Below are 72,089 nucleotides of genomic sequence, written 5' to 3' on the forward strand. Positions count from 1 at the left end.
ACTGACGAACGGAAAGCCCACTAATGCCATTTACATCCAAATCCTGTACAAGATGATGAGAAAGAATAACATGTATTATTAAACACTGATGTGGCAAAATAAAGACTGATACTTTTTTTTACACTAATTTTAAGTGAGTATGTAATGATAAAGAAAATCGGGAAGTCACTCTTACATTATGTTTGGCATTAAATTTTGAAAAAGGCAATCGAGTAATGATTTGAAAATATGCAATTAAACTATATATTAGTACTGAAATTCGTTACTTGAACAATGATTTTCAGTGACCTCAGCATAACATCATCTAAGAAATTTAGAAAAAAACAAGCATTTTTTACTTTGCCGTTACTTATTTTGCAAACTGGATTTCAAATTACTGTCTGAACAACTGAGCCTTTCTTACTGACTTGTTTCGAATTAAATACCAGAATACATATTAAACCAAACAGCCATGTGCTCCAAGCTATATGTAAGATAAATAAAACTTCCTCACACTTATTTTGTGCATTTCTTTAGATTTGGATTTTTTCAAGTGATTGATTCCCAAACTTGAAAAATGAAATTGCTTTACTTTAGTCATATACTGAAGCCTCTGTTGAAAAATGAAATTTCTTTACTTTAGTCATATACTGAAGCCTCTGTTGTACAACAGTTGATTGAAAGTAGACTGAGGCTAAAATTCTTAAAAGAGAAATTATTCATTAATACACGGGCTATAACTTATGACACTCAGTTAGCATATTAGGAAAAAAATGGAACAAGGATCCTGCTTGGTAACAATGTCTGTGGGTAATGAGGACACAATCTCCCTGAGTTTAACTGATTATTATTTAAACAAATCTTATCAATCAGATCACATTCAGTTGCGCTGCTGGGTTAGCCGTTAATACTTTCTACCAATGAACAGTCTTACCTCAGTGCTGTACATATGACGAAACTCGGAGCCGACGACGAAACTCTGTTGCTGGAACTGCTGCTGTTGTTGAAGACGGTAGCATGTTGTGGAGCCACCGCTAATTATAGGCATGTGCAATCAGCCTCTTCCGCCCGTCCACAGTCCGTACTCCTGCTCTAGACATCTGGACGGCCCTGGTACGTGATGCTGCCGAAAATAGTACTATCTACAGCGAGAGTGTTAACACCACACTTCCGCACACTATAAGCGCTGGAACCCGTCTCCCTCTCTCTGCGCAACAACGCCCTACCCAAATATTTTACAACGCACAAGCACTGCTATTATCGTTGCTAGTCGATGCAAATAATTCCTTTGGCTTTTTCCAGAGCTTGTAAGTTTCACAGTAAAACACAGGTAAATACAATGAAACATGAACAGGCTTCTACCTAAATGTACACATACAGTGAAGCAATGTCCTTACTTATTAAAAGAAAGCATTTAAATTACAAATATTGACATACAATAAAAAACAAATTATATATTAGTAGCAGGTGACACGCATCCTGCATTTTCGGTGTTACAAGGTGCTCTAACATTGTAGCACCCTAGTTTTGAGTCGCTGTCCCAAGACAATGTGCTAGTTGGACTTCTCGCGACTGATTCCTTCTGCTGATTTCATGAGATTTTTTTTCTCTGCGGTCCCGGTTAGTGTCCGTACACGAAGTCAATCTGGTCCTGATTTAGCCGTAGTTGTTCGTTCGCGTTTCCACTTCACAAATACTTGGCACCAGCAGTCGACTTCCTCAGCCTTAGATCGACTGAAATGCCCCTGGTAGATTTGTTACGCAGGTTAAATCCAAAGCGTAGCCCACGTTCGAAGGCACAGAGCACTCCTGATCGATTCATTCTCCTGCTCTTATTCCTCGACTGGCAACGCAACACTCCCCTCCTCTTCTATACAGGTGGCTCAGCCCCTCGTGACACCTATGGTCAATAATTATTCAATCAGTACTAACGAAGTTTACAACCCATTCCATTTTGACTGGTAGTGACTTCTCGCGTCTATAGTTCACAGCTAGGTATAAATGCATGGCAGTTCATGGTGACGATTATTGAATCATATGGAAAATAACGTAAATTACACTCATTCTCATAAATTAAGGATAATTGAGGAATATGGAGGCACACAACGTGGCGCTACACAAAACTGGCACTAATAGCATAGGCGCAGATCTGTAAGTCCACAGTATTGTTGGTAAAGTGAGAAAACCGTCCCGAAACGTATGTGCTACAAAACGCTATTGTTTACTGTGCGTGTACCACGATATCAATATAGGATATGATCACCATGCACACGTACACAGGCCGCATAACGGGTTCGTATACTCTGGATCGTGTGGTCGAGCAGCTGCTGGGGTACAGTGTCCCATTCTTGCACCAGTGCCTGTCGGAGCTCCTGAAGTGTCATAGGGGTTTGAATATGTGCAGCAATACGTCAACCGAGAGAATCCCACACGTGCTCGATGGTTTTAGGCCTAGAGAACAGGCAGGCCACTCTATCCGCCTGATATCTTCTCTTTCAAGTTACTCCTTCACGATGGCAGCTCGGTGTTGCGTCCATCAAGAGGAAGGTGAGACCCACTAACCCCTGAAGAGGTGGACAGACTGGTGAAAAATGACTTCCCGATACACCTGACCTGTTACAGTTCGTCTGTCAAAGACATGCAGGTGTTTACGTGCACCAATTATAATCCTACCCTACTCCTTCAAACCACGACCTTTATACAGATCCCTTTCAAGGACATTAAGAAGTTGGTATCTGGTTCCTGGTTCACGCCAGATGAAAACCCGGCGAGAATCACTGTTCAGACTGTACCTGGACTCGTCCGGCAACATAACCTGGGACCACCGTTCCTATGACCATGTTTCCTGTCTGCTGGAATCGTTGCCATAACCTTGAGATCAGACTTTGTGGCACCCGGAGGGCCCGTGCTACGACCTGCTGTGTTTGACCAGTCTCCAGTCGCCCTAGTATTCTACCCCTCATAACGTCATCAATATGTGTTCTTTGAGCAATTTTTAACACGCAGTCACCTTTAGCACGTCTGAAAATGTTTGCACACTTACTCACTGCACCGTACTCTGACATGTACCAACACACCTCTGCATATGTGGACTGTTGCCAGCGCCACCGTGCAACGACCGCAGGTCAAATGCACCGCATGGTCATACCCCGAGGTGTTTTAAACCCGAAAACCGCCCACGAAAGCGTTACTTCACCATGTATCATCATTATCCTTAATTTATGAGCATGAGTGTAGTTACAGAGTACGACGTCGACACACTTTATTGAACATGTAAACGTCACTACAGATATTCGGATTTAGGTTATGACTTGTTCGATATGCCTGCCAACATTGGCGATGATGTGGCGCCGACGAACAGCGAAATTGTGCATGACCCGCTGAAGTGTCGGAACATCGATGCTCTCGATGACCTCAATGGCTGTTTTCAGCTCAGGAATGGTTTTGCGGTTATTGCTGTACACCCTGTCTTTAATATAGCCCCACAAAAAGCAGGCGTGTGTGTTCAGATGCGGAGAATGCGACCTCTGATCCACACGAGCGTCTGAACTGTGTTTATCAGCTAATGTATTTAGGCAGTTGTGGCTTTTGTCATCGACATAAGGCTGTGTATTTTATCCATTTTACTGGTTGATGAGTTCCGTGGCTGTAGATTACGTTATTTTAAGAAATACAGCAACCAGCCACTTCAAGCAGTTTCATGTAAATAGGCTTTTTGTACTTTCATCTGTCATCAGTTGACGTAATACATATTTGAATCTTCAGTACCGACATCGGTGTTTTAACGTGTAATGACCTAAATAAAAATACGGTACCTAAAGAAAAGCGGCTGACTGCTCTGTATCTTAAAATATCAGTGTTGAATGTTTCGCCGGCCGCGGTGGTCTAGCGGTTCTAGGCGCTCAGTCCGGAACCGCGCGACTGCTACGGTCGCAGGTTCGAATCCTGCCTCGGGAATGGCTGTGTGCGATGTCCTTAGGTTAGTTAGGTTTAATTAGTTCTAAGTTCTAGGCGACTGATGACCTCAGAAGTTAAGTCGCATAGTGCTCAGAGCCATTTGAGCCATTTTTTTTCAATGTTTCGTTACAATATATCTGGACTTCTATTACGAAAATAAAAGCTATAACTGCGGAGAATTCATTGTGAAAATAGTAGTGATAATAGAATAATTTACTCAGTGGACGAACTTAGAACACCTTCACGGGACAGTAAACTGCCACGATATACAGCGCAAACTTTTTGGACGAGGTGCAATAAATTTTCACGTCCAGTGCGGTAAATTTTTAGCAGCTGACAGTAAATTTCATTGTAAGCTGCCGCAGCTTACACCTTGTAACACTGTAAATTTTGTGCCGCGACCTAATAAATTTAGATGCGTGCATACAAGAATGCGGAGCAATTGTTGCATAGGCAGTACTAAAACGGGATCATATTTGTCGCAGTTAAAATACCATGCGAAATGTAAACTTTATTACATCTTCCATACCATCTATACAAGCTACACGATACGACAAACAAGTGGGAAGTTATGACATCTTGACTCTTGTCGACAGCACATCTAAAACTAACTGAACAAAGGACCGTCAATGAGAAAAACTAACCGTAGAATGAAAGCGTCGATGGCTCCGGTTCTAGTATTCCGTGTAACTGTCAAATTCGTAAATCAGATCCTAGTAACATAGCATTTTTTCATACTAATTCGTAAATGAATCTAGTGCTATCACACAGATTTAAAATGTTTTTAAACATTTTATCTTGATTCTTTTCGAAAGTCAGCGGTTATAACTAGTGTTATATTTTCTATAATAGAACGTTCCCAACCATATTAAGGTGTTTATTTGGGTGTGGTGTGGTTTCGACCACTGTTCTGGTCATCGTCAGACGGCTTACTACGTGGGTGTCTTCTGAAGCTGGCGAGGAGTAGGCGCCACTCTAGGAGGCATATTTCCATTGTGTAAAAGCTTGTGCATACAGATTTCCGATAGTCCAGACATTCTGCAGAAGATTTTGGTGCACTATCTGACGTCTGCATCGAGATGCTGGCAAGGATGGACAATGACAACGACACATGAAATAGGTTAATTTTTAATCATGAAATGTTTCACGCTAATGGTTGTGTGAGGTCCTTAGGTTAAGTAGGTTTAAGTAGTTCTAAGTTCTAGTGGACTGATAACCATAGATGTTAAGTCCCATAGTGCTCAGAGCCATTTGAACGATTTGAAAGCTTATGGTAAAAGTAATCGATAAAAATGTTAGTTTTTTATGGGGGGGCGGGAGTTGGGTGGGGGGGGGGGGAGACACAACACCTTCATTTCTCCATCGACTACAGATTCACAAAACGACCATCCGTTCTGCGCTATGTCGATGAAGGAAGTTTATGCCCCTTGTTTCCATGGATAAAGCCATCACAGTCGTTTCCCAGCACGACAATCTTTCTTTGTGGCTTGTGCCTCAATTGCAAGAAGACTCGATCATCATTTTGCAACACGGTGATACACCTCATTTCCACTTGGCTCCAGCTCCACTGCGATACAATCTCCCTGGACGAATCTCAGCTTTAGTAGAGTCCATTACCACCGTTGTGTTACACGAGGTTTTGAAAGCGTGTATCGTCTTGGCATTTCCCTGTGATTCGAGCAGCACATATCGAGTCCCTGTAACCTATAAAAAACCTCCCAGTGGTTCTCTTAGCAGGATGATATTTAAGCGAAAGAATTGTATCATCTAGATCACGTTTATGAAATTTCAAACTTTTTTTCATCCAATATTTAATTGTACAGAATAGAAAATAGTTATTGTATCAGTATCTACTAAGTTTACTACGGAGTCCCTTTTGATTGGTGGTGGCTTCTAGCGTTTATAGTTCTCAGCTAGGAAAAATGTATTTAGGTGGATGAAATGTACCATATACTAAAGGTATTAACATCTGACATAAGCGCCTATATGTAGCCAAAACTCGTTTTTGTCCATACGTTTGCAACAGTGTGCTCTAGCACTAAGCCTCTGAAGCGTAAAAATAGTTAAACACGGATGTTATCACAGAAGCTGTTTCGCTCCAAGCTCATAAGAATAGTCAATGATTACTACCTTCAGCGAAATGAAATCGCCATCTTCAGGTCATTTGTATAGGAAAATCTTACAGTGCCAGTCCATTTCGCCGACTTCTAGTGAAATGAGAGGTAAAATGATTGCCCATCCCGAATAATTTAGAGTCTTAGAACGGAGAATTGCATATACTCAAGTTCAGAAATGCCAGTGTTCATAACTGTAGCGGTCTGGAGCTTCAGCTTGGTGTTCAAGTCAAATACAGGGTGACAGATATTGAACTATATGAAAAAAAAGAAACGTACGTTAGTTACTAACTACGGATTGCACACACCTTATTCAACATGTAAATGTCACTGCAGATATTCGGATTTAGGTTATGACATGTAAGATATGCCTGCCATCATTGGCGATGATGGGGCGCAGACGAATAGAGAAATTCTGCATGTGCTGAAGTGTCGGAACATCGATGCTGTCGATGATCGCCTTGTAAACAGGCTGTTTAGGTTTTCTTATTGGTAACGCCACGTAGCGTTCTGTATGAACTATATGAAAAAAAAGAAACGTACGTTAGTTACTAACTACGGATTGCACACACCTTATTCAACATGTAAATGTCACTGCAGATATTCGGATTTAGGTTATGACATGTAAGATATGCCTGCCATCATTGGCGATGATGGGGCGCAGACGAATAGAGAAATTCTGCATGTGCTGAAGTGTCGGAACATCGATGCTGTCGATGATCGCCTTGTAAACAGGCTGTTTAGGTTTTCTTATTGGTAACGCCACGTAGCGTTCTGTATGAAAAATCACTAGCTGTGCTGTGCGCAGTCTGTGGCTAGTTTGCATTGTTGTCTGCCATTGTAGCGTTGGGCAGATAGATGTTAATAGCGCATAGCGTTGCGCAGTTGGAGGTGAGCCGCCAGCAGTGGTGGATGTGGGGAGAGAGCTGGCGGAGTTTGTAAGACTGGATGTCATGAACTGCTATATACATTATGACTTTTGATCACTATTGAGGTAAATACATTGTTTGTTCTCCATAGTGGCGCTCGCTGTATTGCAGTAGTTCGAGTAACGAAGATTTTTGTGAGGTAAGTGATTTGTGAAAGGTATAGGTTAATGTTAGTCAGGGCCATTCTTTTGTAGGGATTTTTGAAAGTCAGATTGCGTTGCGCCATAAAAATAATATGCGTCAGTTTAAGCACAGTTATGTATAAATTTTTCCAAGGGGACGTTTCAGCCTGAATGGCTTGTCTTTTATGTAGCCCCACAAAAAGGAGGCGCATGTGTTCAGATCCGGAGAAAATTACGGCCAATGGAGGCTCGTGCCAGAGGCCTCTTTGTGCCCCAGAGACAGAATGTTGTTCCCAAAGCGCTCGTCCAGGACATCAAACACATTCCTGCTTCGATCGGGTCGAGCTCCGTCTTGCACGAACCACATCTTGTCGAAACCAGGGTCACTTTGGATAAGAGGTTGAAATCATCTTCCAAAACCCTCGCGTACCGTTCGGTAGTCACTGTGCTGTCAATGAATATCGAACCGATGATTCCGTGACTAGACATTGTACACCACAGTCACTTGTCGAGGGTGAAAAGACATCTAGATCGCGAAATGCGGATTCTCAGTCCCCCTCATGTGCCAATTTTGCTTATTGACGAACCCATCCAAATGAAAGCGGGCTTCGTCGCTAAACAAAGCAACAATACACCTACTAATTCCCGTCATGACCCGCGGCCAACCGTGCAGTCTGAAAGTCCTAATAGAAACCTTTCGGAAGTAATGACGATTTTATTTCTATAGTACAATAATTGCTACCCTGTAGAAGCAATATGATAGGATACAGTATACGTCGAGATTCTTTGCAATTTCACTCATCGCATCATTTATTTTGAAAATCATTATTCGATGACGCAGAAACGGCTCAAATATAAGCACTGCACGTCGGTAGAATTACCAAAACGACGAGTGGTTCACACCTTTTTCAATAACTGAGTGGACATCAGAACGACATTAGAGGCCGAGCAGCGCGGACGTGCTGTGTGTTTCCGCCTCCAGTGTAAGCCCGCTCGGCTTGTTTACTTAGTTCGGCCGACACAAACGTGACGCCTAGAGCGACCAAATCATGGCGAATCAATATCGCAAATCAACACTGACATTCCCTTTTAGAAACGAGTTTTCTGGACCAAAAGCGCTCTATGTAGAGCGCTTTTTAAAGGGGGCGGCCAGGATCGGAGCAGCCGACGACGTCGAAGGCTGTAAGTAACACCGTCTATGTGAAACTTACTAACGACGCAACGTGCGACAGGGCTTTTCAAAAGGGGACTTAAAATCTTAGGTCATCAGTCCCCTAGACTTAGAACTACTTTAACTAACCTAAGGATCTCACACACGTCCATGCCCGGGGCAGGATTCGAACCTGCGACTGGAGCAGCATCGCCGTTCCAGACTGAAGCGCCTAGAACCGCTCGGTCACAACGTCCTGCCGGGGCTCTTCGGTAGATGAAAGAAGGACTACGGTTCTGCCACTCAGACGGAAATGTTGACAACGTCGAGGTTGCTCATTCTGGACTAGGACTGTGGAATATACACTATTTGAACTCCCCTTCGAACTCCCGGCTGCAGACGTTGTGGCGGATCTCCGCCCCTGTGGTGCAATATACGAAAACGTGGCAGAAAAGTGGACCCGATTTAAGTCGTATCTAGTCCTCAACGACGTACACGAGGTGCTCACTGAACTCCGACGGCACCTACCATCATAACTCGAAATAGGGAGCAGCTGGTCATAGATATTTATGATGGCTAGCCTAAAACATGATCCTGATGCAGCAAGGAAGGTAGGTTCCGAGTGCGTCCAGTGTCTGATCACACAACTTCCACCACAGGACGTGTCACCTCCACCGCCGCCGACAACCCTCCCAGTAACTTACGCGGAGCCATTGACGATGTCTCCGTTCGTCCACACACAGACAGGTGTTGCAGTATCAGAACCCTGAGACGGAGACAGCACCGATCAATCAGACTGGTCATTCGCACGACTCCGCCCTATGCCATCAATACAGCCGGACACTATAGGCACCGCCGGCAGCAAGATGGCAATCGATGTACTTATTGTACCAGCCGAAGTCTTTATACCGGCAAGGTGTGACTCACTGCCATCGTCCGAAACGGAAGGCCACACACGAAAACATCGTTCTCCGAAAGGAGGTAAACGACGCGATAGGACCACGTCTGAACACGGCAGCTCCCACTCGCAGGAGGAAGAAGAATAAATCCTGCAGGACATCAACCATGAGACTGACACCATTGCCACGGACTCTATCTCTGCAGACCGAACGATGGGGCGTGCTGAGCCCAGCTGCCAGTGCTCTGCAGCAAACAGTGATCAAAAGTTCCACTGCAGCCTGCAAAGTCGCTCGGACCCTTCATGTCAACCACCACAATCTTATGGAACAAGAGCAGACTTCCGCATCCACGTCGAGGACCGATGATGTCGAGACTCAGCAGGGCCCCGATCCGGGGCCCACTGAGGTCTGATCAATACAGAAAGGGTCACGACGTCCCATTCTTTCCACCAGCACCATGGCTAACCCTGTTCAACCAGCGCGCCGCTATGCTCAACCTAGCCACTGTCAGGAATCATGGTAACGATGATGAAATGATGAGGACAACATAAAGCCCCAATCCCCATGGAGAGAAAATCCCCAAACCGGCCGGGAATCGAATCCAGGATCCCGTGATCCAGAAGCAGCAACGCTCACCACTAGATCACGAACTGCGGACTAGTATCAACATGATTAGGTCTTCTGTCAAGATCCAAATTCTAAGTGGGACAATACGAGTCACAAGAATCGACTATCTATTCCTGCAAAACGTTCAAACGACCGCACTCCCTAACTTTCATGGCTACGGATCGTACGTGAGTCTGGTGGTCAGAGACCGGCGTGGCGGTATCGAAGCCACCGGCAATACATATCTCCCCTCCGCATAAGGATTAGCGGTAATGGCCCTTGACAAGCTGTTTATTGTTTTCGCACTGTCGGGCACCACCAAACGTCGTGATCGGTCCAGGTTCCACTTCGCTGGCATCGCCCTCCATTTTCGAGGACAATGGAAATCCAGGGTCTTCGCTGGCGATTTTTGATTGCGTCCTTCTTCGCAAGGACCAAAACCAGCACTACACGCCTTTTAACAGGTGCTGGATGTGGTGATTCACATCTTCATTTGTGCTACGCGAGGGAAAAGATACACGACGACAGTTCTGGACACACGCGTCTTACCAGACATTTGGAGAGCCGATTGGATCCCATATATGTGTCACAAAGCCTTACACAGGGAGAGATGGCCGCTGAACGGATGACCACTGGCCTTTTCTGATCGTAGTGGCTACATGTGCACGATGCATCTCCGCACTCAACGAGTTTGACGTAGCAACAGCCTTTGGAATATGATTTTAAAGCGTCTCCAGGATTCAGACTCGCCGGCCGGAATGTCCGAGTGGTTCTAAGCGCTTCAGTGTGGAGCCGCGAGTCCGCTACGGTGGCAGGTTCGAATCCTGCCTTTGGCATGGATTTGTGTGATGTCCTTAGGTTAGTTAAGTTTAAGTAGTTTTCTAGGAGACTGATGACCTCAGAAGTTAAGTCCCATAGTTCTCAGAGCCATTTGAACCATCTGATTCGGACTCACGTCGGCAAGTCGCAGCAACGTGGGCCGGCTGTGAACGACGTCACTGCTGATACCAATCGATGGCGTGGTGGCTCCTCTGCGCCAAACCAGCAGTCCGCAAGAAACTTACGCAATTCGGCTGCGTGGCACCGACAGACCATGGACTCTTACCATATGGCTCTCAGGGCCCTTGACGCTCTGGCCCCGTCACCGGACATAACGAGAACGACACCGAATCCAAATTCGCATACGGTCGATGATGGAGCGCCGCTTAGAAGCCGCCATTTTCCTCTCGCGGTGACCTGACTGAAGATCAGGAGATGTCCCTACCAAACACCACATTGTGGCCGACACGCGCCGACAGTTGATCATACGGCTTACGACGCAAAAAGGTCGCTCTCGTACGATCCAAGCAACTGTAGTGAATGCCACGGAGGATCATTTTCGCCATCTTTACCAGGAAAGAACTGTAGACGATGAGGCTGCTGTGTAAGCATTACAACAGTTGACAAGAATTATTGACAGGGCAATGGCGATGGGAACATTGGAGGAAATCTCGTCTGAGGTGGTGGAGGACGCCTTGGACAAAGGAGCGGTTAACAAGTCTGGTGGGCACGATGGGTAGTTTTACCGGATCTTCCGTGACATCACGATGTTTCGAGAACTCATGTCCCTGGACTGCAACATACCTTCGTAGCAGGACTCCTCACACCAGTACACAAGCCAGTAGGAGGGCAATCGGTCAGTAACTACCAACCATTTACAGTGTTGAACGCCGTCTACAAGATCTCTGCCGGGCTTTTAGCACGCCACATTAAGAAGACCTTGCCAGTGAACCTCGGCCCAGAGCATAGGTCGCCGACATACAAATGGCCACCAGCGATTGCAGGGATTTAATAGCGGTAGCCTCGGCATTCCGACTACGAGTGGTTATCGTCTCCATCGATTTCAATCGGGCCTTCTACAGAGTGCACCACAACTTCCTACTACTGGTGTTGGACCACAGTGGATTTCCCCGCAGGCTTGCCGACACCCTGCGGTGCCTTCTGGCAGGGTCCATCTCTCGGGTCCTGGTCAACGGGAATCGTGCTCGAGTCAGCAGTTCGTGGGGGTCTCAACCACATGTTATGTGTCGACACCCAGCAGTATATCACCTTCCGCTATATGGCGTACTCCGATGACGTGATGCTGCTTGTTCGTTCCGCCGATGTCGGCAGTGCATTAAACCCGATCGAGCGTGATGGACAGGTGGCAGGCAGTCTTCTGAACGTCAACAAGTTGGTGGTGCTGGATTCGGACGCTGTCTCGGTTTGGGCGCTATCGCCTCTCTCCCGACAGTTACTGAACTACTTGGGAGTTACGTTTACGCAGGATGTGCACGAAACGGATGCAACAGACTGTAAACGTGATGGGGCGCCAGAACCTGCTCCGTGACTTGAACCAACTAAAACGTGTGGAATACCTGAACCTCTATGTGGCATCAAAACTAAATTACGTGGCACCAGTCCTGCTCCTACCAGCAGCGATGGGTCACAGAATTCAATTGTCCTTCGGTTATTTCCTCTCCAAAGGACATATTTAAAAAACGTTATGATACTTTCATCCTCCCTCTATGTAATGGAGGTCTAGGCCTGGTTAATGTCCAAGGACGGACAGGTACCCTTTATATGAGCAGTGTGTGAAAACGACAGACCACTCAACAACCATCTCTCACAAGTCGTTTATTGGACGTTTTCATGACGTCTCTCACGTTTCGCCGGTGTCGGTGACGCATATCGCGTCACAGCTCTTTCTTGTATAGACACTCATTCTGGAATACAGCTATGTGGCCGCTGATTTACCCACAGTGCCCCCTCTGAAGTCTAAAGATTATTATACCACCCATCCACGGACAGTTCCGCTTAACGTGATAGTAAATGTAGCCAACTGTCAGTTGATCACTAGTGCGGAGAACGATACACCACCACTTTCTACCAACCACAGTGAGTGCGACTTGCTATCATGTCGGAAACAAAAAATATGCGACAAGACACCGGCTCCATTCTATTGGATTAACAGACCCCATACTGTCTCCTCCTGGACACTGATTAACATCGCTTCATGTGCGAGTCGTCGTCCGACGTTTGGCGACTGACAGAAGATCTTAGTTTGTTACCCACGTGTTCCACCTGACGTGATTGAGCCTCGGTTCCTTCTGTGACCGGTATATTTGAAACGGCAATAAAAACTAAACGAGCAGCGATAGAAATACACCGTTTGTTGCAATATGCTTGGGACAACAGAACATTTTCAGGCGGACAAACTTTCGAAATTACAGTAGTTACAATTGTCAACAACAGATGGCGCTGCAAGTGATGTGAAAGATATAGAAGACAACGCAATCTGTGGGTGCGCCATTCTGTACGTCATCTTTCTGCTGTAAGCGTGTGCTGTTCACAATGTGCAAGTGTGCTGTGGACAACATGGTTTATTCCTTAGAACAGAGGATTTTTCTGGTGTTGGAATTCCACCGCCTAGAACACAGTGTTGTTGCAACAAGACGAAGTTTTCAACGGAGGTTTAATGTAACCAAAGGACCGAAAAGCGTACAATAAAGGATCTGTTTGAAAAATTTCAACGGTCTGGGAACGTGACGGATGAACGTGCTGGAAAGGTAGGGCGACCGCGTACAGCAACCACAGAGGGCAACGCGCAGCTAGTGCAGCAGGTGATCCAACAGCGACCTCGGGTTTCCGTTCGCCGTGTTGCAGCTGCGATCCAAATGACGCCAACGTCCACGTATCGTCTCATGCGCTAGAGTTTCCACCTCTATCCGTACAAAATTCAAACGCGGCAACCCCTCAGCGCCGCTACCATTGCTGCACGAGAGACATTCGCTAACGGTATAGTGCACAGGATTGATGACGGCGATATGCATGTGGGCAGCATTTGGTTTACTGACGAAGCTTATTTTTACCTGGATGGCTTCGTCAATAAACAGAACTGGCGCATATGGGGAACCGAAAAGCCCCATGTTGCAGTCCCATCGTCCCTGGATCCTCAAAAAGTACTGGTCTGGGCCGCCATTTTTTCCAAAGGAATCATTGGCCCATTTTTCAGATCCGAAACCATTACTGCATCACGCTATCTGGACATTCTTCGTGAATTTGTGGCAGTACGAACTGCCTTAGGCGACACTGCGAACACCTCGTGGTTTATGCAAGATGGTGCCCGGCCACATCGCACGGCCGACGTCTTTAATTTCCTGAATGAATATTTCGATGATCGTATGATTGCTTTGGGCTATCCGAAACATACAGGAGGCGGCGTGGATTGGCCTCCCTATTCGCCAGACATGAACCCCTGTGACTTCTTTCTGTGGGGACACTTGAAAGACCAGGTGTACCGCATGGTGGATATGTGGAAAATATCGTACTATAGAGTTTCCCAGACCGCAGCGCCATCTGTTGTTGACAATTATAACTACTGTAATTTCGAAAGTTTGTCTGCCTGAAAATGTACTGTTGTCCCAAGCATATGTGAACAAACGGTGTATTTCTATCGTAGCTCGTTTAGTTTGTATTGCCGTTTCAAATATACCGGTCATTTTTGAAACACCCTGTACTTTCCTCTCGCCAAATATGCTCCTACGTGGTTCAAGGGAATGAATCTATTACATCTTCGGCGAAGGGGAGAAAGTGGAACTTAATTACTGGTGCTACCTGCAAAACGCTCTCACAGATCTTGGACGCACACCAAGGCACCGTACGCTCGTTGCAAATTATTTACGCAGCGTTTCGGTAACTCCCCCCACCCGACGCCGCAGGTTGGGAAGCACCAGGCTCAGTGTAACGTATAGCGCAGCATTTCACCAAAGACAGGATTACCTGAGCTCTAAGCAGTGACCATGGAAAGCGATTGGCCGATTCCAGGAATGCAGTTCTCTCCGTTCCCAGAAAAGTGAGAAGGGAGCATTTTGGGCCGCCCTGCCCAAATAATCTGGGCGGCATCTACACTCGTGTTCCAGATGCTGGATGTGTCGCTACCTCTACATTACCTCTTAATCACCTAATCCATCTCCTTGCTGTGGAAGCTTCTACACCTTAAGGTCCTAGCTCAAATGATGTAACAGTTTTCAAAGTGAGCCATTATTCGCGCGCTAACATTGACTTGGGTCATTTTGAACCAGACCTAAAACTTATGTCATTCACCTGATATGTTTCTTAGCTGAATACTATAGACACCAGGCGACAGTCTAAGTAATTACGGAACCATCCATTTTCAATATTCTTAGTGTGATGATTCGTCATTTGAAGATTAGACTATTATAAAGAGAATGCCTTGAAAGATTTGAGCCTAGACAAGCTTGTAGTTTGTAGTGAAAAAAGGTTTAAAATATTTTCTGCCCGATTCGAAATAAAAAAATTACAGTTGACTGCAGTTAGATTCGAACGCTCTTCCTTTACGTTCAGAAATGGTCAGCCCGTCCACTTCTCCCTGCAGTTGATCGGGGAGGGGGTAAAAATCACATGTTCTACTTTATCGTTGAATATTTCACTTTTTTATTACAGAGAGCAGCCAACCTCCTTACGGAATATGATTAGCTGCCGTGCCGGCCTTAGCACAAAATTATCCACGCAGCCGCTGAAGTAAGTGAAACGCTTTTAATTCTTGTCCTATTTCAACCGTTTCTACGAGCTCGTATGATGGATTTCAAAAGAAATGATACAGTTAAAATGCAATGACTACATATACTGTACGCTAACGACTATATTGCTTCTATCTGACGATGTAAACACCAAGCCTAAGCTCCACAGACCATTGGAGTTGTTAACGCTGCCACTTCGTAACTTTGGCATGTTCAAGACCCTGATCTTTGACTCATTTATTCGGGCCGGGCAGTATTCTTGCCTCTCATTGTACGTAAACAGCTACGGAAAATTTATATCAAACCGCCGTAAAATGCGTACAAATTCAACGTAAACTTACCTCATGGAGACGTTATTCAACAGATTCCTCATACAGTGCGCAATAGTTGCAAAAGACAAGACTTTTATTAAATATACTGTATCCTTGTTGACATCTGACAGGAAACTTAAGAGGCAATCAACTGAATGCATTTTGAAGTGCCACCAGATGGCAGCTTACAACATACGATCGCATTACAGAAATATGTAAAACTTTTATATTCTTCACACAAAAGTCTATGAAAGTTTAAGAATTGTATACCTATTTTTCCAAATGTGTAGAGAAATTACAGAAATATTTACTACGTCATATCGATGTAGCCTCATTGTTACCAAGTACATCAAGTAAGTAAACTACTCCCGTTACAGTAATAATTTTTTAGTGTGTATAGAGATAAAAATATGAAATCTGTTTTGTGACTTTACTACATGCAAGTGTAGAGTCTCTTTTAGTATGACTTCAGTGATCGGCTGATATGTGCCAAGTAGCTATAGGCCTAGGTTATAGTGCAATGTGATGTGTACTATCCGAGTCATGATCTGGTTTATGAAACCTGTCACATAGTGACTCGTTACAGGAAAGTTTGAGACCGAACTCTATCTTTGAACTTAATGAGAGAAGGTGGTGCAAGGTAGAACCGCAAGATGCGGCATGTTATCTATAAAAAACGAAAGCGAGCTATGTTTTAATCTATTGCAGCCCATTACTGCTTAGTATCACGTACAATTATATAAAGCAACGATATACTAAAATGTTTTTAATGCAGTACATAAAGAAGCATCATAGAGTTTACTATGACAGGTATCAGGTAGCATTAATGTCAGCTGCCATCTGGTGGCACCTGAAAACAATGTGGTCCGTTGATTGCATCTCGAGTTGTTTCACATGTCGAGAGAGAATCGTCTTATGAGGTTGACGTAACAATTTACCATAATTGTTTATGTAAGTTACATAATATCCAGTTAATGTGAATAGTCTACGAAATGAATTGGCCCTGAAAACGTTTTTCTATGTAAATCACCTGAAAATAGCGATTTCATTTCCCTTAAACTAGGCCATTAGGTGAATGAACTTCTGTAACAACTGTTTCAGAGGTCGCCACCCACACAACTGACAATGTCAGGAAATCATCGTTAATGTGTGTTTCGTTGTCCTCAAAGTCTTGATGCCGTTTTCCCCTCTTTGTACAATCCTTTTCATTTCTGCACCACTACAGCAATCTACATACATTTTCACCTGCTAACTAGTTAAGCCTAGCGCCGCGCCGGGCAATGTGCACCACCTACATCCACCCCGCCAGCCTCCCCTACCCTGCATCAACCAACGCTGAATTGACTACTACTTGATGCCCGAATATTTTCTCCCAACAGCTTTCTCCTTTTAGTGAAGTAGTTCAACTATTTACCCAGTTTGCTTCAGTGCATTCTCAGTTATCCGATTTACACATCTCACTTCAAAACCTGTCTTACCTGCTTATCTTCTGTTTCCCTTCCGTGTAAGCCTACCCTTCTAACAAATTCTTGAAGGGGGAGAACTAGGAAGCTTATATTTGATACAAAGTTTCTTTTAATCGAAAACTTTCTCTGCATTTTTATATCTTTCACATCGACCATTTGCTACTTTGCTGTCCAACAAGCTAAACTCGTCAACATGAATATTGTCATTTGCTAAAATAAGTCCCTTAGCATCACCTTTTATAAGACTCAAGTCTTCTACCCTTATTTCACTGTTTTAACATTCATGGCAACCTCTACGTGACACTATTCCCTTCACAATATTTTCCAAATAATTGTTCCGTAAGTAGACCACGGTATCTTAGTTGCTCGTAATTCGCAATTTTATTTTTATACGAAAATTAAATGCAATTTATCATTACATACTAAAATTAGACCGTAGCTTTCATTGGCGATTTTACTGACTCATTACAATCTTTGAAAATACACATTATGTGTCAAACGATTAACATTTGTATCAAATTTCTTTATGCTATTAATTTGAATACTCGAATGACCCTGAAGACAAATGGTCTCGATGGTACTTTCACTTGAGTACCTGGCAATTGACTCAAAATCATGAAAATTGTGGCAGCATCCGTATGATCACTAAAAACAAACCGCTAAATTTCATGTGCACGATAAATCACCTAACATGTTAAACTGAAACTATCAGATAATCTTACGTGAAAAAGCAAACCAAGGACTAAGATGTATTGGCAGAACGCAGATAGTTAGATCTGTTAAAGTGACTGCTTACACTACACTTGTTCGCCCTCTTCTGCATTACTGCTGTTAGGTCTGGGATCGACATCACATAGGATTGACGGAGGAATCTAAGAAGTTCAAAGAAGAGTAGCTAGTTTTGTATTATCGCGGAATCTGGGAGGGGGGGGGGGGGGGGGGGTAGTCAAAGGCGTTTCTTACTACGGCAAGACCTACTATGAAATTTCAGTCACCATCTTTCTCCTCGGAGTAAGAAAATATTTTGTTGCCACCCAGCTACAGATCATAATGGAGCAATATAAATCTGAGTTCGCACTTGAGTATTCAAGTGCTCGTTTTCCCGCGTTTTTCTCGAGTAAGTGTAGAGAAGTAGCTTAAAGGTGGTTCGAATAACCCTTCGCCAGGCACATAATTGTGAGTTGTTGAGCAAACATGTAGGTGTACTATCATCGTGATTTGGTTCGAGTTTCATTGACTGGTTTGGTATTTGAGGTGAATGTAGGTTTTCACGTCGACAGTGGCACTTGTTAGAACAAATTTGTGTACATACTGATCAGGAGGAATAAAATCATTGATTCTGTTACTTGCAAATACGAAAACTATGGCACCAGGATATTTTCAATACGTTTCCCAATCAATCTGCTGCCATTGATTAAATAGATGCCAATTTAATCCGTATAATTTCCTTTTAGTTCAAAATTATTTTGCGTAATACACGATAGTATTGGCTAGTAGGGTTCCAACGTTATCTTAAGGGACAGTTACTTCCACTTACCTCTGTTTCGCGCTGATTGTGTACTTCGATCAGTTTCTACGGAGCCATCCATCGTCGCACGTATGTTCATTCCGCTACAATGCGGATTAGACCCTTCTGAAAGTTACTGTACAATTTTTGGAACGAGGCGACATTGGAAAATTTAACTCCGAATCAATAGCTGTTTCTGGGTTACTAGTTCTGATTATCACTCGAAAAACGAGACTTTTTACAATGCGCTTTTTGACATTCTCTGAATAATATCCTTTATGAAGTGAAACCAGTGTAAGAGTAACTTCATAGCAGATTAATACGAAAGGGAATACAATTATTCGCTCTTTATGCATTACTCACGTGTTTACTCTATTGTCCTTCCTGTGAATGTAAAAAAATTAACAAGTTCAGAAGATGCCTTTAAAAATGTTTATTGCTGACAAATACAAGTAACAAATCCATTTATTAAAATCCATATTCAATTTCAGACTACGCTCAACACTAAAAAATGTTTAGTGCCAGTATCCCACTGTGGATGCCAGTAGTTTCTCAGGTTTGATGGAAGCAATAAAACTTGACAGATGACACTACTGCGGGTATCACTTCGCAATGCTATGAATAAGGTATGAAATAACCATATAAAATACAGAGTAGCCATCCTACGGACTAGAACATAGCCCATTCCTTCTCATTGGCCCGTAACATGTGGTACACTAGAGGGTAACCATGGGCTGAAATTTATCAAGTGTGGTACTACTGTTAACAGATCATAGAAACCCCTTCAGCTCTCGCAACAGTTTTACCATATTAACTTTTTTACACTGACCATATTCAGTTTCACGATGTGTGTGTGATACGAAAGAATTGACTCGATTCAGAAAATTCTGTGGTACTAAAAACCTTTTCGAACTTAAAATTGTTACACATACTTTATGCTGAAGAATAGACGACTCATTTTGCGTCTATGCTGCACAATGTCCACCTTTCAAAGTATTGACAGACTCAGTTATGCCTTCCTCTGAATCGGAAAGGCTAGAGTACGGCAACTTTTCCTTTTTCTCTCCATTCAGCTCAGCAACAATATCAGTTATTGGACGGTTCTTTGTCTCCGGCAAGAAGAAGAATATGTAAACATTGCTGACAAGGCAGGAAACGGCGAACAGCCAATAGCAGCCATATATGTCTATCCAATCGAGCAGCGCGACGTAGAATTTCAGAACTGTTGCATTGACCACTACTGCCGCAGTGAAACCTATGGAGAAAGCTACAGCCTGAGCATCTGAGGAGAACAGTTCAGTGGCGATGACGAAGAGCAACGATCCTATTCCGCAGGCGTTGAGGACCAAGGATAAGGATAATGAGGTGATAGGGAGCCACCACAGCGAGGAGACGTCGTAACCGCTGGCCAAGGCGAAGAAGTACCAACCAACGGCTGTCAGGCATGTGGCCATGCCCGCATTAGAAGCCATCAGCAGTGGTCGGCGTCCGACGCGGTCCACCAGCACTGAAGACAGGAGGGTCGCCAAGAGCTGTACAGCCGCCACCACAACTGCCGCCCACTGGGCAGACACAGTGGCGTCTGCTGCAGAGAACATCTCCACCACGTAGTTCAGGATCACCCCAGTGCCGTCTAGATTCTGGTTCAGGATGAGGATGAGGAACGCAATAAAGCCGAGGCGAGATGCACGGTCCCTGAAGAATTCTGCCACAGACATGCCTCCCTCAGTCGACTTCGACTCGAGCTCGTATCTCATCAGTTTTAGTTCGCCCTCTATGTCGTGGCCGACAGGGCGGAACCAGCGCAGCGACTTCTCCGCTTCTTCCACTTTGCCGCTCGACACGAGATACCGTGGCGACTCTGGCAGGAAGAAGAAGCAGACCGTGTAGAGGACTGGCAAGCCGACGGCAACTGCACACACTTCCAGGTACGTGGCTACGGCGCCCACGATGTAGGCGAGCAGGATGCCAGCATTGAAGAGGAGTGCGAAGAAGGTGCCTAGCGCTCCGCGCACGTGCTGCTGAGCCGCGTCGGCCATGTAGGCGTTCGCCACCACTGGAACGGCCCCCATCGCCATGCCGACCACCACACGACCAGCCAGCAGGGCTGGCAACCCTCGTGCCAGCAGGACGGCCACACCTCCCATGGTCGCCGTGATGCCCACCAGATAGCCGGCAGGCTTGTAGCCCCAACAACGGCACACCTGGCTGCTCAGCATGGGGCCCACCGCCGAGGAAATGAGCGACGCACTCACAACCCACGAACACTCTTCCGTGCTCAGTGGCATGTACAGCGCTGGTGGGCTATACTCCGTGCCGTTGGACTTCAGCACTGGGATGGCCACGGCCGCCCAGCCAACTGCATATCCACAATTCAGCGAAATCAGGTGAGCTGTGGAAATGAACAGTTTATTTACAAGCAAATCTGATATAAATTCCTTTTCAATTGTTACACTACTGTACTAAATTTCCTGGAGGCTTGTAAAATGGTTCTGAGCACTATGGGACTCAACTACTACCATCAGTCCCCTAGAACGTACAACTACTAAAGCCTAACTAACCTAAGGACATCACACACAACCATGCCCAAGGCAGGATTCGAACCTGCGACCTTAGCGGTCACGCGGTTCCAGACTGTAGCACCCAGAACCGCTTGACCACTCCGGTCGGCAGAGGCTTGTAAATTTAAGTATTATGCCATAGGGACTTTCAATCTGAAGGTGTGTACTGTTCCGGAACTTCCTTACGGACTAAACAACCAGTAATGCTCTTGCAAATTACGTATCCAGTCATTACTCATGACATTTCACCACATTTTGTATTCTGAAGTACCACTACCCCAGTTTCTTTACACAAGTTTTCTCCAAACCTTGTGTTACTACACTACTTGCCATTAAAATTACTACACCGATAAGATGACGTGGTATAGACGCGAAATTCAGCCGACAGGAAGAAGATGCTGTGATATGTAAATGATTAGCTTTTCCAATCATTCACACAAGTTTGGCGCCAGTGGCGACACCTACAACGTTCTGTTTCCAACCGATCTCTCATACAAAAAAAGCAGTTGACCGACGTTGCCTGGTGAATCGTCATCGTGATGTCTCGTGTAAGGAAGAGAAATGCGTACCATCATGTTTCCGACTTCGAAAAATGTCGGATTGTAGTCTATTGCGATTGCGGTTTATCGTATCGCGACATTTCTGCTCGCGTTGGTCGAGATCCAATGATTGTTAGCAGAAAATGGAATCGGTGGGTTCAGGAGGGTAATACGGAACGCCGTGGTGGATCCCAACGGCCTCATCACTAGCAGTAGAGGTGACAGGCATCTTATCCACATGGCTGTAACGGATCGTGCAGCCACGTCTCTATCCCTGAGTCAACAGATGGGGACGTTTGCAAGACAACCATCGGAGACCATGGCTGCGTTTACCCTTGACGCTGCATTACAGTCAGGAGCGCCTGCGATGGTGTACTGAACGACGAACCTCGATGCACCAATGGCAAAACTTTATTTCTCGGATGAATCCAGGTTCTGTTTACAGCATCATGATAGTCTCATCTGTGTTTGGTGGCATCGCTGTTAACGCACATTGGAAGCGTGTATTCGTCATCGCCATACTAGCTTATCACCGGGTGTGATGGTATGGGGTGCCATTGGTTACAGGTCTCTGTCACCTCTTGTTCGCATTTACGGCACTCTGAACAGCGGACGTTACATTTCATATGTTTACGACCCGTGGCTCTACCCTTCATTCGATCCCTGCGAAACCCTACATTTCAGGAGGATAATGCTCTACTGCATGTTGCAGGTCCTGTATAGGCTTTTCTAGATACAGAAAATGTAGGATTGCTGCCCTGGCCATCACATCCTCCAGATCTCTCACCAATTAGTGGTCATTCGTGGCCGAACAACTAGCTCGTCTCAATACGCCGATCACTAGTCGAACTGTGGTATCGTGTTAAATCTTCATATGCAGCTGTACCTGTACACGCCTTCTAAGCTGTGACTCGATGCCCAGGCATTTCAAGACCGTTGTTACCGCCAGAAGTGGTTGTTCTGGGTACTTATTTCTCAGGATCTATGACCCAAATTGCGTGAAAATGTATTAACATGTCAGTTGTAGTATAATGTGTTTGTCCAATGAATGCCCATTTATTATCTGCATTTGTTCTTGGTGTAGCAATTTTAATGGCTAGTAGTGTGTTAAGCCATAGGGACTTTCAGTCTGAAGGTGTACTTTTCTTGAACTTCCTTAAGAACTAAGCAAGTAGTGTTCTTGCAAATTAGGTATCCAGTCATTACACATGACATTTCACCACAACTAATTCCGAAGTGCTACCACCTCAGTTTCTTTACTCAAGTTTCTGCATACCTTGTGTTACTAGCGAACACATGAGGCCTATTCAGAAAATAAGGTCTGATAGGTCGCGAAATCTAGATGCCAGTGAAATTGTGATCAAACTTTGTAGCTACGCGTCGAGCAGTGTGATATACCGTCACATCGCTTTTCGCGTTCTGAGGACTAAGTGAGCACAAAGATGCCTTTAACAATAGTGTCTCCCACGAAGTGTTGGTTCCCACTGAGGCTTCGCCCCGTTTCATCGAACCGTTCCTAACGTACCTGTCACGTTTCTTCATTACGTTCTCGGCCCACACTACAACGGCAGCGATTTGAACCTTCACACTGTATTCTTCGCGACGTCACTCATCTACAACTGACCAAGCTTGTTGGTTAGAGACCTCTCCATGCCCAACAACATCCCATCGAGTTCTGCCATGCTAATTTCTCTATCGAGATTCTTGGCGTCAGTGGCTTTAAGAAACCATTTTCTCGTATATTTCTATCAACGAAAAATTTCCTTCATTAAGGATGACTCAGTATGCCTAACTAAGTACAGTGCTCCCACTTTCCAAGGCACTATTTCTTGTTCCACGATATATTAAACACACATGTCTAAGTCTATGTAACGATAAATGCTCTACGTCCGAGGAGCTGAGTGTGCACACACAATTTTAGGTTGGCGACACTGTCGATGAGAAACGAAACTTTACACAGGAAGTGCTAGTATACTTACAAGGTGAACCAGAACTTTATAGGCGAAGTGTCAGAGGTGGTAGTCCGGACGATAACGTGGAAGCATCTAGTAAATAGGGGCCGTAAATGCTTCCGGCGCTACGAGCACTTTCATTTCGCTACTCTCGGCCTCTTTACCACCGAAGGTATGCACTTTCGAGTCCATGTTTCTATACCTTTTGATCCACATTACCACCAGTGAACGTTTGCCGGTGGAGTTCTGGTTCACCGCTTAAGTCACAGTTACGCCACAAAACGAGAAAACGATTGGCTTTGTGGGAGAGGTACATAACACAAACTATTATTAGAATAACAATAATTAGATGCAAATAGCAGGTTTGGGAAATCCATGATGTAACAATCTACAACGAAGGACCAAATACTAACGCGGTAGATTATGCAGAATGAAAAGTGCCTTTATTCCTTGTGCGATTGGAAGAAGTAACACATTCAACAGATCCATTAGAAGCCATTTCGGTTATGCGATGCATATGAAATGACCAGACTTTTGTGTGCCAACTTACGGCACTGATTGATGAAATGTATGCGATTTACAAGACTTTTTGTGATCTGGTTAAGCTGTTCAGGACTCAAGTTTTCCAAATTGACGTGATATACAAAAATAAAGAATGAAGACCGGGATGTCAATACTTGCAGAGATTATCAGGACGACACTCGTTAAACCGTGCGAAATAAAAAGGAATAGTGGAGATCGGGAAGTCTACTTCCTGTTTTGCAACGGCAAATCTACAGACAGAACCTTCCTTATAGTACGTTAAGTATGGCTTGAAGATATCTTCTGTTGTGCTTTCTTGCAATATTCAATGACATATCAGTTTCCCGACTGAGGCAAATTCCTCTCCCGTCCAAGAGCGCCTGCAGATGTTGGACTGTCCTATGTAGAATTGAAGTGCGATCAGCAGAGGCGAAAATGTGTGAACTTAGAGGACACACACGGTAAGGAGACTTAGGCTGTACATGCTTCTTAGTCTAGGCGTGGTATGCTTACCAAACATTCCATTAACACTAGCGTACACTCGCTTGCAAGAAATTATGTTCATGGGATAGGAATCTAAGTCACTGGTTACAGTCATCGTTGACTGATACAATTATATATATACCCAGCAACCATGAGCTTTTAGGCTTAACAAGATTTTAAAGTGACCCTACGTTTTAAGCACATCAGAAAATGTATATTACGAAAGAATGGATATATTGCAGCACTACACACTGGACGTTACATGAAAAATTTCACGAATTATTTTACTGTAATCAAATCTTGAGTGAACGTTCCCTTACATAGTATACATTAGGTTGGTGCATAAGCTCTTACGTTTCGTTTCTATGTTGGCTGTCCTGTTGCTTTGGGTTTCTTTATCGATTGCCCTTATTTGTTGTTCACTGTTGCTATTTGAGTTTACAAATAGCAAACTTTTAATTGGTACCGTGGACAACAGAAGAAGTGCGAAGTCCAGAAACCGGAACTTCTCCTGTATTCTTTTGTTTGTATACAGTAGAGCTGTGGAAGCAGCAGAGGCAGCAACTAAGATTCACCCCACATGCAGGTGTAATACTGTCCAACAGAGCACGATAAGGAAGTTTATTTCTCGTTTTTAGCAGGATCGGTTTGCCATAAGCGACTCCACATTCAGGAAGAACTTCGAGGATAAGAATGATCGTTTAAACTGTTTTTAATCTGATCCACGGCAGGGTACTCGATTGTCAAATGTGATCTGTCATGCCACCATCCTGTGGCACTGGCCTGTAAACAGGTAGGCTCACAATTCGAGTATATGGGCACCCCATACTGTAAGTCAGGAGTGCTCAGAACGCCGATCTCTATTGACCGGTCGATCGCAATCTCTTTACGAGCCTCCTTTCGAAACCTCTCTCAGAAATCTAAATTAGCTATTTTTGTAAAATACCGTTTTCTTGAAACGGTGTTTCGCTCGGTATTTGTAGGCAGTAACAGTGTCTCCGTCTCGTCTCTATCTCTATTTCACCGTCTTTAACGCTTGAACCAACATTTATGAAGGTCCACATTTTCATTTTTATGTGAAGTGCCCTGAAAATTGAGTGTTAGGCCTAGAAATTTTGATGCAGAGAACTACTTTTTATTATTGGGTGTAACCAAACTGGTTACTTTTGGATACAGTGGTGTTTAGTGCTAAAACCTTTATGAATTTCCGAGTCAGTAGATGTCTAAATGTACATTGCCTGTAGTAGATGTCACGCCTAAAAACTTTTAGCATCCCTGCACTAAGCCAGAATCACAAAAATCAGCAGATGGCCATATGTGCATCAGTTTGACCGTCGTCAATTGGCTCGCGAGGAACACCATTTCTATCCGATAGTTACCGATGACGAGAAATGGTCTATGCCAACAAGCCGGCCGGAGTGGCCGTGCGGTTCTAGACGTTTCAGTCAGGAACCGCGCTGCTCCTACGGTCGCAGGTTCGAATCCTGCCTCGGGCATGGATGTTTGTGATGTCCTTAGGTTAGTTAGGTTTAGGTAGTTCTAAGTTCTAGGCGACTGATAACCTCAGAAGGTAAGTCGCATAGTGCGCAGAGCCATTTGAACCATTTCATGCCAACAAAATGAAAAGGGATTGTTGAGCCTAAACAAATCAGCGGTTCCCGTACAAAGACCTGAATGCACCCACAAAGTTTAACGATACGCATCTGGTGGAAGCGATGGTGTCACGTACTACGACTTGCTTACCTGAGATATAAGCATCACTGCTGACATTTGCTGTCAGTTTCGATGTCTTGCAGATGCAATCCAAAACAACGACCAGCTGGATTACATGAAGTGATGCTAAGTCACGGTAACGCTCACCCGCACTTTTGCTGAACTGACAAAGAAAAGTAGACGTGAATAGGGTATGCAATTTTTTTTTCACCTGATTTTGCGCCCTCAGATTTGCAACTTTTCCTCTATATCGAACAACCTTTAATATGCTCTGAACATGGCTCCACTTGTTCTTCCCCTTAGGAACACTTGATTTCTACCGACGCGGAAGCAAAAGTTATCCCAGCCTTGACAGACGTAAGTACTGAAGGAAAATGTTACTGATGACTTAAGTCTTTTATATCTATTGTTTATGTACTATACCTTACAGGGAAAGGTTACGAACTTATGTACCATCCCTATAGTTCGACCGTACTATCTAAATGGTCCTGAAGTGTTTCACTACCATTCTTAAAAATTCCATCTGCCGATGCACAATAGGAAGGCTTTCCCAAATTTATTATTTTTACTGTGTTTCTCGGAACGTTCACAATACCATGAAACCATGAAGACAGTTTGTTCATATTAGAGGAAGACTGATTTTTGAAAGCAGAAAGTATTTGAGGTGACGATCAAAAAGTTGTGTTAATTATTCCTCTGTTTTGTTATATTTTCTGTACGCATATAATTTCTAATTTGTTTTCTTATTCTCGTCTCAGTTTGCAAGTGAATGTGCTCAATGTAGTAACAACGAAATATAAATTAGGTAGTATTTTTTAAGACTGTCACAAGACCGTTTCACATCTTGTCTGACCAGGCAGTGGTCAGATTAACAGACGAAACGAGAAGGCTGCAGTCTGACAACTTTCTCCCGTTGCTAACAGAATTGCTTTATATTCACAACGCAACAGGAACGTTACACACAGTCCCGCATTCTCAGTCTGATGACAACCATTGGTTGGCCGAAAGCAGAGAAGAAGGTTTCGAAATCTACTTGTGATTGTGTCACGCAGAATAAAACTGACGCTCTCCATAGCACGTAGCTGTCTGCTAATCGTTTTTGAGCTGGAACTTGCTATGACGCTCTAGTTGAGCTATCGACAGCGTTATTGGTGCCCTTACTACAATCGTACAAGAGGAATATGGCTAAAATTTTCGTTTCAAGCCTGCTTGTCCCTATTTAAAGGAGAATAGCTAGGAAAATTGCCAGGTTGCTTTCTATACAGTATTCTCACTCAGTGGCTAAACTGCAGTATGCTGAGAACCTTTCTCCAGCACACACACCCACAGAGCCTCAACAGTGAATTGTTTTGGTACTGCATACAAATGGTTTGACTCTAGCAGCAACCAGGAAAGTACTAGCACAGCCATCTGTACTGCCTTTCCTACTTCCAATATCTACACGTTTTGAACAAGTGGATCACTTCCTCTAGGACATATATTATGAACTAATTGCTCATTGGAACAGGACGTGGAGAACAGAGTGCGCAGCGCTCATGTTGCATTTGGAAATCTCCTACAGCATGTCTTCCTCTCTGCACCTCTGTACCGAGCAGTAGTTTCTGCGCTGCTCTATGGTTTCGAATCCTCGACACTGCAGTCGTGTATTGGAGAGCTTCAACCAACAGAAGCTTACACACATTACGTACATCTAATGGGATTTCTTCATACAATACTACTGTTCTTGAGAGATCAAAGATGTATAGTATAGAGGCCACTGTTACTGGTCACCAACGCAAAAGGACTGGGCATGTCCAGCGGATGATACATGCTCGACAAATTTTGAGTAGTGAAGTGAGCAGTTAGGACTTTTTCTCTGAAGCGCTAGAGGAACCAATTCAAGGAGAACCCTAACAGTAACTATTGACTGAAGTAATTCGTGCACAGAAGAGGAAACAATGGAACACAACTACATCGACTGCTGTCTTACGTTTTGAGCAGCAACGTCGGAGGCAGGAAAATAAACTTAAGAGATGCAAACTTCCCCACCCAAGCCACGTCCTCCACCCTCATGTGTAATGTGGCCCCATGTTTTTTGCCAAGAATGGTCTGCTTAGCCATAAAAGCCATCAATACCTGAAATGCAACGCAATAATGGAAATGGAGAAGAAAAATGGAAATTCTGATAGTGTCGGCCGATGATGCACCTACATATTGAAGAGTTGCTCTTACATATGGAAATACGAACACACAGCTGAGCAGACAATATGATTTCCATTAATGTGACTCGCCTACCGATGAAAGGTGATTGTGTTAATTACGTTGAGAATACGGCTAACTTCCCATTTTATAGATGTTTCAACGCACCGCAATCGTCTCTTGAGCTAATATGGGTAACATATTCTGCTCTTTTACCGGCAAAATTTTAGCCAAATGAAACTGTTACAAAATACATGGGTGATCCAGTATTAAAGTGCTAGTTTAAAGAGCTTTAGAAAATTTTCAGAAGGGATAGAGAACTTGCTTCGGATTACTGTAATCCTTGGGCGATATAGCAACCAAGCAACTATTCGAGTTGTGTGGAATTTATGCGTCTGATTTTGCTATCTTCCACACAATTCCAACTGTAGAAAGGGCAGATAAATGCAATATCTATCATACAACCATCTTAACGTCTCACCCAATTTGCCGTCAGTAGTAATACACCGCAAAACGATGTAGAACTGAGGAACTTCTAGATGACAATCTGATACGCTTTCCAAAATGTAAGGGCACCAGAGTCGTTTTAGATTGTGGTTGATAATGGACGCAAGACAAATCTGGACACGATCGTAGCATTTGTCAGCCTGAAAAAAGGCTGGACTAAGTAAAATGGTGATGTGTTGGAAATCCTGAGAAAAATAGGAGTGAACTCCTAGGCAAATACAACGTGCACAAGAACAAAATGTGAACCATAAGAATGGAAGCCTATGATCGGTATACCGGGTGTACGACGGAAATACACATTCGCCCCTACTGTTCAGTCCTTAAATCGAACCAGCAGTGACCGAAATAAAAAGGCACAACAGTTTGATTAAAACTGAAGATGAAAGGTAACAGTGATATACTCAGCAAAAGGGATAATTTCCTGACGTGTTGGACTAACAGTCTACAGAATATGGTCTGAGAGTAAATGGAAGAAAGACGGAAGTGACTAGTAGAAATGACAGCAGCGATAAATTTATTAGAATTGGTGACTACGTAACCGACGATGTTAAGGAATTCTGCTACCTTTGAGGCAAAGTATCGTATGGTGGACGAAGCGGGAACGATACTAAAAGCAGATTAGCATAGAAAAAGAGCACTTCTGTCCAAGAGGAATCTGCTGGTATCGAACGTCGGCGTTAATCTGACGAGGAAACAGGCACGCATGCAGTTAATCGAAAGACCTTATAAGACTGTTAGTTTTTCCAGAAACGAAAAAGTGCTTTAGATGGGATGCTACAGATGTTTAAAATCAGGTTGACAGGTGGGATAAGCTACAAGGAGGCTCTCGGCAGAACTTGGAAAGGAGCATATGGGGAACAGTGGCAAAAAGGGATAGGACACGTGCTAAGACATCAGGGAATAACTTGTTAAGTACTAGAGGGAACCAGAGCAGAAACTGAGTACAAAGACGAACAGATTTACAAGTAACTGAGGTATGTTTTCAGTGGTATTGTATGAAAATGTTGTCGCAAGAGGAATTCTGAGCGCACCGTTTCGAACCGGTCAGAAGCGTTAACTTTAGGCTGCATTTAAGTGCGACAAATCTGTGTTTCCTCTCGGCAGAGAAGCAGCCCTTCTCTATTAAGTGATAGGTACGAGCACTGTCACAGTGTCTAGTTTCACCGCCTTTTTTCGTCCGAGACCTTCTCCCACCGGCTAATGATTCAGTGACTAACAGCGAGGTGACAGCATTTGAGGGAGGGTACGTTGTAACGAAATCTTTCTGGCGTTTCCAGCCTTCAGCCAACTTCTCTAGCGCTCCAAAGCGCCCTCTTCGAAGCCCAAGGGTGGAGAATGGAACCTACCGAGTAGAGTTTTATCAATTTACAAAACGGAGAGGTAACATTCTTCGTCATTTAAGTTTCCACCTTTTCGCCGACTATTTTGATTAACTATAGAATTGACGGAGTATTATTACTGGAACTGCTATCCACCAGCATGCACCTGAAGAGGCGGTACTTACCGACGAAGGCTGCGAGCAGCTGCGTCGCTACGCTGGTCGCATTCTTGTCTGGCGTCGTGGTACCCGCCGCCGCTTCCTGCCCGCTTCTCTCCTGGGACAGCTCATCGAGTTCGCCGAAGAAAGTGATGCTGTCCGTGGCCGCACCTGCGGGGGTTTCCACTTCGTGTCCTTCCGGCATCTCGAGCTTCCTAAACAAATGAACGAAAAGGTAGGTAGGTAGGTTGGTTGGTTGGTTGGTTGGTTGGAGAAGGGACCAAACTACGCGGTCGTCAGTCCCTCCTACCTGAGATTGATTAAAACCGATAAAATCCCACATTAAAAGAGGTAACTACAAAATTCATAAAATAAAATATTGACAGGGAAGGAAGGAAGGAAGGAAAAGGACAACACGAGGTGAGGGAAAGAAAGTGACTAATGACAGAGGCATAAAGGAAGAAGCACAGGAGACAAGAGAGATGGTCAGGACATAACAGACCCTATGAGGAAAGTAGTGAGAAGGCAGAGGGTCGAGGGTGAACCACCAAGCCCAGTTGAAGCCAGTCCAGTTGGCGTGAAGGGGGAGCATGAAAGCCTGCCATGCCCTGCACTCACCGATAAGGTGGAAGGCCCCTCCCTCAAAGCGATGAACCCCCCCCCTATCACGAATAAAACGTAAAACGAGATCAGTCGCTGAGGCATCGTCAGCCAACACCAGTGACAGCGATTCTGGAAAGATAAAAGTCCGTCGTAGCGTGCCTAAGTTGGGGCATTCCAATAAGATTTGAGCCAGTCAACATCGATCCACAACGACAGAGAGAGGGGTCCTCACCACGGAGGAGATAACCGTAAGCCAAAAAAGTATGGTCGATGCGGAGCCAGCATAGGACGACAGAGGCCTTAAGAGAGGCCCGTAAGGAGGACCACCATGGATTTTTTGAATCCTTAATTGCCCCGAGCTTGTTCGGCGAAGAAAAAGTGCTCCACTCTGCATCCCAAAGACCCAAAACCTGACGACCTAAGGCCGAGTGAAGGTCTATTTCTGGAATGCCAATAGCGAGAGATGGCCTGGTAGCAGATAATTTAGCCAGTCGATCGGCAAGTTCATTGCCAGGAATCCCAACATGGTCTGGGATCCAAATGAAGACCACCGAGCATCGACGTTGAGCGAGGAGAGAAAGGGAGTACTGGATAGCGATGACCAACGGTTGGCGAGGGAAACACTGACCGATAGCGTGTAAACAGCTCAGTGAGTCACAGCTGATAGTGAACTATAGTCCTGAGCAGCAGCGGATATGGACCAGCGCAACGAGCAAAGTTCCGTGCGTCGTGCATAGGTGTAAGCAAAACCAGTGCGGCCGGCAACCACGTAGCCATCAGTATAAATCACCTCTGAACCCTGAAAGGAACTGAGTGGACAGCAGAAATGGTGGCGAAGAGCCATCGGAGTGACAGAATCCTTTGAATCGATTGAGAGATCAAGACAGAGTTGCGGCCGAGAGACGCACCATGGAGGGATACGTGCTTGAGCGGAGAACGGAGGTGGTAAAGACAAATGCTGGACCTCAGAAAAGATCGACTGAATGCTGATAGCCATGGAAAGCCCACATCGTGGCCGCCGCTTTGGCAGGGTGATCGTGTCTGGATAAAGGAGGGAACCGTGGACCTAGCCGCAGTGGGAACAAACTGTCACGTTAAACTGGAGCAGGAGCCACGTCCCAGTTTAGAGTTGTGCGCTCTGTTACCTCGCAGAATAAGCACGCTACGTGACAAACGTCGCGTTGACGCTATTATTGGCGATGGTAAGGTATACTGAAGAAAGATCAGACCAAACATTCGAACAAATTGTTACGTGTATGGCTGGCATATTGTAAGAGCGACAATGCTCTCGAGCCGCATTTAAGTGTCTCCACTTCTGACAACACCGAAGTCTGAGTTCTTACTGCTTCAACTCGCCTCCCCAGCATGTTTCTGAGAAGCTAACACGACATTGCTGCCTCCTGGCCAGGCAGCCAGTTCGCTTTTCTGAGTAGTGCCAACTATTCTCGTTTCCAGTATAGAAAATGTTCGTAATAATAACGTCGCACATGGTCAGGGGTAGGTCAGTGTGATATTAATAGTGTATAGTCTTATTGATACCATGAATATGTTACTAATTTTGGCAAAGGAAAACGCCAACGTACTGGAACTAAATCCTTACTACAAAATATCTGGTGTTTTAAAGATATAAACGCCAACTTCCATTCGCAAAATTAGAATGTTGTTCACTGAGGTTATTATTGAAGCTGTTAGTGTGATGTAACATCAAACTGGAAATCTGTGACGCATTATATGGAATACTATGAAGCTGCTGAATTAATAAACTTACGGAACAAGCGCTGAAGGAAGGCTCAGCGCGGAATTGTTATCGTATGATGGAAGACTATCGTACATACTATGAGGCTAGCAACTTAGTCGACTGAAATCTTGCTGACAATTTTGTTAGGGTGACAAACTTAATTATGTGGCACAGGTTGTGTGTCTACAATAAGTATACACATTACTAAATATCTTTTATAGAAAATGAAAAGATACCTAAAGAATCTTAGTTTATCATAACTGAAATTTGAGTGGCACAATATGTTTACACCAGTTTATTAGAGTTCTAAGTAACTTTGCAGCACACTAAGTATGTCGTGAATTTGCTGCCGCAAAAGTTCGTCACAGTTGCTATCGTTGTACTGTTTTTTCACATTAACACCAATTTTTCCATTATGCTACAGAAATGTAGAGAAGTTCTATAGGTAAGTGTCCCACTATGAAAATGACTATCGTCTTTCATAGTTTTCCGAACGCAATAAACGGTGTTTGGAATATTACTAGATCAAACCGAATTTTGTCAGCCCTCATCAGACTATATTAATAATTGTATCCACCTTCATATTTGAATTTAAAGAATAAAGAGAACCAATTTTGTTTCACAGATATATCAAACCAATTCCACTTACATGAACACGAAATGCCGACTACTATACTGCAAATGTCATACTGTGACGTGTGTTCACATTGCCATTTCCATTTTTAACTGTTCTTTATAAGTCCTGTCCGAATTTAGCGCATCTGGTTGCTGTGTAGTGAGAGCTAAAGTCGCTTATTGATATTCCAGAACGTCGATTCAGACAAAACTGAATTCCGGTTTTGCACCATGGTTTCTCGCTGCAGGAGTAAAGCGATTCCTTGTCTGTAATACGAAGAATACTAGCTCCCTTAAATGGAACTCTGATTTTTCCATTTGGCAAACGTCGGTAGAATACATGCTGCTCTGCAAGGTGTCTCATTACTCTAATATCAAACAGACGCGCTACTCTATCCACAACTACAGATTAATGTTCCTCGGTACTTTATGAGGCTCTATCACAAATATAAAATAAGTATGGTTGTATACATTTAGTACTAGAATCCGTATGATCACTCGTTTCGGAGTCCGTATGAATGTGATATGGAAAGACTTCACAGGTTAGGTTCTGTAAACACAAACTATGATATTTCTTGGAAGGGAAATTAAATTTTGAGACGTTTATTATTCTAGTACCGTCAGGGAAAAGAAGAGGGAATGTTTAAACGTAATCTTTCTGTATCATGTATTCGTCGTGTGAACTTTACACACATTGCTTTAGAGTAAGGCAGTGTTTTGCTGTTGCGGACTGGCGGAAACATTTATTAAACAAGTTTGTCACACTAATCTGAAACGATAGAAAGATTTTCTAGAGTTTTGAGGAAACTCCGGCTCCTGCGTCAGTTTTGCGTCATCCGACTCTTTCACGGCAATTCTTTTAGCAATTGTTCACCTATTGCTTCTGACTCGCTGACTCATGTCAACTGTTCGGTCGGTGACTGGTGAGGGCTGTCAGGCACCGCTGACCACAATTCGCCAGATGAGACTGCATCTTAGAGTCTTATCACAATCCAGTCACTTAATAAATGGCAAATTTCTGTAAGTCACAGCAGAGCGTGGTCTGCCCAAGACCCAAGTGTGTCCCTCAACAATGAAAACCAGAAAAAGTGACAAATTATTAATTTAAACCCTCAGCTGCCGACAGGTATTAACATACCTTGATGGAGACAGCTGAATGTGGGCCCCGACCAGGATTCTAACCCGGGATCTCCTGCTTACATGGCAGACGCTCTATCCATCTGAGCCACATTCTCAGATGTCCCCATCAAGGTATATCAACAACACCTGTCGGCATCTGAAGATTTCAATTAATTATTTATTCTAGAGAAGCTGCACGTTCATCAGTGGTATCTTCTTTCGAGAACAGTTACTATCTTCATATAAGAAGTGACAAACAGAACAGTAAAAAGTAATGAATATTGTATGAAAGTTTCAGTTGCTTAATTGTAGAAGACATGGCTAACGTAGTTAGAATGTAAAATGTAACCTCAGCCAACTTAAGTTGTGGCCGAAATACCAAACTCCACCGAAATAGAATGCCTTTGTGTTACATTTTCACATCTGATGTCTTAGATATTTGTCTGAAATTCTTACATTCAGAGACATGAATTAAGTATTACCTGATTTATCATTCGTAGCCGAATGTGATCGGATTAACTTCCTGGAAGATTAAAACTGTGCTGGACAGGGAATCTCAACCAGAACATTGCTTTCCTAGAGCTATTCCCTTACCGATCGAGGAAACCAATGATCTCTCAACAGTACGAGAGATTCTACAATAAGTTGAGCTGTGAGCGTTGGGTATCCGGGCACAGGTAATGACCAAGTACCCAAGAAGCCAATGTCTCGCAGTTGCGCTCGTGCACACTTTTAGTCTGCCTGGAATTTCTCCATACCGTGTTTGAACTGCCGCAATTACTACGCCATAAGCTCCCTACTGGGGGTTGAATTTTCTGAAGGACACAACCAACATACGTTAACGAAGTCAGGATGACCTCAAGTAGCAATGTAACCACTGCGACGGATGAAAATTAGATATGTGGATAAAATGATTATATTCCTTTTCCAATGGAAATTTGAAGTAGAAATGAGGGCTGATTACGTTTGAATACCTTCTGTCCACCAAACACTATTCTAGTTTAGCAAATTTGTCTTAAATCAGTCAGCACTATAGTGCTTTACTGGCCTTTGTGTTGCTTGAGGGAACATCCCGTTACCGTTCTCCGACCTACCCCGCTTTTTATGGTGAAATAGTGAAGTGTCATTCGACATTTTTCCACATTTAGAAACAAATTTCCGATTTTAAATAAGTGAAAAGGGTAAAATTTTTAACAGTCTTAGACTGCATGAAATTCACAGACATTCTCGACTATTAACGACAGCAAATTTAGAAGTGAATTTAAAGTAATGTGACTTCGCTGAAGACAGTTTAATGTGATTACCACAGTTTAAACAAATTCTGAATTCCTGCTTCGGTTTCTTGCGCACTGACCACGATCATTGTGTCATGGAGTGATAGTAATCGCTACTACCAACCAATGGCAACAGTACGTGAAGTATTAAAGACCAAATCACGATATTGCATGCCGGTCAAGAATGTATCTTAGAATAAACCTCTTCAGACTGGCTATTGAAATGCCTACTAATACTGGTTTTCAAATACGAAACACCGTCTGTATTGTATCAGCAACATACGCACACAACCTTGACACCTGGTAAGGAACCTTAATACGAAGAGTGCAAACTTTTCTAGACGTAAGTACCAGTCACGAGAGAAAATTGCGACCTGTTACAGTTGCAGATTACGCTGATACTATAGCTCCCTACTTAGCACTCATATACAACCGCTCGCTCACCGATAGATCTGTACCTACAGATTGGAAAATTGCGCAGGTCGCACCAGTGTTCAAGAAGGGTAGTAGGAGTAATCCATTTAACTACAGACCTATATCATTGACGTCGGTTTGCAGTAGGGTTTTGGAGCATATACTGTATTCAAACATTATGAACCACCTCGAAGGGAACGATCTATTGACAAGTAATCAGCATGGCTTCAGAAAACATCGCTCTTGTGCAACGCAGCTAGCTCTTTATTCGCACGAAGTAATGGCTGCTATCGACAGGGGGTCTCAAGTTGATTCCGTATTTCTAGATTTCCGGAAAGCTTTTGACACCGTTCCTCATAAGCGACTTCTAATCAAGCTGCGGAGCTATGGGGTATCGTCTCAGTTGTGCGACTGGATTCGTGATTTCCTGTCAGGAAGGTCGCAGTTCGTAGTAATAGACGGCAAATCATCGAGTAAAACTGAAGTGATATCAGGTGTTCCCAGGGAAGTGTCCTGGGACCTCTACTATTCCTAATCTATATAAATGACCTGGCAGACAATCTGAGCAGTTCTCTTAGACTGTTCGCAGATGATGCTGTAATTTACCGTCTAGTAAGGTCATCCGAAGACCAGTATCAGCTGCAAAGCGATTTAGAAAAGATTGCTGTATGGTGTGTCAGGTGGCAGTTGACGCTAAATAACGAAAAGTGTGAAATGATCCACATGAGTTCCAAAAGAAATCCGTTGGAATTCGATTACTCGATAAATAGTACAATTCTCAAGGCTGTCAATTCAACTAAGTACCTGGGTGTTAAAATTACGAACAACTTCAGTTGGAAGGACCACATAGATAATATTGTCGGGAAGGCGAGCCAAAGGTTGCGTTTCATTGGCAGGACACTTAGAAGATGCAACAAGTCCACTAAAGAGACAGCTTACACTACACTCGTTCGTCCTCTGTTAGAATATTGCTGCTCGGTGTGGGATCCTTACCAGGTGGGATTGACGGAGGACATCGAAAGGGTGCAAAAAAGGGCAGCTCGTTTTGTATTATCACGTCATAGGGGGGAGAGAGTAGCAGGTATGATACACGAGTTGGGATGGAAGTCATTACAGCATAGACGTTTTTCGTCGCGGCGAGACCTTTTTACGAAATTTCAGTCACCAACTTTCTCTTCCGAATGCGAAAATATTTTGTTGAGCCCAACCTACATAGGTAGGAATTATCATCAAAATAAAATAAGAGAAATCAGAGCTCGAACAGAAAGGTTTAGGTGTTCGTTTTTCCCGCTCGCTGTTCGGGAGTGGAATAGTAGAGAGATAGTATGATTGTGGTTCGATGAACCCTCTGCCAAGCACTTAAATGTGAATTGCAGAGTAGTCATGCATGTAGATGAAACTTAAAAACCGTATTTCCAATGTTTAAGTACCAGCGACTCCGCCAAATGTTAAAGAGCTTTGTGTTCCCAAGTAGTGGTGAAATTGCGACCACTATTTCACACACCACAGTGACGAGGTAGGTTTGATTCTTTCGCTCCGACCACACATTCGGAGACCGCAATTACTCTATTGAACGTTTCCTGGATTTATGACTAGCAATGCCCATGCTTCACGTAGGGCCACAGGCCAGCATACTGAAGTTTTATCGACTCAGGAGAGGTCATCAGGCACAGTATGTTTTTCATCATATTTTCTGCTGTGAGTACGGCGATTAGTCTAAATACTTTACAGCTTTGGATGAGCGGCCTGCCGGATTTAGGAACGTAATCCATCTCCATCACCATTACGAATTTTTTTCATGTTTATGAAGTTCTCTTTTGCAGTTTCGAATAGCGTAGCACTGACCTAGTTGCTTTATTTTATTCAATTAGCGGCATATAGTCGGGCACTTTTTCATGAAGATATGTTAATTGTTTATTTCGAGAAATGTTAACGTCATACTTTAGAAACTAAGACATAGGCTAGGTATTTAAAAGGGGCCACTATTTACCCATTTATTAGCACCTCATACTCATTTCGCTGTGGAGCAGTGATACCAGTACACGAGCACTTACCTGGTACTCGCTACACGCCTTTAATATTAAGGAGGAATACATATTTACGAGTGATGGCCTTTAATCTTATCTCTACTTCCAAGCGTCCAACAAATCACGCCTAGAACACCAATAAAATTCCTGTGGCTTCAAGCACTTATTTTGCTCCATGCTGTTCCGAAACGAACTCCGGCCTGCTGACTGTCACCCACAACTTACCTCGTTCTGTGTCTACACTTTGCGCTGTAGTTGCAGACCATATACACGTGAAATAGTACTAGAGCACACAATACGAACTGCCCTACTACAGCCTTGCAAGGTCACAAACTTACAGATCTCGCGTTTGAGCTGTTTACTACTTGCTTTGACTGGAAAAATTTTGATATTTCACAGGACGCTAATATTTAACCCCGCCGAGTGTACACACAAGCTACTGCCACAAAAGAACACCTAACATGACATGGCTACAACTCTGATCAAGTGGTTAACATTGCACAATTCTGGCGTCTTTGAAGACAATTACGGCAGCAATAATTTACCTAAACAAATCCTACTTAGCTTAGATGTACGAATGCGTATAGCAAAAATTTAATTTTATTTCGGAAACAGCTCACGTTAAAGAATCTAGTGATATCCGGCAATGCTATTCACTAACGCTTCAAAGTGTTGCTACTTTGTCTCCCAGGGTGTAGGCCCCTTACAGCAGCCTTGCCCAATTTAAGTAATATATTCAGTTCCCTTGTACATGCAGGAACATTTCTACCACGAAGACATTAAATATTTTGATAAAATTATTAATTTCTCGGCATTTCAGTGAAATTCTTTGCAGCATAATTTACTGCATCGACTGAAATATTTCCTCATATTTGTCGACACGTACGAACAATCTTGTCACGTCTAACTGAAGACTCTCTTATGCTTTGTCAACAAATTCTTACTCCAGGAAACATGTTGATTATAGACCACACACCCCACACACCGCCCCCTCCCCCCCCCCCCCCCCCCACACACACACACACACACACACACACACACACACACACACACACACACACACACACACACACACACACACACACACACACCACACACACACACACACACACACACCCCACACACACACAATTTCTAGTTTTATGAATTTTAATTGCGACATTCTAAAGCCAATTAAAACCTCTTTCTTCCCACTGTAAGTTGCCATAGAGTAAGCGCAACTGTATTAAAGAACAGATGATGTCTTTCAAACGATATATCTTAAGCCTCTTATTTGTTAATCTTCCGCTGCAAAATAGCGTCCAGTTACATATCCAGATTAGCTAATGGCAGAAAAACTCTGGCGGCTAAGTATTTCCTGGATAAAACCGCGTATGATGTTAGACATCCGTCCGTTGCAGTTTGAAACTATTTGTATCCCTCGTCGGCTTTAACCCTGACTTAACGACTTTTTTTTGTCATCAGCCCAAACAGGAAACCGAAAATACATATTTTGTCCCTGTATTACCTGTTTGCAATAAATCGTGACCTACTGATACATAGCGTAGCCCTAGAACTAGATTAGATCGGTAATGTACAGTTTGGTTGCGAAATGGCACGGGTTTGACGTTTGATTCCGGCGAGTGGTTTATACGTAACAGTTCAATCTTACAGTTCAAAACAGACGGATGGTGCCTGTTGCCATAATGTTTGCTAAATTTGTTGCAGCACGGTATTACTACACACGAAGAGAAGTACAAACGTTTTCACATCACTACACGTATGTGGCTGCAATCTCGCCACGATACACGCCAACACTGCGGCTCTATCAAAATATTCGATTGGTAATAACTAAGACACGCTGCAATTGTGATATAGAGGATGGTACCTCATATTCTCGAGTATCTTAACAGTATAATGTTAGACTGACGATCGAAGACTCGTAAGTAATAGTTATGTGAAGTAATTATTAGAATGTGACAGTGATTTTGCTACGAAAAAGCACTCAGTTGTACGCCTAACACTGACGACTTGTTGTTTTCAGCCAAGAACATCGCAGACACGATTACGCTAGCTCCGCTGCGGCTTGTAACGCAGTTAGTTGACATGCAAGTACCTAGCTTTGAGGAGTACTCGCAGCCCTGCAACAGTGTTCTCGGCTCGACCCCATACCTCACGCCACTCAGCGGTGATTAAGGGCCCTCACCTGAATGCGTGCTGTTAGTCCCGTGGCCAACCCTCACCGCTGACCGCTCCAACTGTAGTGTCACGTGCACACGCGGATGGTTTACTCTCGCAGCCGACCGTGCTACGTAGCACAGTCAATAGGTGGCAGTATGCGTCATAGAGCGACGACCACAGTTTTACGTTGTTTTGTAGTCTCCGCTCAATTTGCAAGTGCAGTTTATTAGTTTTGGAGATCGAATGTGTATCCACTCAATTTCAAACTAGGTTCCTAGTCACTTTCTGCATCGAAATAACTTTAGACAGAATATTGCTCAGAGATTATAACAAAAGTTTAAATGTCGGCTCTTCAATCTCCTGTTGCACACGCCGTACTAAGTAAATAAGAACGGCCTTCGTTCTGCGAAAAGTACTGACTTATGTTATCGTGTTTTTTGTTGGACAGTGACTATTCATTGCAGCAGCAATAATAACATGAAGGATTGCATGGAACCAATTTTTCGAACTGAATACCACGAAAAGTGTGGCATCGATTCGTAATACGAGACGAATAAGGAGACTACGTGTTAGCTTCTAATTTGTTAGTCGGATACACTCTAACAGATACAAATATCCAACAACACTCGAAACCGGGACTTTGACTTCCTTGAACGATGTTCTTTCTGACTTAGCTCCTTGATGACAGGTGGCATAATTATGATGAAGTATGCAGTAAACCAAAGTTCAAAATCTGTGGAGCTGCAAACAACATTTAATCACAAGCTTTTTTGTTGCTTTTGGTCAATAGATCATCATCAGACGCAGAAGTCATACGTATCAGATGGTCTCGTAGGTCTAAACTAATCACGAAAGAAAGACAAAAACTGTTCGCTGTTGACTGAGCTCTCTAAGCGCGATCCAATAATCATGTAGATTCACTCTGCTAGTAGTCTGTTCTTACTTCTGAACGTCACGAAGGCTTTTTTGCATACTTTGCAGGCCTGCCGCTGCCGGAAGACAGACTTTTCCGGCGAAAGAGTCGCAACCAAGAGGGAAATGTCAAATGTGTGTGAAATCTTGTGGGACATAACTGCTTCGGTCATCAGTCCCTAAGGTTACACACTACTTAACCTAAATTATCCTAAGGACAAACACACACACCCATGCCCAAGGGAGGACTCGAACCTCCGCCGGGACCAGCTGAACAGCAACCAAGAGGACTATTCCCAGAATGTATCTTTCAATCTTCAACCCGCCAGGGTAGCCGAGAGCGCTAATGCGCTGCTTCCTGGATTCGGGCAGGCGCCTCGACCCCGGATCGAATGTGCCCGGCGGATTAACAATGAGGGCTGGTGTGCCGGCCAGCGTGGGTGCGGTTTTTAGGCGGTTTTCCACATCCCGCCAAGTGAATACCGGGCTGGTCCCCACGTTCCGCTTCACTTACACGCGTCGCAAACATTTGCAACACGTCCACACTCTTTCACGATTTACACTAGACGCAGACAGCTGGGGTACACTGATTCCGTCCTGCGGGGTACGGGGTGGCGGCAGGAAGGACATCTGGCCAACCCTAACACTAACATTGCCAAATCCGTTGTAACCATGCCGACCCTGCGATCGCTGCTGGACTATGGCGTAAGTGAAAGAAAGAAAGAAAGTATCTTTCACTCTTCAGTGAAATGTGCGTTGTACTGAAACGTCGTAGCATATTAAAACTAAGTGCCTATTTAATGAAACGTAATATCGACTCGGCGATGAAACTGTATATTGTAGTCACTCACAGAACTGCAGGCGTCACGCGAGATTCCCAGTTCAAAAACCGAGTGGCTAGTTCGGTCAGCGTCAGCGCTGACCATGGAATGCATGGTCATGAATTCGAGTCACCGACTGTTGAATTGTTACAATCGGCCAGAAAATTTCAGATCAGCAGACTAGAAGGTTCACTCAGTAATTCCAGTTAACTGAGTTATTTCCCATGTATTGCCTCATGAATTCATGTTAACTGAATCGTCGGTTAGACCGAGCCAGAAGCCAAAATCCCCTTGGAAAATTGGTTAACATACTGAGCTAAGATTCCGGACCACTTTTCGGTCATCTTCATTTTAGTACAATGTTTGCTTAAATCTCACATGAAATCTCAATGATCCCTTGAAGAGAACTGCACGAGATTTCCACGACAAAATGCTAAAGTGAGCTGGTTTCGGATCAGCCACTCAACATGACAGTTGCTCGATTTCATAACATTTGAAAAGAATAGACAGGAGAAAAATAGTACTTAATCCAAAGGTTGAGCACCTGAAATGTGCGTTCGGAGCTGCTAAGCACTTTTCTTCCTGCAATTTTTGGACTGAGTTACCCAGCTAAAGTTAAGTTTGCGGGTTAATGCGGGCGAACATCGGTGCTACTTCACTTTTACTTCTCTAACAAATCACTGTCTCAAGTAAAAGAAGGGATAAACTGAAAGCAAAATTCTAGTATCAACTGATGATTGATCCTACAGTTAGACATTAATCTACTTAGTGCCTTTGTGCACAAAATAAAGCTTTTTCTGTTTTCGAACAACTTCACCCATATCCAGCTCCCATAACAATGCCAAATGAAACCTCCATAATTATTAAAACTTTTTTTAGAAAATGGGTATTACCTTCATTTAGCCATACACAAGTGCGGCAAGAGAAAAAAAAAGTTGAATGAGAAGACACCTCACCTGAATTGTTTCATTACGGTTTTTCAGATAAACAGAACTGCAAATCACATACGTAATAACGACTTGCATGTTAGCATTTCTACTAAGTCTACATCAAAATGTGCCAAAATTTCACCTAAGACCTTCCTTAAGAAAAAATGAAATATTACTTTAGCATATTACAAACTGCAGTTTATGTTCCATGTGATGTCCCTGAATGTCACTAGAATATTCCTCTCTCGTATGAGTTACCGTACCACAAAAAAATTTGAGTTTTCCTCTTCAGTTGTGAGCATGAAACTTTTTACCATCTTTAACAATTTTCCACTACTTTCATGTCAAATTTTCTGGAAGTTAATTACTTACATGAGGAGAAAACTCAGCAGTAAGTCGTTAAATACACGATATCCAGCTAAAAATAGTCTTTTGTTCATCACTGCAAAATAAAATTAGATCATTTCTTTTATGTTTGTGTTTCATTTTTACCGATGAAGAAATCAAGTAAGATGTAAACTACTTAAACTGAAAAATTTACCCAGTGCGAGTAGCAACCGCACACAAAGAGTTCAGTGGAACCTTAACTATGTACGGAGGAGAAGGAGCTTAGTGTTTAACGTCCAGTCGACAACGAGCTCATTAGAGACGGAGCACAAGCTCGGATCAGGCAAAGATGGGCACGAATATCGGCCGTGCCCTTACGAAGGAACTAACCCGCCAGTTGGCTGAAGCCATTTAGGGAAATAACTGAAAAAGTAAATCAGGATGGCCGGAAGCGGGTTTAAAACGACGTCCTCCCGAATGTGAGTCCAGTATGCTAACCACTGAGCCACCTCACTCCGTGATTATGTACGAGCGTTTGTCTGTAGGTCATGGGAACTATGGTATATCGCACGAACATGTGACATCACCGTAATCGCGGTAAATATATTCGGAACGTCGGGGCAAACACTACCGAAATTAACCGATGGATTGCGACCGCATGGGACGAGATGACTCTGTTCCAGCGCATGAAATATGCAGTGTCAGCTTGGGCGTGGCGCAAGATGGATCCTCCCACACCAACGCTCCTCTGCAGATATTGGTCCACACGAATCGGACTTCCTCACTGCATTTCGGCCACAGATTACACACACTGAGGGCAACCCCAGTGGCATTCAAAGCTTTCCTCATCGTGGCAACGTTGTGTGGAAGCACTCAGACACTATTTTTAAGGACAGTAGTTGACTTTGATTTTATTTGTTCAATATGTAATCATTCAAATAATTTTACGCAGAGTTTCAATGCTCGTGTTTCGTTTCGACCATTCCCATGACTTCCACTGCAGGAACTCTATTTCCTGTGGGCATTCAGATTCACACCGCCTTACCGGTCGAAAGTACATCGTGGAATTCCCATGATGCCGCATTACCGCAAGATATATCATAGTTGCCGTGACTTACCGAATGACATTCTTACATCATCCATCCTGGGAATTGAGAATCTCAACAATTCTTGCCTGTTTCGGTAAAAATACTGACTAGATAACGGTCCCACTTACAAAAACATTAGTACAACTACTACATGTTATGTTTGCATGCAGTAATGTTTGTCTACTATCCTTCTCACAAATGATGAATGCAATGTATGTTATAACGGCAAAAATATATTTTTATGTGCTGTAACTGGAATTTAACAATTTTGAGAGTTTTCTTCTTTAGCCGTGCTGTGAAACCTTTCTTCTTGCTATATTTAATGACTCTACGTCAGCGGGACGTCTGTATAGGTTTCGATGTGTGAGCTTTCGAGTATCAATGTATGTTAGATAAATAGCCCTGTCCTTTGACTGTATTGGCTTAGAAACTTAAAAATTTTTACTCCACCTAGGGACCATAGACCACCGATTTGAATTTGACATGCCATCCTGTTCAAGAGAAAATGGGGTCTCAACGGACGGTCGGATAAATAGATAGACGCATAAAACATGACAAAAAATATTTCGTCGTGTTACGTAGTTACAAATCAACTATGTTTGGAATTTTCCTTTACCTGTACTTTGAAAGTGAGACATGAGTTTATCCTGGCGTATAAAATTTTCAAACACCTCACGGGAATTCAGCCAAGTAATATTTACAGCGACAGCAGATATTTAGGCGGAAGTACAGCCCGCCATTTTCAAGGCACAAACTGTGTATCAAAATCTGTGATATGAATGGCCGTATCGTTAGACTGAATTGACTAGAAGCCTAAATTTTTTACAGTGCCATGGGACCAGAGACCTCAAAATGTGACACAAATTTGAACTAGATTATCTGCCGGATCTGGAGAATTAGGGTCCTTAATAGCCGGACAGACAGGCAGACAGACAGACAACTAAGCGATACGTTTTTAGAGAATGAGGCACGGAAACCTTAAAGTAAAAGAACTTCCACGTTTTCATTCTTCCCATTCAGTTGAATAGATACCCCAGCATATATTTCTTGAATCGAAAACAATACAATAAGTCTAGTCATTTCTGCTTCCATTACTACATCTAAAGAATTACCTTAAATTAATGCTTAACACCGGAACACGGTGAAGAAATTTATTTCTGCCACAAAGAATAGACTCTGTACATCTTGTTTTAAAGAAAAATACGGACGAGTGTGACTATGACGCGCGCTATGAGGCTTCTGTAGAAGAGTAGTTGCGTGTGTATACATTTATTTCATCTATAGGTTTTGGTGAGTGATTTGGTGGGCATCAAAGTATTTGACATAGCGTTCGTACCTTTTTATTGCATTCACTTTGAAGCTTAAACTTTTTGCATTAACGAGGGACTGTAGGCCTTAGTATTTGACACAAATTACAACGTGATACATTTGCCCGATCTTGAGAAAGAAGTCTTACCAGGCGGACAGACATACACACAGACAACAAATGGCAAATAAATAATTTCAGTTGATATAATTACAAGGTGTACAACTTTGCTTCCGCCGTTTGCCGATAGGTGACGACAACACTAAGTTGTAGTCGAAAGAATGACGTCAGATCGCAGACGTCAGGCAGTTAGCTTGGACCTCGGTAAACATAAGCTCACTCAAACATTAGTCGATTACACTTGGATGGATGAGCTACACTACTCACTTTATGGAATATTATCTTTGTTATTTAAGAACATCCACCTAAGTAGAATGCTTTGTTGACAATTCTCTAGATACATCTATGGGTAGGTGAAACCTAATGGTACACACACAGAACCATTGTGGGATGTTGATGTTGAAAGAGGGGCATTTCTGTGGTACAGATGGTAGAGGAAAAGACTTTGGAGGAATTTTACACAGGCAACTTGTTCCTAATGGACTAAAACACATTGCATGTCTACCTAAAGCTATTAAAAGACATACATTCACTATGACAATAAGGCAGTCAGAGATCCACAAGAACATATAAAACTATTTTAGTTTGCCGGAAAAATCTGCACAATTTAGAGCATTTCTTGCATTCAAAATTAATGTGTGTGGAAGTCTTGAACATAAATTATTGTGCACATGGGTATTACATGAATTCAGGATGTATAAAATATCAATACAGAACAGTATCTTTCACACTACCTAATCCCATGTCAGAAAAAATAACCTCAGTCATTCTTACCTTCAACAGCAAGCTACAATTACACTCTTTCATTGTTATTTTTATAACATCGAACAGAGTAAAACTATGAACTAAAAAAACTTTGCTAACATCACATGGTACAGAGCTCAATAGGATTTTTACCACGTCTGTCTCTTCTAATGTACTGAAAAAGAAATACAGCCCACGTGTAGACATCGAGCATATGTGGATATCCCATCAAATATACACCAATTTGTCCACTGGACCGTGTGGCCAGTGCTCGACGTCACTTCCTCAGATCTGCCTAAAGTTTTGTCGCCTGTACTGGTGGAAGACCATATCCTACTGACTATCAATCACAATAGAGGGTTTCTTTCTGTAGCACATCCAAGCAGTGTATGACTACAGCATTGTACACCACCATATGTTCTCTTTTCATACCGGTACTATGATTTCTATGTCAGATGCTAAACTGACATTGGCTCTCATTGAATGTCAGACATCGCAAGCTGTAGGGTGTGCTCCTCCCACAGCACACATGGCGTGGTGAAAATAAAAGACGGATTTCTTATCGACAAAAATGTGGATGACATAATATATATATGGAAACTGGCGGAGTTTATAGCATTGTCGAGAGTTTCCAAACAGCTGTCCAGATGTTATGACCTCTACATTTAATCACATGTCCCATGGTGATGGAGTAGTAGACATCTCGGTGTTCCACTGCCAACAAGACCCAGAGCGTTGATTACACATACTGCATGCAGGTACATGATCATTATTTCAGTGTCCTATGTGTTGATCATCCTGACCTCCAAGTTTTAGACACTGACTCTTTCATTTTTATAGCTTTCTACACATAACTGTATGTGAAACGAAGGGGTATCAAATCCACAGAGCAGAGAGATTATGCACCATTAGTTGCCAGTCACACTGGTGGAGGAACAGAATGATTTTCATACACACAAGCAAACTTGTGAATATCCTCACTTTTAGTGTGTTTTTATTTTTAAGTATTTTCCATAAATTTTCGCAATTTTACCACATATTCCTTAATTACAACGCATTTTACCCAATTATTCGAGTTTCAAACCACTGCTCTCGACGATTTATCACGTCGATCCCATGATGCTCTCAGCAAATGACAGCAAACGACTCCGTAGCATGGTTCCCAGTTTCTGTATCATTGCTAAATCATGGCTGTGTTTCTAATGCAAGTGTGTTGTTGACTGAAATAATACAGCAAGCAATATCCCTCATGCAAACTACTAAACATCGAAACGTGTGTGATCCTAATGATGAGTGTGTACCAAAGAGTGAGACATCATCCTGAATGTGCTTGTGCTTGCAAACCTGTCGCAGTGTCTTCAATGGTTTATTGGAAGGATCTGGCACTTAAATGTCACTCAGGACGACAGGAATTGCTAGTCACATTGAATGTCCTGACCCCAAAATCTTTGGACACAGTCAACAGTACTACAACATTTTGTGTCTTTCAGGGTGAATTCATTTTTGTGGTTACAATACGTAATCGCATGTGGGGGGACAGCAACCATGGTCACATGTTAGGTAGTACTTACTGCTGATGCTCAAAAGGATACAACAGTTTCGTCATGACACCACGTATGTATAATGTAGCCTCCTTCCACTATAAAGACCTGTATGTATGATTTCGAATCCCCCCCCCCCCCCCCGCTCTCCAGAACACACAATTCTATCGATTTCGTTCAGTGCTCGAAACGCGTCCAGTTTCCGTTACTGTCTACTATAATTGCTAATAGTCCCTTCGCCATAACCATATTTTGCCATGTACAACTTTTAAAGACATATGTAAACCCTGCTAACACATCTGTAACTGCCTCTTACTTTTCCAGTTACTGTTGTCTTCGCTATATACCTCAATTATCATTTATGGCTTCGATGTGGCTCTAGTTTCCTTTTTCATACACACAGCACATTAACTGTATTCGTTAACAGTTTAAGTCTATTCATGCGCTGGTTCCTCTCCTCAGTATTTGTGGGAATAAAATTGTCTGCGAGAACCAACTCGGTCATATCTACTCGTGAATTCGATGGTGTGACGGAGAATACTGTTCTGGGTGGGGGAAATATGTTTTTACTGTTTTAATATAACGCTTCTGTGTAATACTTACATCATCTTTGTTGGAATCGGTGTTACGTATCGCCGTGCATTTTACAGGAGCATAATTAAACCGAATGCAGGCAGAGCACAGTTTATAAACTTTTATCGGTATTCCGTGTCTGGAAGGTTGTCATTGTGTCAGGAAGCTCCCAAATCACATCAAAATGTCCATCAAAATTTCAAACTGAAAAGAAACTGTTACCGAAGCTACAACATCAAAAAATGGTTCAAAAGGCTCTAAGCACTATCGGACTAACCTATGAGGTCATCAGTCCCCTAGACTTAGAACTACTTAAACCTAGCTAGCCTAAGGACATCACACACATCCATGCCCGAGGCAGGATTCGAACCTGCGACAGTAGCAGCAGCGCAGTTCCAGACTGAAGGACCTAGAAGCGCTCGGCCACAGCGGCTGGCTTCTACAACATCCATCATCACAAAATCCATCATCACAACTCTCAGTTCCTCCACCGCTACAAGAACCCCCAATACTGAACTGACTTTCCTGCAGTACAGGTGCCAAAACTTTACACATTCTTTGATACGCCCATAGAAATGCCTTGGATCATAGATCCATACATGCAGCACGATAGATAAAATCCCAAGCAGTTATTCTGTTAAATGACGCATTCCCTCTACACTCTAAGTATGAATACATGTATCTAGCAAGAACATGTCGTAGCAGTATTTTACTGATTTTGTGATGTTTTTCCATACTGTCGATACTTAGCCACATGTATATACACTTATTGCTTACCTAATGTGGCTTACTATTTTTGTTTATACCATCCAACTGCGATATGTAGCCCCAACCCAGTCATGGTATCTACAAACTATCAAAAATGAATTACTGCTGTGGGGAAGGTTTTTGACGTTATTCTGTTGTAAATACAAAGACATAGCAGAGCACAGTTACGTTATTGGATCCCCAATTTGAGACTTCCCGCAACCTTCCTCCCTCACTCCACTGACACCTGAGAAGTCGTCGTCGTCGTCTTCGGCAGCGGCGGTGGTTTTTGCAGCATCGAACCTAAAATAGAAGGTTACTTATAATTCGTCTTGACTGCAAAATATTTATTCACATGGCCGGTTTCGGTTCCTCTAGAACCATCTTCAGATCTGAAATGACAATGATATTAGTTTACTATTTCACAAACGCAAGCCTATTTCGTCCTATCTGATCAACATCAAATGTACCAGAACTTCCGGTTACAGGAGTAACCCGTCCACACTCACCAACCTCTACATGCTGCGTGACATTAAATTGGTTGGCAGAATGCACGTCATTTATATTAATTATAAAACTCTTACCGACAGGTGGCGTCTGGTACATTTGTTACATTGCATATGCACATACTGTATTAAGAAGATTTTTCTAATTTGCCTGTACCTCTAAAAATACTTAGTTAAGATCTATAGTCATCAAGTTTAAAATCTGTGCTTGTCAAAATTAAAATACATAATTCAGATTCAGGGAGCACACCGATTTTCAAAACAAAACAGCGTTTGGGGCGCATATTACTGCCTTAAAGCACTCAGTCACGAACATTGAACAAAACTTAGAAATCTAACAAGACCCGGATTTAATTCTCAACGAGCAAAGCGAGTTCAATCATAATTCCTATTTTAGTATTTATGACGACTTACTGAAATGATCACTGTGCGTATAGAAGTGCCCAAGCCGAAGGACTTTTATTGGAATAAATACTATGTCTAGTGTAGTTCTAGAAAGATCTGCTAATGACATTTTCATGGATATTAATAAATGGTTTAAAGCCAACTCATTGGCATTAAACTTTGAAAAGACTCACTACATGCAATTCAGAACCTGTAAGAGGTTTCCACCCAGCATATGCATAAAGTATGAAGAAGAGCAGATAGAAGAGGTTGACAGTCTTAGATTCCTGGGATTACAACTTGATAATAAATTCAGTTGGGAGGAGCACACCACAGAACTGCAGAAACGCCTTAACAAAACTATATTTGCAATTCGAGTGTTAGCAGACATAGGCGACATAAAAGTGAAAAATATTTTGGGGTAACTCTTCAAGTCAAACAAAAGTTTTCCGAGTCCAGAAGCGTGTAATACGTATTATTGGTAGAGTAAACTCATGGACGTCTTGTAGAAACCTCTTCAAAGAACTGGGTATACTAACTACTGCCTCTCAGTATATTTACTCCTTAATGAAATTTGTCCTAAATAATATATCTTTTTTTCCAACAAACAGCGCAGTTCATACCTACAATACCAGGAACAAAAATGATCTGCACAAGGACTTAAAAGCACTTACTTTAGTTCAAAAAGGGGTCCACTACTCAGGAATACTCATCTTCAATAATTTGCCAGCAAACATAAAAAGTTTAGTGACAAATAAAGATCAGTTTAAAGGGAACCTGAAAGACTTACTAGTGGCCAACTACTTCTACTCGATTGACGAATTTTTTAATAAAAACAAATGATGTGTTGTATATATTTATACTTTTAGTATTGTTACTTCAGCTTTTAAAAAAAAGTGACATATTCCACATCCACGAGGATCTCCTCAACACGGATCTATGGAACGAAAAACTAATCTAATCTAATCTAATCTAATCCAATCTAATCACGGGGAAACAGCTGGAAGATGCGTACAGCGCCTAGCGTCGTTGACGGTAGAGAGCCTGTATAGGGAGAGATTGGCCAACCGAACGATACGGCGGCCATTTTTCTGCCAAACTGCGGGCGGGACTTTGCAATGGCCAGTAGTGGAGTAGTGGAGTACACACTCACCGAATAAAAAGCACTAGACAATATGGCGAAATCATTCGTTAAATGCCTTTGTTTATAAGAATAATGTGTTATAATAATTTCCACACAGCTAATTTACAGGTCTGTTTTCAAATTTAACTATGTATATTGCAAGTTATATGTAGGAAAAAGCAAAAACGACTTACTTCTCATAGATAAGAGTACTTGTTTGATTTATGTCAGCCCTGTTGACTGCGACTGCCCACTGCTTTCGTCTTTCTTCATTGCGTGGAAATGCTAACATGCGAAATCCACCTTCGCCTCTATTGGAACAACCAAATGCAGCACAACCTAGCATCGTTTAAGAACGTCTGCAGAACGAATTACAGATGTCAAAAACAATACTGTACAATTGCTGACGTGTTTACTTCAAACATGTAGGCCTACCGACTTCATCACAAAACACTTCATTATTTCAGCTCGTATTTAAGATCGCAAACGCTAATTACGTACTAAAACGATATGCAACTAAATCGAACATGCATGTACAACGCATAACAAGTCTCTCAATAATTCAAATACTTTTTAATCGTTTCCAAAAGTCCTCTGAATTTCAATTCAACTCAAAAGCACGGCGAACATAGGAAGCGCGAGAGACGTTTGGCGCCATTTTTCTGCCAAAGCTAGTCAACCAATCACGGGCAACTTCACCTATGGCCACTCTCTCCCTATACAGGCTCTCTAGTTGACAGGGCCCTCCTGCACGGCCCTCTTACCCACGGCGATGGACATCAGACGTCCGGACGGCTCGCGGCACAACACCGAAATAGCGGGAACCACGGAAGCAGATCATGGAGGAAAACAAGTCTACACCGGCGTCATGGACATAGAAATCGCACTTTGCTTTTGATCATACAATAACTATAATTTTATTATGTACTTTAATTTTGACAACTACAGATTTTAACCTTGACAACTATAGATCTTGACTAAGTATTTTTAGAGGTAAAAGCAAATTAGAAAAATCTACCTAATACAGTATGTGCATATGTAATGTAAAAAATGTAACAGGCGTCACCTGTCGGTAAGAGTTTTATAATTACTATAAATCACGTGCATTCTGTCAACCAATTGAATGTGACGCAGCATGTGATAGTTGCAGAGTGTAGACGGGTTGCTCCTGTAACCGAAACTGCAAGTAAGTTCTGGTACATTTGATGTTGATCAGATAGGACGAAATAGGCTTGCGTTTGTAAAATAGTAAATTAGGATCTTTGTCATTTCAGATCTGAAGATGGTTCTACAGTAACCGAAACGTGTTATGTGAATAAATATTTTGCAGGCAGGACGGATTATAAAAAAGTGATTGCGGTATCCCTACAGACATTATGTCTTTTTCTTAAGTAGAAGGATCTACCTTTCGGACAATACCTCGGATCATATGTGGGGTGTATCCATACTAAACGTTATCTACGAACTGTTGTACAGATTGATCCCCAGCTCTGCCTCGATAAACTTTGTTTCAGAACGCATGGCGCTGGTGGATCTACACTACACATGCATCTCGGTACTCGTCTACGAGTTGGAAGCTGGAATCCCATTGGCTCGAGCAGATACTTTAGTGATGAGTACCGACTGCCAGTGAAGACTTGTGAAGATCTGTCTGGGGACTCCTCGGACAATGGTGGGGTACCAACCAGTCATCTGCCATACAGCCCGACAACCATGAGTAATGGTCTCTGGTGCCCTTTCGTTTCATAGCAGAACCATTTTGGTTGTCACCCGCAGCACACATACATCACAGCGATACGTCGACAATATTAGATGCTACGCTTTGTTGCCCTTCATGGCAAGCCATCCTAGGCTTACTTTTCAACAAGATAATGCCCGCCCGGACATGGCGATGGTTGGTACTGCTAGTCTCAGTGCTTGTCAAAAAAAAAAAAAAAATGTTCAAATGGCTCTGAGCACTATGGGACTTAACATCTGAGGTTATCAGTCCCCTAGACTTAGAACTATTTAAACCTAACTAACTTAAAGATATCACACACATCCATGCCCGAGGCAGGATTCGAACCTGCGGCCGTAGCAGCAGCGCGGTTTCGGACTGAAGCGCCTAGAACCGCTCGGCCATCCGTGCTTGCCAAATACTACCTTGGCCAGTGGGACCTCCCTCCTTTTAAGAACATTTGGAGCATTAAGGACAGGGGCCTCCAGTCATCTTGGGCTTTACACGATCTAATTCGCCAGCTGGATAGAATTTGGCATGATATCCCGCGAGAGAATACCCAGCCACTTTATGGGTCAATTTGAAACCGAAGAACTGCTTACATAAGGGCCAGCGGTGGACCAACGCGTTATTGACTCTCGCAGTTTGTACTCTTTCTCTTGAATAAATAATCCACTTTCTTTTTAATCGTAATAAACTGTAGTCATTTGTTGGTCTGTACATGTACATCACATCTACCGATCTACGTCCCATTCGGATAATTCTTTCATAGTGTGTATATTAAGGGGGGACGTTGATGAGGTTGACCAAAAATGGCAGTTTTCGATTTATTTTTTCATTTGTTAGTACAGCTCATGGACAATAAGTTTCCAAAGTTTCAATGTTGAAATCGCATCCGAAGTGCAAGAAAATTAGTTAAAAGTGTGACGCGGCCTGCCTGCCACGCCCACGTTTTGAAACAGCGCTTCAATAGCAGTTCAGTGAACAACGATTCTGTGTATTACTTTCAATCAAACGTGTGTGGGATAGAACTAGAAGGCTGTGATACATACTCTTTGGTTTTATAGATCATCTTTGTCCGATCTTGCACTTCTCAAAAAGTGTTTGCATGGCAAAACCCAAAATCCAAATGAGTCTCTAAATTCACTCAAATGGAAACGATGCCCTAAAAACACATCTGCATCTGCTATGGTTGTCGGAATTGCAATTTATGATGCAGTTATTGTATTTAATGATGGTAATGTCGGGAGGATGAAGGTATTAGAAAGACTGGGCTTCAAGATAAGAAATTTTACTCCAGGAATCCTAAGAAAAAGATATTTACAGCGAGTCTCTGCAGCTCAAAAGTCAGTTGAAGGCCTGGTAAAGGAAAGAAGACAGACAGCAAGAAACGAGAAGAGAAGCCTTGAAGGGAAAGACGTCTCAGAGTACAAATTTGGTGTCTTCTTAAGAAGTGACATAAGGGAGAAAGGTTGAACTTTAAATTGCGTTTCCTGAAAAGTTTGTTTTTTAAAGTTTATGTACCTTTTCCTCAGACTCTACGAATGCTAGAACTATGGTACACATATTTCTGTAAACCTAGTAAACGTTGTCTCAAGAGAAAAAATTTGAACTTCTGATTGCAAGCTGAGATATGGGGTAAAGTGATTGGAATTTTGCATGAATTTAAAATTGTACTTGTGGAATTATAATTAAAAAATTATGAAAATTCTTCTATTAGACCTATTCCAAAAGCCTCATGACAGAAGCTTACTACATATAAAGAGATGAAACAGAGAAACTTTTGTAGAAATCTCTTGAACATTTACTAAGAAAAAGGAACATACATTATTTTTTGAAAATAAAACTTCAAATTTCATCAAAAAAAGTTGAATATATATAATCAAAGAATTTTATATGTAAATGTGTTACTTTCATGTAAAGCTTGGTACAAAATTTCATTGACATATCTCCAAAACTGTGGATTTGGTGCATTTTTGAAATAGTGTGTGTTTTTCATCGACCTCCCTCCTTTTAAACAGACTACACTGTGTTATCCACAAAAACTACTAATGATCGCGAAATCGGTAAAAGAATTAAATACTTTTATCAATAAGTTTATGTCTTATCAGTCCAAGACTGACTACATTTGCTTTTGTTTTTTGAAGTCTCGTAATAGCATTACTCGGAAGGCGTCATGATAAATGCATTAAGCGATTTTTAACGCATTATACGTAAAAAAAACTTAAAAGTAGACACGGAAAAAATTTATGAATTTTAAGAATCTGATATCTATACTTTTTCATCTTTTACTGTTTTATGATCTGAACATTTCCCATAAATTATTATAGTAATCGTTTCCCGTGTTTCTCAGATAAAAAGAGCATAGACATTTGCATCTTTTACATACATTTCTCATGCTAAATATGTAGAGCATAGACATTTGCATCTTTTACATACATTTCTCATGCTAAATATGTAGTTCCCGGTCTGTTCGCAACACGGAACCAGTGCCTTTTGTTAACCTTATGACTACTGCACTAAATCTATTCTTCTGTTGACATCCTTCTGTTGCCTTCCACTTTGCATTGGCATTTAGCACAGATTAGAGTGATATGCCAAACAGTAATGATTTCAATGTTCCAGGGGCGTCAGTGCGCTCATAAAATATAGAATTTGCCCGCTATTTCGCACAATATTTGAGAATGTTTCTCATATTTTAATATTATGATAACAATGAAGGCAAATTAAGTATCACTATCGAGTGTCGTATTCACCGAGCAGTGAAGAGAATCTAATGTTGAAACTCTATTCGTGTGAACTATTAGAGTCCAGTGTGTTCGTTACCCGGCTTCCTGGAACATTACCTCAAATGGAAGACTTTTATTCCTGTCGGACCCTTAACCAAAACGGCACTGTCCAGAAGGCGGCGGCTGTTTGGTCTCGGCTCGTAACAGCGTCTGACTGTCGCCCCCATCTTTCCACAGCAATTGGATTCCAGCGGCCATTACGTCCTCTCGTTTCGGCCAACAGTAGCAGCCGGGGAGTTGTCTTATTTAATGGAAGATAAAAACACCAATCGCGTCTATTCCTCGGTAACAACGGAGAAAATAAATCCCTTATGCTGCTCCGCGAACAGTACGGACTTTCATCGTCTCCTTGACGTCAAGCGGGATGAGATCTTATCCAAGTGTGGAAAAGTAAAACGCAGACCGAAAAAAAGTGGAGATGAACAGCAGACAATTAGATCACATATTCTCAGGTGTCAACATTCTTTTAAATTTTATTTTTGAGGGGATCCTCGACCTCAACGTGTTTTGAGAATGAAAACATGGTCCAAACATGTTGTACTCTTTTTATTATCGAGTGCTGGCTAACGGACGTATTCAGGTAAACTACTGTGCCGTTTTTGTGCGACATACGAACAGAAATACTATGTATACCTGCCCACATGTACCAGCGATTTATCAGAATGTTAAATGAAGCTGGGTGCTTAATATATGTGCTTAAAATGAAACACGGTTGAAACTGGCCAGTGCACGTACAATGGAAAGAACATAGTCTACTTTGATCATGTTTCCATTCTCAAAATATAATTTTTTTTCTTTTTTTCCAAATTAATTAACAGCCTAGTTTGCTGTTTTTGTCCATCAGATGCAGAAGCCAGTGAACATAGAACTTTTTGTTTATTCCCTTTATTCCAGTTTCCCCACTTCCAGAGAGTCTCTGATCAAATTATACACAGCTACAAAAACTACAATAATGGTTGTGGATTGTCTACGTGCATATACACACAAAATTAACAAAAATTGGGCCAGGAGAGGAGGAAGATACAGTTTTGCTAGTGTGAACTCAGCGTACAGTGACTTCTGATCGCAGTTGTAGACATATTCGACATGAAATATTACTGCAGAATGATTTTCCTAAAGTCCTGAAGTCCTGAAGAAATATGCTGGTTGTTGATAACTGTATTTTAGGAATCTGATAAAGAACTTTTATTATGGATGCATATAATGCACTGTTTCTAAATACCACATACACGGCTCCAGGATGTGATGTTTTTGAAATTACTTATGCAGGGTAGGCAAAATCAAACTGGACTGGAAAATTTTACAGTGAGATTGACGCTTGACTGGCCCTTGTTAATCGACAGCACAAAAATGGTTCAAATGGCTCTAAGAACTATGGGACTTAACATCTGAGGTCATCAGTCTCCTAGACTTAGAACTAGCCTACTTAAACCTAACTAACCTAAGAACATCACACACATCCCTGCCCCCGGCAGGATTCGAACCTGTGACCGTAGCAGCAGCTCAGTTCCAGACTGAAGCGCCTAGAACCGCTCGGCCACAACGGCCTGCAATGGACAGCACAGGAGATCCAGCACCACTGTGCTCGTTTTATCAAACAGTACGCCATGTTTAGAACTATACCTGAGGCCTAGGAACAATAACGTTTTCATTGTTCTACTGCAGCTCTTCCATTGTATGGTAACTGCACTAATTTGACCTTTCAATTTGACCCACATACACTAATGAGGCAAAATGACCACCTGTTTAAAAGCTTGTTTGTCAATCTTTGGAACGAAGTACTTCACTGATTCTGCGTATCAGTAGTCCAACAGTTCGTTGGTAGGTTTTTGGAAGCATGTGGCATTAGATGTCTACGCACAGGTCGTGTAAATAATGGGCCACTGATATACATACGCGGTGATGGCACCCGATAGCGACCCAAAACGATTCCGTAAGATTTACATCAGGTGAATTTGGAAGCTGAGACACGAGCGTGAGTTCACTAACCATTGCAGTGCGGTACAAGCTCCGAGAAGCGAAGAATTATACGGCTGAAAGATCACATCGCCGTCAAGCATGACGGGATACAGGTAGTTCGCAGCTGTCAGTGTGTCTTCAAATATTCAAATCTGTGTGAATTCCTAAAGGTACAAATTGCAGAGGTCATCGGTCCTTAGACCTACACACTACTTAAACTAACATGCTAGGAACAACACATACACCCATGCCGAGGGAAGACTCGAACCTCCGGCGGGAGAGGCCGCGTAATCCGTGCATGGGGTCTCAAACCGCACCGCCACTCCGCGAAGCAGGGTATCTTCGATAACTGCCACAGGTCCCACGTAAGTGCAGGAGAATGTCTGCCAAAGTATAATTCTGCTCCCACCGGACTGCGTCAGTGGCGCCCTGCACGTTTCGAATAGCCGTTCACTTCGATGACAGCGTTTGTGGAGACGACCAACGATGTAGTGTAGCAAAAATGTGATTCGCGCGAAAAGCCGACACGTTTCCATTTCTCGACGATAGAATCCCGATGACCCCGTGCCCACTGCGATCGTAACTGACGATGTCGTTGGGTCAACAAGTGAACAAGTAGGGGTGGTCACCCGCTGATCGCCATGTTCAAAAATGTACCTCGAATTGTCTGCTCCGAAACATTAAGACCACTCTCTTTCGGCAGAGATGACACAGAGCAAACAAGCCTCCGAACCCCACATTCTGTGAAGGGTCGTGGACGTCCAACCATTTAGCGCCTAGTGGTTATATCACTATCCTTCTGCCTCTTCCCGTAGATGCTCACGACAGTAGTACGGGAACGTTCGACCAATTTCGCCTTTTTCGAGATACCCGTTCACAGTCTCTGCGTAATAATAATCTACCCTTTGTCAAAGCCGCTTATTTCAATGAATTGCCCCATTTTCAGCCAATATCTTTGCTACGGTGATGCCCTGTTCCTATCTGGTCCACTTACATACTTTTGTTACAGCATCACGTGAGCGCAGCGCCAACAGATGGCATCCAGCGTCGTGATGGCCAGTGGTCATAATGCTTTGACTTATCAGTGTACAAAACATAGGGAGAGAGATCAGGTGATGGAGATTGCTTCTGCCTCTACTGGCTGTTCTCTCCTCAGCAATCACCTCACGCACTCGTGGCAAAGCTGTCAAGACGATGGGGGCTGTTGCTTTGTCTTGCAGAATACATCCATACAGTTCTGATTTAGTCCATTGTAAATGGTTCTGAAAGCCTGCGACTGTGAAAACAATAGGTCTGTTTATAAAAAACTCATATACTACCAGTCACGTTTTTATTTATTTTATTTTTCGCACGACGCGTTTCGGAAAATGATTCCCATTTTCTAGCCCGTTTTTGTGTTTGTTATGTCATTCCTATGTGATGTTGTCGATGAGTGAGATTCTGCTTCATTTCGTTGACTTTACTGCAATATACAAGAAAACAATCGATTTTTAGTTGGTTGTCGATCTTTCTCTGAAGTTAGTGGCGAAATTTAGAAAAATTTTACTTACAGTTTCCTTATGGTCCATTTGTGCAGAGTCTCACACACACACTAAACATCACACACAACTTGTTGTACACTTTTAAAAATCGAAAACATTTAACATAAACAAAACAGTTACACAGATATTCCTATAAGTAGTCAACAGAGATGACACTATAGGTCTTCCACAGAGTATGAATGCTTTTGTACAGAGGTTATTTACCTTTACAGTTTGGATCATAATTTACTTATGTATATTTTACAATTGTGCTCATTTCTATGTGTTACTATTTTCATTCAAGTATACTGTCGAAACAACTGAGGAAATTCACTGATTCACTTACAAGTTAATATTTTATCTTCATATTTTCTGTAATGTGAATATATCTCCAGTTCTTCAGGCAAAAACTAATGTTGTTGTTGTTGACTTCAGTCCTGAGACTGGTTTCATGCAGCTCTCCATGCTACTCTATCCTGTGCAAGCTGCTTCATCTCCCAGTACCTACTGCAACCTACATCCTTCTGAATCTGCTTAGTGTACTCATCTCTCGGTCTCCCTCTACGATTTTACCCTCCACACTGCCCTCAAATGCTAAATTTGTGATCCCTTGATGCCTCAAAACATGTCCTACCAACCGATCCCTTCTTCTAGTCAAGTTGTGCCACAAACTTCTCTTCTCCCCAATCCTATTCAATACCTCCTCATTAGTTACGTGATCTATCCACCTTATCTTCAGTATTCTTCTGTAGCACCACATTTCGAAAGCTTCTATTCTCTTCTTGTCTAAACTAGTTATCGTCCATGTTTCACTTCCATACATGGCTACACTCCAAACAAATATTTTCAGAAATGACTTCCTGACACTTAAATCTATATTCGATGTTAACAAATTTCTCTTCTTCAGAAACGCTTTCCTTGCCATTGCCAGTCTACATTTTATATCCTCTCTACTTCGACCATCATCAGTTATTTTACTTCCTAAATAGCAAAACTCCTTTACTACTTTAAGTGTCTCATTTCCTAATCTAATTCCCTCAGCGTCACCCGATTTAATTGGACTACATTCCATTATCCTCGTTTTGCTTTTGTTGATGTTCATCTTATATCCTCCTTTCAAGACACTGTCCATTCCGTTCAACTGCTGTTCCAAGTCCTTTGCCGTGTCTGACAGAATTACAATGCCATCGGCGAACCTCAAAGTTTTTACTTCGTCTCCATGAATTTTAATACCTACTCCAAATTTTTCTTTTGTTTCCTTTACTGCTTGCTCAATATACAGATTGAATAACATCGGAGAGAGGCTACAACCCTGTCTCACTCCTTTCCCAACCACTGCTTCCCTTTCATGCCCCTCGACTCTTATAACTGCCATCTGGTTTCTGTACAAATTGTAAATAGCCTTTCGCTCCCTGTATTTTACCCCTGCCACCTTTAGAATTTGAAAAAGAGTATTCCAGTCAACATTGTCAAAAGCTTTCTCTAAGTCTACAAATGCTAGAAACGTAGGTTTGCCTTTTCTTAATCTTTCTTCTAAGATAAGTCGTAAAGTCAGTATTGCCTCACGTGTTCCAACATTTCGACGGAATCCAAACTGATCCTCCCCGAGGTCCGCATCTACCAGTTTTTCCATTCGTCTGTAAAGAATTCGCGTTAGTATTTTGCAGCTGTGACTTATTAAACTGATAGATCGGTAATTTTCACATCTGTCAGCACCTGCTTTCTTTGGGATTGGAATTATTATATTCTTCTTGAAGTCTGAGGGTATTTCGCCTGTCTCATACATCTTGCTCACCAGCTGGTAGAGTTTTGTCATGACTGGCTCTCCCAAGGCCGTCAGTAGTTCTAATGGAATGTTGTCTACTCCGGGGGCCTTGTTTCGACTCAGGTCTTTCAGTGCTCTGTCATACTCTTCACGCAGTATCGTATCACCCATTTCGTCTTCATCCACATCCTCTTCCATTTCCATAATATTGTCCTCAAGTACATCGCCCTTGTATAGACCCTCTATATACTCCTTCCACCTTTCTGCCTTCCCTTCTTTGCTTAGAACTGGGTTGCCATCTGAGCTCTTGATATTCATACACGTGGTTCTCTTCTCTCCAAAGGTCTCTTTAATTTTCCTGTAGGCAGTATCTATCTTACCCCTAGTGAGATAAGCTTCTACATCCTTACATTTGTCCTCTAGCCATCCCTGTTTAGCCATTTTGCACTTCCTGTCGATCTCATTTTTGAGACGTTTGTATTCCTTTTTGCCTGCTTCATTTACTGCATTTTTATATTTTCTCCTTTCATCAATTAAATTCAATATTTCTTCTGTTACCCAAGGATTTCTAGCAGCCCTCGTCTTTTTACCTACTTTATCCTTTGCTGCCTTCACTACTTCATCCCTCAGAGCTACCCATTCTTCTTCTACTGTATTTCTTTCCCCTATTCCTGTCAATTGTTCCCTTATGCTCTCCCTGAAACTCTGTACAACCTCTGGTTCTTTCAGTTTATCCAGATCCCATCTCCTTAATTTCCCACATTTTTGCAGTTTCTTCAGTTTTAATCTACAGGTCATAACCAATAGATTGTGGTCAGAGTCCACATCTGCCCCTGGAAATGTCTTACAACTTAAAACCTGGTTCCTAAATCTCTGTCTTACCATTATATAATCTATCTGATACCTTTTAGTATCTCCAGGGTTCTTCCACGTATACAACCTTCTTTCATGATTCTTAAACCAAGTGTTACCTATGACTAAGTTGTGGTCTGTACAAAATTCTACTAGGCGGCTTCCTCTTTCATTTCTTAGCCCCAATCCATATTCACCTACTATGTTTCCTTCTCTCCCTTTTCCTACACTCGAATTCCAGTCACCCATTACTATTAAATTTTCGTCTCCCTTCACTATCTGAATAATTTCTTTTATTTCATCGTACATTTCTTCAATTTCTTCGTCATCTGCAGAGCTAGTTGGCATATAAACTTGTACTACTGTAGTAGGTGTGGGCTTCGTATCTATCTTGGCCACAATAATGCGTTCACTATGCTGTTTGTAGTAGCTTACCCGCATTCCTATTTTCCTATTCATTATTAAACCTACTCCTGCATTACCCCTATTTGATTTTGTGTTTATAACCCTGTAATCACCTGACCAGAAGTCTTGTTCCTCCTGCCACCGAACTTCACTAATTCCCACTATATCTAACTTTAACCTATCCATTTCCCTTTTTAAATTTTCTAACCTACCTGCCCGATTAAGGGATCTGACATTCCACGCTCCGATCCGTAGAACGCCAGTTTTCTTTCTCCCGATAACCACGTCCTCTTGAGTAGTCCCTGCCCGGAGATCCGAATGGGGGACTATTTTACCTCCGGAATATTTTACCCAAGAGGACGCCATCATCATTTAATCATACAGTAAAGCTGCATGTCCTCGGGAAAAATTACGGCTGTAGTTTCCCCTTGCTTTCAGCCGTTCGCAGTACCAGCACAGCAAGGCCGTTTTGGTTAATGTTGCAAGGCCAGAACAGTCAATCATCCAGACTGTTGCCCCTGCAACTACTGAAAAGGCTGCTGCCCCTCTTCAGGAACCACACGTTTGTCTGGCCTCTCAACAGATACCCCTCCGTTGTGGTTGCACCTACGGTACGGCCATCTGTATCGCTGAGGTACGCAAGCCTCCCCACCAACGGCAAGGTCCATGGTTCATGGGGGGGCAAAACTAATACACAACATAAAATGTAAGACTCTCGAATATACAAGGTCACATCCCAGGAATGCTCCATGTTGTACCTATGACAAACAGGTCGATATTTCAACACCAGGTACAAAGAGCACATAAAAGCCTACACAAACAACAGGCACACTATATCAGCCATAGCAACACATGTACATAATACAGGAAACCCATTTGGAAAAATAGAGCAAAATGTGTCTGACAGTAGCGAAAGTGAAAAAGTGCTCAAAGCTCTTAAGGCATGTATTTTAGAGCTAATGTTTACTAGACTTTTTTTCTTCTTTTGGCCCATAATAAACTTCTGAGTTTGCACTTGTTTTATAGGATTTGCGTCTTTTACTAGTAATCAGAACAACTTTGGTCCGAATTTCGCAACTGCTTAGATTCTGCATAAATACAATCATTAATGGCAGCCGAAGACTACCAATCTTGCCTTTGGCGTGGGAAACTGCCCCTAAAATGCGGAATAATCATGAAGGATCAACGGCATACAGATGCAAAAGACAATGGAAACCACTGCTTTAAGGGTACACAATGTGTATCCATAGGACATGTGGTTTGTAATTTAAAAAGTGTCATGATGAAATCTCCATTCGCAAAGATTCCGCTCTACTCGTCCATTTGGTTCTCCAGGAGGGGACTGTCAAGGGGGAGCTGAACATGAGAGAAAGACTGAATAACTAACGTGGTAGCGAAGCTATAAAATCTGGAAAAAGATATCCTAAGGCTCAATATTAGGTTTAGTGCGAGGGGGGGGGGGGGGAGTGAAGTTAGTGAAAGATGACAAGGATTTCTGATCAGATGAGTACAGGGTAATATCAACAGCAGTAGGGAATGGCATAATGAGAGTAGGGTTTGTTATGAATAGGATGGTAGGGCAGAGAGTGAGTTACTGAGAAGAGTTCATTAACAGGGTTATTCTCACCAAAATGGACAACAAACCAACACTGGCAACAATAATGTAGCTACACATTCTGACGTCACAAGCAGGAGTTGAAGAGATAGAGAAGATATGTGAAGAGTATGTAAAGGGAGATGAAAATCCAATGGTCATGGGGGACAGGAATGCGGTTGTACACGAGGAATAGAGGAAGGGTTATGGGAGAATATGGGCTTGGCAGTATGAATGAGAGAGAAGAAAGGTCAATTCAATTCTTCAATAAATTTCAATTAGCTACAGCGAATACCCTGTTGAAGAATCACAAGAGGAGGTCTAGAGATACGGAATGGTCACATTGTTGTTAAGCAGAGATTCCGAAATCGGATGTTGGACTGTAAGGCGTACCCAGGAGCAGATTAGACTCGGATCACAATTTAGTGATGATGAAGAGGAGACTGAAGTTTAAGAGACGAGTGAGGAATAATCAATGAGCAAAAAATTGGGATACAGAAGTACTAATGAATGAGGAGACATTCTTGAAGTTCTCTGACACTGTAGATGCTGTGAGAATGAATAATTCAGTACGCTTTGCATTTGTGGGGGAATGGACGTGTCTAAAATGGGCAGTCACAGACGTTGGAACGGAAAGCATAGGTGCAACAAAGCTAATTACGAAGAAACTTTGGGTAACAGAAGAATCGGAAGGAAATAGAAAAAGTTCAGGAGAATTCAAGAATGTATGAAAACAAGTCACTTAGGAATGAAATAAGGCAAAATAGCTGAACGTAAATGTGAAGAAACTGAAAAAGAACTGACTGTCAGAAGAACTGAATAAGCATGTAGAAAGGTCAAAACAACACTCGGCATATGGAAAGATCGGAACAAATTTCGGTAAAATTAAAAGCAAGGGCCTTAACATTAAGATTACAATGAGAATTCCACTGCCTGATGCAGAGAGGCGAGCGGATAGGTGGAAAGAGTACACAGGTCCTCTATGGTGGGGAGGGCTTGTCTGAAGACGCGATAAAATAGGAAACAGGAGTCGATAAGTAAGAGATTACAGATTCAGTATTAGAATCAGAATTTAAAAGCGCCTCGGAAGGCCTAAGATCGAATAATGCAAAGGGGATAGACAACACTCCGGCATAATTTCTAAATTCATTGGGGGAAGTGACAACAAAACTATTACTGACGTTGAAATGTAGAATATATGAGACTGGCGATATACCATGAGACTTCTGGAAAAACGTCATCCACACAGTTCAGAAGATTACCAGGGCTGACAAGTGTGAGAATCATAGCACAATCCGCTTAACAGCTTATGCATCAAAGCTGCTAACAATGATGGCTTACAGAAGAATGGTTAACAGCATGTGGTAAATGCCGGTCAATTTGGCTGTATGATAGGTAAAGGCACTAGAGTGGCAGTTCTGACGTTGCGATTGATAACAGACTGTATACAGAAGATAAATCAAGACGCGTTCGTAGGATCTGTCAACTTGGAAAAAGTAGGAGTAATCTATAGGGAAAGATGGGTAATAAGTAATAGGTACAAGTACCAAGAGGGAACAATAAGAGTGGAAGACGAAGAACGAAGTGTTCGGATTAACAAGGGTACAAGGCAAGCCTGTAGTCTTCAGCTCCTAATGTTAATCTATACACTGAAGAAGCAATGACGAAAATAAAAGATGGGTTTAAGAGTGGGTGTAAAATTCAAGGTGAAGGATATCAATAATAATATTCGATTGTGACATTACTGCCCTCAGAGAACGTAAAGGAGAATTACCGGATGAATGGAATGAACACTGTGATAAGTACGTAATATAAGCTGAGAATAAATCGAACAAAGAAGAATATGATGAGAAGTAGCAGAAATGAGAACAGCGACAAACTGAACATCAAAACTGGAATCAAAATGGCTCTGAGCACTATCGACTTAATATATATGGTCATCAGTTCCCTAGAATTTAGAACTACTTAAACCTAACTAACCTAAAGACAGCACACAACACCCAGTCATCACGAGGCAGAGAAAATCCCTGACCCCGCCGGGAATCGAAACCGGGAACCCGGGCTTGGGAAGCGAGAACGCTACCGCATCAAAATTGGGGGTCAGCAAGACCAAGTTCATGTATTTTGCTACTTAGGTGGCAAAATAACTCTTGACGGATGGACCAAGGGTATAAAAAGCAAATAGCATTCGCAAAGAGAGAATTCCTGGCCAAGAGAAATCTGCTAGTATCAAATGTAGGCTTTAATGTGAGGAATAAATTTCTGGATGTGTATATTTGAATTACACAATTGTATGACAGTGTGACGTGGACTGTGGGACAAACGGAAAGGCGAGAATGTAAGCATTTGAGATGTGATGCTACAGAAGAATGTTGAAAATTGTGCAGACTAATAAGGTAAGGAATGAGGAGGTTCTACGCAGAATCAGCGAGGAAAAGAATATACAGAAAACAAGAAGAAGGGACAGGATGACAGGATGTTTGTTACGAAATCAGGAAATTAGTTATATGGTACTAGAGGGTTCCAAGGTACGAGAGGGAGCTGTAGAGAGTTCAGATGGTTCAAATGGCTCTGAGCACTATAAGACTTAACTTCTAAGGTCATCAGTCCCCTAGAACTCAGAACTACTTAAAACTAACTAACATACGGGCATCATACACATCCTTGCCCGAGGCACGATTCGAACCGACCGTAGCGGTAGCGCAGTTCCAGACTGTAGCGCCTAGAACCGCTCGGCCACTTTAGCCAGCAGCTGTAGAGAGTACGAACTGTAAAGGAAGACAGAGACTGAAATACATCCAGCAAATGACGGCAGACGTAGGTGACAAGTGTTACTCTGGGATGAACAGCTTAGCGTGCTGCTTCAATCGAGACAGAAGGCTGATGACTAAAAAAAAGACACCTCTGAAATCTAGCCGGTGGAATTCTGGTTCACCCTCACATCAGGAAGCGAACGTAGACAGAAGAGAATTTCAGTCATAAGAGAAAGACAAATTTGCTGAAAGCTTTTTCGGTAAATGCATTTCGTCACTAAAGGTAAATAAGCGAACATTGTGTTGTACCACCCCTGGAGAATAACTCGGTGATTATATACAGGGTGTTACAAAGAAGTACGGCCAAACTTTCAGGAAACAGTCCTCACACACAAATAAAGAAAATATGTTATGTGGACATGTGTCCGGAAACGCTTAATTTCCATGTTAGGGCTCATTTTAGTTTCGTCAGTATGTACTGTACTTCCTTGATTCACCGCCAGTTGGCACAATTGAAGGAAGATAATGTTGACTTCGGTGCTAGTGTTGACATGCGACTCATTGCTCTACAGTACTAGCATCAAGCACATCAGTACGTAGCACCAACAGGTTAGTGTTCATCACGAACGTGGTTTTGCAGTCAGTGCAATGTTTACAAATGGGGAGTTGGCAGATGCCCATTTGATGTATGTATTAGCACGGGGCAATAGCCATGGCGCGGTACGTTTGTATCGAGACAGATTTCCAGAAAGAAGGTGTCCCGACAGGAAGACGTTCGAAGCAACTGATCGGCATCTTAGGGAGCACGTAACATTCCAGCCTATGACTCGCGACTGGGGAAGACCTAGAACGACGAGAACACCTGAAATGGACGAGGCAATTCTTCGTGCAGTTGAGGATAGCCCTGTCAGCGTCAAAGAAGTTGCTGCTGTACAAGGTAACATTCGGTGACCGATGGATTGGTAGAGGCGGACCAATTCCATGGCCTCCACGCTCTCCTGACCTCAACCCTCTTGACTTTCATTTATGGGGGCATTTGAAAGCTCGTGTCTACGCAACCCCGGTACCAAATGTAGAGACTCTTCGTGCTCGTATTGTGTACGGCTGTGATACAATACGCCATTCTCCAGGGCTGCATCAGCACATCAGGGATTCCATGTGACGGAGGGTGAATGCATGTTTCCTCGCTAACGGAGGACATTTTCAACATTTCCTGTAACAAAGTGTTTGAAGTCACGCTGGTACGTTCTGTTGCTGTGTGTTTCCATTCCATGATTAATGTGATTTAAAGAGAAGTAATAAAATGATAAAATGAGCTCTAACATGGAAAATAAGCGCTTCCGGACACATGTCCACATAACATACTTTCTTTGTTTGTGTGTGAGGAGTGTTTCCTGAAAGTTTGGCCGTACCTTTTTGTAACACCCTGTAGTTCCGTGTGCTCTCTGTACTTGAGTGAAATAATGTACTTTCTGAACGACTCTGCAGATTGCAAATTGAGTTGAGTGAAAGCAGACAGTAACGTTGCTGTTTTAGGACATGGGCAATTTGCGAGTTGGAGAGCCGACGTGTGCTCCTGGGAATGACCACCTCGCGCAGCAGTTAGCAGCAGCGACTGCGGGGAAGTGCGCTGAGCGTCGTTAGCGGACACCAGTGGGATACGGCTGAGTTTGACACACGCCATCCGGGAAATGAAATGTGCCCGCACAGCTGGCGCCAGTCTTCTCTGCGCGTATTCGCTTTCACTGCGCAATTCCGCTGAAAGGTTCTCTCATCAGGCGCAGTACCTTTTGCAAACACATTCTCATCAGAGGTATGGCATTTCCTGTCTCTTATGCGGCAGCGACAGAGAACGTAATTGATTGTCGTCGCATGCTTCATAGAAACTGTTCTCGTACAAAAAGAACGTTTTGTTATTTTGGAAATTGATTTTTAAATGATGCTCGAAATCACAGGATATGTATTTCACAGTTAATTCGGCGGAACGTAGTTCCATGGCTGAAAACATATAGGAAACGAACAAGTGATTGAAATGGACTTGACTAACGTGGTAATAGGCAATTGATTCAGTTTACAGAACTAACCACAATCACAGTTCTTGCAAGAACCCATATGACAAAACTCATCCAGTTGCGGTGTTAGATATATGAAACAGTAGGAATACTCTGTCTTCAAGGATGGAAACAGTAGGAATACTCTGTCTTCAAGGATAATCTGTTCCAAACAAGGCTGAGTCTGACAGATCTACATCTACATCTACGTCTACATTTATACTCCGCAAGCCACCCAACGGTGTGTAGCGGAGGGCACTTTACGTGCCACTGTCATTACCTCCCTGTCGTGTTCCAGTCGCGTATGGTTCGCGGGAAGAACGACTGTCGGAAAGCCTCCGTGCGCGCTCGAATCTCTCTAATTTTACATTCGTGATCTCCTCTGGAGGTATAAGTAGGGGGAAGCAATATATTCCATACCTCATCCAGAAACGCAGCCTCTCGAAACCTGGACAGCAAGCTGCACCGCGCTGCAGAGCGCCTCGCTTGCAGAGTTTGCCACTTGAGTTTGCTGAACAACTCCGTAACGCTATCAAGCTTACCAAATATCTCTATTACGAAACGCGCCGCTCTTCTTTGGATCTTCTCTATCTCCTCCGTCAACCCGATCTGGTACGTATCTCACACTGATGAGCAATACTCAAGCATAGGTCGAACGAGTGTTTTGTAAGCCACCTCCTTTGTTGATGGATTACATTTTCTAAGGACTCTCCCAATGAATCTCAACCTGGTACCCGCCTTACCAACAATTAATTTTATATGATCATTCTACTTCAAATCGTTCCGCACGCATACTCCCAGATACTTTACATAAGTCACTGCTACCAGTGTTTGTTCCGCTATCATACAATCATACAATAAAGGATCCATCTTTCTATGTATTCGCAATGCACTACATTTGTCTATGTTAAGGGTCAGCTGCCACTCCCTGCACCAAGTGCCTATCCGGTGCAGATCTTCCTGCATTTCGCTACGATTTTCTAATGCTGCAACTTCTCTGTATACTACAGCATCATCCGCGAAAAGCCGCATGGAACTTCCGACACTGTTTATACTATAGAATTATCAGTTAAATAAAGCATAGATTCCAAATACTAGCATGAATTAGTAATAAAAGAATGGAAACATGGCTAGAATCTGAACTAGGGGAGGTAAATTTGGATTATAAAGAGATGCAATGACCGTGAGGCAACACTTAACCTATGCCATCTAAGACTTACAAAATATTAAACCTACATTTATATCGTTTATAGATTTGAAGAATTCTTTCGATTGTATTTATTGGAACAGACTCCTTGAAATTCTGAAAACATCAGTACAATACAGGGCTAAACGTCATTTAAAACTACTATAAAATACAGACTGTAGATCTAAGACTTGAATGACAGTAAATTGGGGTAGTAGTTGAGAAGGGAATGGTACAGAGATGCAGCTTATCGGCTATGTTAAATCGATTAGCACATTGAATAATCATTAAAGGAAATATGAAAAGCGAATTGAAGTTCCAAGAAGAAACAGGAATTTTAACATTTCCCAGTGATAGTGCCTTGACTAAACGAACATAGTAGTGGATGGCTAAATTTATTCATGTGACTTAGAGGGAATTAGCTTAGGTCTGCGATTTTAGACGTGTCTTACTTGGCTTCTGTAGTACTGAACAATACTACAGAGGAATTATTTAGAGACGTTGACCTTTCAACTTTCGGCAGCGAACTGAAGAAAAGGATTAACCACGTGAAACCTAAAAAGTCTTCCAAAAATATCAGAGAAGCTTCTTTCATTCACAGGAAACTTAAAAGTATAAGTCATGTTTGTTACTGTTGATAAGGTAATGAGTGGACCCCATTCAACCTATGAAGGTCGTTACTGATTTATTCAACATTTATCATAGTTCTTCACCATCAAGATAAAAGATAACCTGCTCATCTTCTCTGTTCAGAAGCTAAAGCCAGCTTACTTTTCCCTGGATGATAACGCACATCAGCACCGAAACCAACATCTGACCAGCATACGGTGGTTTACAAAGTACAATGGAAAGTTACAAACCAAGAACGTGTGGTAAAATTCCCTGCCACATAGCAGACTTACATCGTCTGTTTCCCTCCATTGATATTAAAGTGTTTCTGGTTTTAAATATAAAATGTGGTCGGGCTGTTGGCAAAAAGGTAAACGATATTTAATACACTATTGGCGTCACGTCTATTCTGGTCGCTCGTAATTGCAGGTTAAATATACGCCAACGATAATCACGCTTGCTACGCATGCGCAAATATTAGTAAAAATACATACAGTTTGGCTTGTAATGATTTAATTACGTTATCCAAACTCGCTGCTAGCTCAAAGATAATGAGAGGTAGCATGAAACTATTTCTGTCATTGCTCGTTAAATTAATTGTTGCGAAGAGAGGGGCGATATAACCACATATGTAGCGTAAGGATTTGTACTCATGAAAAATAATTTCACTGATATCACACTGGCTTCTTTTTAGGTTAACCATTTCCGTGACAGAAATAAATTAATTGCAAAGTCAAAGGTATCGTGAAACAGACATAAGCCTTGTTGTCTACTGCAGTTAAATCTATACATGAAATTACGTAAAAAATCAGATAAAATGAACTTTGCAAATGTGAACGCTTCAAAATTATTGTCAGTATTCAAGGCATTTATTATGTTAACTTGAGGGTGAAGCCCAAAATTTAATATTTTTATTAAGTTTCATCTAACATGCACCTGAGTACCATTATGACAAAAGAAAAGCCAAACCTGCAATCTTCTACACAACTCACTTAAAATAATTATTTTCACCTAAATATTTCCACGGAGAGGGAGACGTTTTGAATAAGAAGAGGAGAAATTCACTTTTTACCATATATTGCAACAGAAAATACGTACATTGAATACTCGTTGCGTCAGAAGCGCTAAGCAACTTAATTCTGCAACAGCAGAGACAGAAGTAGTTTGCCATCTTTTTTAACCTTAATGAAATGAGATATCCATGGTTACAATTAATCTCTTAACATTGTTACTCTTTGAAACTAAAATACATAGTTTTTTAGTATTTTAATACTAAAAATATCAT

At 42.5% G+C, this 72,089-nt stretch overlaps 1 protein-coding gene across 2 annotated transcripts; it reads right to left on the reverse strand.

The window, feature by feature from the left end:
• Positions 1–19,019: 19,019 nt before the first annotated feature.
• Positions 19,020–40,736, reverse strand: LOC126278573 (facilitated trehalose transporter Tret1-like). Of its 2 annotated transcripts, none has more exons than XM_049978778.1 (3): positions 40,509–40,736; positions 30,561–30,748; positions 19,020–20,993 (listed from the first exon to the last, which is right to left on the reverse strand). In XM_049978778.1, the coding sequence occupies exons 2-3, from the start codon at positions 30,736–30,738 to the stop codon at positions 19,567–19,569; spliced, it is 1,605 nt and encodes a 534-aa protein (XP_049834735.1). In that variant the 5' UTR covers positions 30,739–30,748; positions 40,509–40,736; the 3' UTR covers positions 19,020–19,566. The 2 variants fall into 2 exon arrangements, with proteins under 2 accessions (XP_049834735.1, XP_049834736.1); XM_049978779.1 differs by having other exon boundaries at positions 40,419–40,567.
• Positions 40,737–72,089: the final 31,353 nt, after the last annotated feature.

This window comes from Schistocerca gregaria, chromosome 6, assembly GCF_023897955.1.
Source record: "Schistocerca gregaria isolate iqSchGreg1 chromosome 6, iqSchGreg1.2, whole genome shotgun sequence".
Taxonomy (NCBI): domain Eukaryota; kingdom Metazoa; phylum Arthropoda; class Insecta; order Orthoptera; family Acrididae; genus Schistocerca; species Schistocerca gregaria.

Coding starts and splice junctions, on each gene's coding strand:
- LOC126278573 (XM_049978778.1), bottom strand. CDS start 30,738: ATGCCGGAAGGACACGAAGTGGAAACCCCCGCAGGTGCGGCCACGGAC. Junction 20,994..30,560: donor GCTGCTCGCAGCCTTCGTCG/GTAAGTACCGCC, acceptor TCATTTCCACAG/CTCACCTGATTTCGCTGAAT.